A 65,662-nucleotide genomic window follows, 5' to 3' on the forward strand; every position below is an offset into this window, starting at 1 on the left:
ACCGGTTTGTACCCGATTTCGAAATCGGTTACTAACCGGTCCAATCCTAACCGGTTACTAGCTAATCCTAACCGCCGGTTAGAAACCGGTTTATATTATTGATTTCAAAACCGGTTATTAACCGATTATTATTATTATTATTATTATTATTATTATTTTATTAAAAATCGGGTTTTTTCCGGTTATTAACCGGTTCGGTCTAACTGGTCAAAATCGTTTCTCTAACCGGTTACTACCCGACCCGAAAAACCGGTCTAACCGGTTAATTCCCCAAAAATGAAAAAAAAAACCGGTTAACATACTAACCGGTTAATTGATAACTGACTAACCGATTTGTGCACCTACAGCCATAGGGCAAATTCTGAATGGAATGTCAGATTTACTGTTCGGTGTCTACAGGAGGCAGCATTTGCCAAGGAACTTTGGGACTCAATTGAATCAAAATAGATGTGAGAGGATGTGAAAAGCAAAAAATTTGTTGCAAGTAATTTCAATTTTTACAACATGATAGACAATAGGCCTCTTATGAAACAATTTAATGAGTTATTGCATATATTGGTTCAATTTGAACAACATAATCTGCATATGGGTGAATCTCTTTCTGTGTCTAGCATAATTGATAAGCTTCCACCACCATGGGAGGATTTTAAACATACACTTAAACATCAAAAAGATGAGTTGACGTAGGGATGAGCTCGGGACGGTACCGATCCCGGAATTTGAAAATATTTGGTATCGATATCGAAATATTCGGTCCGGTACCAGTATGATATTGCTACCTGTTGGTTTCGGTAATCTATTGAAAATTCGGGAAATACCGTTACCGAATAATTCGAACTTAGATTAATAAAAAGTAAATTTCTCGTTTACTTTTTCTTGTGACAGCCTTGACCATCCTATACATCAAGAGTCAACATTGTAAAGGTCAACTCAACTGTCCACACACTCCACGAATCATGCGGCAGAGGATCAAAACCTCATCCAAAAAAAACCGTTAAAACACAACCCAACTAACCAAAAAATATATAATTTAAATTTAAATAAAAAAAATAAATCTTATTTTCCTGATGCCATCCAAATGGAACCAGATGACCTTGGTCTAACCTCTTACTATCACCACCACCACCCACAACCACAACGCCATCCACACCAACAACCATCACCAACTGTCACCAATGGAATGCTACAAACCACCACTAACGACCCAAGACCCTCTCAACTGCTCTACCCGCGTAATTCAGCTCCCTCGGCCGTCTCTTCTCCGTTAGAGACCGGTGTCCGGAGAAAAAGAGGAAGGCCTAGGAAGTATGGTACACCCGAGCAAGCTGCGGCTGCGAAAAGACTCTCTTCGTCTTCTACATCCGCCTCGGTTCCAGCCTTAGGAAACAAAAAAGAGTTGTCCTTGGGAGTTAGTGGCTCATCTTCTCCTTCATTCAAAAAATCTTCTCTTGGTGTGTGTTTCTCTTCCATTTGAATAATATATTTGAAACATTTTTATATAGGAATACAAATAAGAATAATTACGGCGAAAAGCTAATCAAGTTATATCTTTTTAACTTTTTTAGTATGGCTAGTGACGACGAATACAGAAACTTTTGGTAGGGTGGACAATATATGGGTCGATCAAAATGGATCGGGTGAAAACCAAAAATCGATAATAAAATAATATTTAAATTGTTAAATATAACCCAACATAGTTATAATTTATTTTTCTGTAGCATCTAATATAAAACATAAACAATCTGAAAGAAAAAGACACTTCAACAATAAAGAAATTAAAAAAGAATTTCAATAGAATTAAAAAAAAATTTTAACTTGAAAGCTAAAAATAACCTTACGAATTTTCAAATGCCAGGATTTGTGGATTGAAAGCAGTTTTTTAACTATTTCAAAAGCTAAAACAATAATGACTTTTGTGGCTGCCAAACAGCTTTTTAGCTTACTGGCTTTTTGAAAAAGCCAATAAATTAATAAGTTGTTTTCGAACTCAATCCCAAACGTACTCTAAAGATATATATAGGCTTAAATATGAGAATATACTTATTTTAATAATAATTTACCCTTGTAAGTGGGCTAGTATGGTGGACCTAAATCCGCCACTGACTATGGTAATGATATAACAATAAACGCTAACTAATATATTTTTAATGCACTTAGGGAACACGGGGCAAGGGTTCACGCCTCATGTTATTTCAGTGGCCGCCGGAGAGGTATGATTGTATGAAATATGAACATGTGTTATTTAGTGGCTAATCAATGTAACTAATGGCCACATGTTGCCATTTATGGCTCTTGATCTTACTATTTTTAGCAACTTTTTATAACTTTTGTTGTGGATGCATAATTTGAACAGTGTTGAAAATATGATAGGATATTAGCCAGAAAATTGCGTCATTTATGCAACAAAGGAAGCAAGAGATGTGTGTGCTCTCAGCGTCTGGTTTGATCTCTAACGCGTGTCTAAGCCAGCCGGTTTCATCTGGTGGCAATATTACTTATGAGGTAGATGAATCTAATGTTGTAAAAAGCGGGATAAATAAATATATAACACTAATGGATTCATGGTTTTTATGATATCAGGGTCGGTTTAACATCCTATCACTTTGTGGATCTTATGTGTGCACCGAATTTGGTGGTAGCACAGGTGGATTAAGTGTTTGTTTGTCTAGTAATGATGGCCAGATCATAGGTGGCACCATCTACGGGCCTTTGATAGCTGCGGGCCCGGTTCAGGTAAGGGGCGTGTCAGATTGGCCTGTTAGAGATAAAACATTAACCTATTAATATTTTGTTTTTTTTTCAGGTGATAGTTGGCACATTTAATATTGAGGGTAAGAAAGAAAAAGTGGATACTTCTAGCAATAAGTTGCCATCACCAAGTGTGGGCCCATTGGTTCCGAACTTGAGTTTCCTATCGGGAACGGATTCTTCTGGAAGAAATGTAGTCGGTGGCAACGATGAGCAACAAAATATCGATGGATACCAATTCATGATCCAGAATCGGAATTTGCCTGTTAGTGAATGGAGGAATAATAATAATGACTTCTCGGGTATGCTTTCGAGGGCATTTGGACACAAGTTATGAAACTGTTTTTTTCGTGACTAATGGATTATTTGTTGGTTTTGCAGGGCGAGTGAACCATGGCGCCCAGCAGTCACCAAAGAGCGGGGATTATGATCGTTTTCAAGACTGAACCTTTGGGCCGCGGTTAATAGCGTGGGAAGTTGTAACACAGTGCATTTTAATTGTACAGTTAACCCAAAAACAAACATACTTGTCTTCAAAGGTGTTAATGTGTACTTTTAACAGTTACCAAATGCTTCTCTTGAACTTGTTTTTGGATTAACTAATGCATGTAGAATCTTGTTTAAAGTATGCAAATTTCATTTTTCTTCTTTGATACTATGTCTTTACATTAACTTTTTTCTTTGTTTTTATATACTTTTTACATCATGAAATTTGTTACTTGTTACAAAACAATATAACATACTATGAAGTGTTGTTTTAACCTTTTCATTCTAGAATATGTATTGATATGTTTGTATTATACTAATGAACCCTTTTAAAATATGATTCGAGTTACTGGTATTAGGCAAAATAAATTACCCGTCCGGACTGATAACCAATTTAGTACATGGGATGAGATACATCTAGATATCGATTAAAGGGCGTAAACAAGTCAACTCCTTGCAAGCTACACACCAACTCGTTAAGAACTTAAAAGCGAGTTGCGCTTAGACGAGCTTGAGCCTAAGCTCAAGTCTAAGTGTTGAAGCTCGTTTCTCAAACAAGTCCTAACTAAATGTATCGAGTTTGATTAGGTTAGTGAGTCTAATCAAGTATGTTCTTCATATAAATATAAAAACTTTATTTAATATAACAGGTATATATTACTTACCAAATATTATTATATAGATAGTTACAATAAAAATAACTAAATAGTATACATTATAGTAGATATAAGATTATAAATACGTAAGAGTATATAAAAAGTAAGATGGATCTAATACAAACAAGATTTCTGGTACGAAGCATGCGAAGTGTAATCTTATTACTCTAGATGTTATTTTTTAAGATATATTGTAATTACGTTATACAAGTATTTACTAAAATGTCACCATTTTTATTTTCCACTCGCTTCATGCACTTTGTATATATATTTTTTTGACTTTATACGTTAACCGCACTCCCTATTTACAAAATAAAATAACAAAATAACTAAAGAAACATTTTGTGGTATATATATATATATATATATTTTTAAACAATTAACAAATAAAGCACGGCTACCTAAGGAAACCCAATGGCAAAAACGACTCCATACGTCAGTAATCGCAGATAACACTAGGTAACCCAAGCTCACCATCTTATATTATGGGAAAAATCCGTTGTCTGAAAGCCCACTATGGTAAATTACCGGTTGAGATCGACATTCAAACCTGAAACCTATAACCCGGCTCAAATATTTACATCATCTCCAATGCCAGTTTAGCTAAACTCATTGGCTGAATTAAACCCGAGTTTGAAAATATCTCTACAAACTCGAGTTTTTAATATAAAAGACGAGTCTAGTCGAGTCAAACCGAGCCGTGAACTCAAGTTATGTTAGAAGGAGGCCTCGAACTCGTCAGATATGGTTCCCAAATTCATCCCCGATAAAACCTAAATAAACTGACCGTCTGCTTCCCGCCGCAATTGCTTCAAACACCGAGTCCGATGAGCAGCCAACAAGAAACAGAGTACCACTCCAATGATTTCGACTGGGAAGAACTCAGGAACCGCATTGAGGACGATTCTACCCTTGACTACCATTTACCCCTCAATCTTCTTCTTCATATTCACCGTCTCTAGACTCACAATCTTGGAACCACTTTCACGCACGTCACTCCTCCGGTAAATTCTTCAAGGTGCGTTTCATTTCTTATTATATTGTATACGGTGGGTCCCATGATTGATAATATAAGTAATTAATTAGTGATTGGTTTGTGCAGGAGAGACGGTATTTGTTTAAGGAGTTTCCTGAGTTAGCTTCTTGTGGAGAGTATTCTAAAGTGTTGGAGGTGGGGTGTGGTAATGGAAGCACTGCTTTACCAATCTTACGGTAATTCGATGTCGAAAACGTGTGTTTTGTTGTGAATAAGGACTGAGATTAGTCTGAATTTGTGAATAACATTATATGTAATGAGCTTAGGCCGGGTGAAACGGGCGGGTCGGGTTGAGTGGCATGCCAGGTCAGACCACAGTTCAGCTTAAGGAAAGGTTATTTTGGTAATTTGGCTCGGGTCAGAATGGGTGCAGGCTAGAACGGGTTCAAGTCCAGAGTGCAGAACCATAAACTAGACCAAAATAACATATTCTGACCCGAGCCAAAATAACCCCTTTTTGAATCAACCCATTTCGACCCAGCCTGTTCTTAGCGTAATTAGTAAAAACATATTTAAACAATAATTAATAAATAAATTCCTTGTTGTTCAAGTCATTGGCTCGACTTGTTCACTAGGTAATTTATTCCATGTAAACCAAGTTACGTGCTAAACTTGATAAACAAGACACCAACTCATCATAGGCTCGATGAGTCGATCCAACGGAAATTATGTCCAACAGTTCTTACCCAAACCTGAACCCGCCCGACCCGACCTGTTTTCCCGGCCAAGGATCTCAGATCTCAGATGAGGATTAGTCGATCTGTCGAGGGCAAGAGAAGGAGACGTTGATAGGAAAGAACCGCCCATTCGCCCAATCTGACCCGCATTCTCTTTTCATCGGCCTATTTTGACCTGTGATTGGATCAGGACTTCCGCTCATTATGCCTATATCAATCCACCTAGATATTATATGAGGCCCAAAATGACCCATTACGTAATAATAATAATTATTCATATTGAGTTATCGACCAAATTTAAATACTTGGGTTTGTTTTGCCGGTCTAACTGAGTTTGTTATTCTACTGCTGTGTAGTTGCAAAGAAAATATCCTTGTATTTGCCTGCGATTGTAGCACAGAGGCGCTTGATAGGGCAACAGAAGTCATACATGCTTCCAATGTGGCATCAGTTAAAGATCGTTTTCGTCCATTCTGTTGGGATTTTTCTACATGTCGGGTTCCTAAGTGGTTAATGTGTGATTCTTGCCACGAAACGTCTATACAAAAGCAGAATATTGATAATAGCGAGAGAGGTTCTACTGATATAACTTCGTCAAAGAATAGTGAATGCTGCATTGGCCCGATGGACTTTGTTACATTGGTATGTATAAAGTACATGTTGACCAAGCCATTGACTGCTGTAATTTTTCTCTCTAAATATTAATTTGGTTATCTAAAATTGGCAGATTTTTACTCTTTCGGCTGTACCGCTTGATAGGATGTCTGCAGCTATTACTGAGTGCTTCTCTGTTCTAAAACCTGGTGGATTGCTCTTATTCAGAGATTACGGTACTACTTAATTAACATAAAAATCCCCTTAATTATGTATTAATTTTGTTCATAAGAATATGTTGTTGATAAATTCAGGTCTTTATGACATGGCCATGCTTCGGTTTGAGGCCGATCAAAGAGTACGATTTAGGGAATACAAACGTTCCGATGGCACCCGTTCATATTTTTTTCTTTGGATATCGCACGAGACCTCTTTATAAGTGCTGGCTTCATTGAGGTAATTATCTTTTTCTCGATGTTTTTGTTTATCATACATAAGTCAAGCAGTTTACTTATTGGTGTTAAAACTTAAAACATGTTGTGCAGGTTGAGCTTGAATACTGTTGCGTGAAGTCAGTAAACCGTCGTAAACAGAAGACTATGCACCGCGTTTGGGTTCATGGGAAGTTTCAAAAACCCATGTAAGTTTGTTTTGTACTAAATATAATTCTAGCTGATAGAAAAACATCATTAAAAAACTCAAAAGAGAATATATCTCTATTTATTACTGAGCATCATGATTTCTTGGCTTTGCCTCCCAAATCTTATTCTTATGACAAGAGGTATGATTATCCATAATATAATCTGCCTTTAACTGTCACTCGTGTCAACCTCTTTGCCGTGGAATAAGAACGTACATTTTACAAGCATGAGATTCTACAGTTGCCGTGATCCATCCCTTAGCTAATCTTCCATAGTTACGCTGCAAATGAAAATAGAAAGTGTGACATGTAAGTTTTTGGGAATATAGGGTAAGGATCCTAAGAGAACCCTTTGGAAATTGAGAACTTTGAGAACCATTTTGAGCCACACAAAAAACCTCTAAAAAGTTTTAAAAAAATATTAAACAAAAGAAAACAAAAATTTTTAAAAAGTAAAAAAAAAAAATTCGTATATTTCATTCCGGTTTTATAAAAATAATAAAAAAAACTTCGTATTATACACATATGTATTATTTCATTTAATCTTTAGTTACATAATGTACACATATGTACATTATCATTTACCTTAAATTGTACATATGTGTATAAAAAACATGTATGTACACATATGTACATATTATACATGTGTATACTTTAGCAAAACCGAGACGTTTTTTTTATTTTTTTTATTTTTATGAAACCGGAATGATAAATAAGAATTTTGATTTTTTTTTACTTTTTTCATTTTTGCGTTTTTTTATGTTTTATGATTTTTTTTTTAATTTTTGGGTTTTTTGTGGTCTAAAATGGTTCTTAAAGTTCTCAATTTTAAAATAGTTCTCACATGATCCTGATCATATATATATATATATATATATATATTGTAAGTCTTACTTTGGCCCATAAGTCACGAACTGTAACAAATGTGGTCTGGTTGAGTCCTATATCGGACCAATAAGCCGTAATTTTGGTTGTTGAGCTTCCTCTGTTCCATAAAACTACTGCAACTTTGTTATGTGAAAGAGGGCCAGCCCACACCTGCATTTTATTTTATCAATTTTATATTGATTTGGAACTACTTTTATTATTATTAATTATTGTTATATAATACAATGACACAACATTTTACCTCCAAATCACCATTTTTCTTAACCTTCTTTCCCTGTACTCCAAGGCTATCTGTAACAACTTGAGACTGGTGAGTAATAGACTAATATCTAAAGTTTATAACAGGAAAAGAATTATAAAATTTGTTAATCGACCTTGATTCACTGCGATGACTTCTCTGTTACTGAGTATCTCGTATGTTTCATTGCTCATTGATCGTACGTCGCAGCCGACCAATAAAGGTGCCTAAAATGTCATCAGTGTCAATGATTTTATATATATTATATTAAAATAATTGTTATACCTTCGCTAGCGCCCAAATGCTAAAATGCGAACGGTATTCCTCCGTTGTCATGCCTCCATTTCCAACTTCCAACATGTCAGGGTCTAAGAGCCCAGAGCACAAGATAATAATTAGGGGTAGTGTTTGCATATTGGTGACCCGAACACAAGTTTTTGCGCGACTAAGAGCATGTCTGAGATTAAGTTTGAAAAAAATGCTTATTGGTGTTTTCAAAATGCTAATAAGGTAAAATGTGTTTGGCAATCACAAAAATATTTTTTATTTGAGCTTTTTGAAATAGTTAAAAAGTAGTTTTCCAAAAGCTCAAAATCCTAGCTTTTAAAAATGGTTTTTTGAAAAAATCAATAAGCCAATAAGTTTTTGCGGGTTGACATGAATATGACTCATTTAACTGAAATTATTTTTTCATATTTAATAAAATACTTACGCTTTTCTCTTTTACCTTTCAATTTTTAGCATAAAGTTGAGAGATAAAACATATTTTTTAAGTTTTATATTATATATGTTTAGCTAAACATGTTTGTAGGTTTGATCAGTGAGCATCTATTTAGGCTAAATACAAACATATGAATTTTGTGTTAAGAGGTCGTGTTTTCGTATCATGTCAGAAAAAAAGCTAGAATTACCATTCCATCCACTGGGTTTAGCGTAAGCAGCCCATTTATCATTTTCATCAGCCCGTGAAGTCATGCTAGCAGGAAGTAAAATACAAATCATTTTACGCAATGTCGAAGAATGTTTTTATTAAATACGTGTAGTGATTTGATTGTAAAGTATACCTATCCCAATTATCCGAAATATCTCCTGTCGTTCTCCAACTATTGCCAACTTCACTTGCCCAAGTTGCAGGATCATCTTGGCCCCTAAACACCACATAACATGGTCACATTTTAGCCCATCAACTTTTAACTTTTATATTAATTATAAAGGAGATGGAGACTAACCATTCACATAAAGAAAAGAAAATGGGCCTTCCTGACTTCTGCAAAGCTTTTGTCATTATTGGGTACCTTTCCTCCCAAAAAGCAAAGCAAAATCCATTATAATTTACAACTCAATATATATACATATTATCTTCATTATATAACAACTAGTTTTTATCCCCCGTATTTCGGGGTTGTTTTATATTATTTGTTTCTGATATTTATTTATTTCTTGAATTTTTATTTTTTTATTGTATAAAAGTTAATAATATACTTATGGTTTGATGATAAATTGTCTCACAAATAAATGAGTTTGATGAAACCCAAGACCCGTTTATTTTTTATTATAAAATTAGTTTTTTAATTATAAATAATATATATCTTTTTTTTAAATAAATCATATATTAAATTTTAGTATATCCCCACTTTTTAGGATTTTTATATCAAATATTTGGTGAGATTAGTTTTTTAATTTAATGAGATGTTATAACTCGTTTAAGAAATATCTGGGTCTGATGAGACCCATACCCGTAAATTCGGGTCAAATGCATGAGAAATCTCCATTTAAAAATTAAGCAAATCTGGTGACTCCAAAAAAAGGGGAGCGACCACATCGCGACACATATGATTTTTGTGGCTTCGTTTATATATATTATAGATAATAATATTAGTATCCTAAAAAGTTTATGGTACCTTTCCTTGGGGCTTATACCCTGATTGTTACAGTTATCATATTTCAAGTAATCGATTCCCTGTACGAAAAAGAACCCGATTTAGTTTTATCGTATACTCGAAGGAAAGAACATGGTAATAAACGAAGGTGAAAGTGTACCCATGAAGCGAATGTTTTTGCGTCCTGTTCTTCGTGGCCTAACGATCCGGGCATTTTAAGACTACATGTTTGAGTTCTGCCGGGGAAAAAGAAGACGGGAAAGTGAGATTAGATTATTGTAACTTTATAGTTAAGAACTTAAGATTATATTATGTCTTATATACCCTGCATCAGAGTAGATTCCAAGCTTCAGTCCTTTGTTATGAACGTAATCTGCTAATGCTTTGATTCCGGATGGAAATGTATCTGCTTTCGGGACGAAATTCCCCTATAAAATCAAAATAGTTTCAGTGGCATGCAGACATGTAGGCATCTTTGTGTTTAACAAAGTAGATTTTGAACCAGTATGTTGTCCTTTTACAGCAGATCAGTACATGTGTTCACATGTTTGTGTTTGCACACTATACAAAACAATAATTAAAATTCTTTGTTCGTCTCATGAAATAACTAACTTCGATAAATAGAGTTGTGACAAAGTGTGCAACGAACTTGTGATTATTTTATTAGACTTGTTTAAAAGACGTAACCGTAACTATGAGCCATTTTTTTAATGAATAATGATTAAGTGATTCTAGTTTGAAAAAAAAGGAAATTAGTGTAACATAATTCAAGAAATTGGAATTCATATAATTGCATACAAAGGGGGAAAATAATGAGAAGAGATTAAGAATTACCTGTGAATCTCTATTGAGTTCTGCCCAACAATCATCTAAAATATAAAAAAAGCAAATAAAAGCATGTATTAAGATTTATATTGTACACAATATATGATAATGTGGAATTATTTTATTGATAGAACAATCAAATAGACAATTACTTGGATGGTACTGAAAGTTTGAAACTAAGATTATTGGTAATAAAATATTAATGTATTAACCTTTTCTTTTTCAATTTCAGTAATATCAACTATATTCTCCATTTTGAGTAATTAATAACTTAACTTTTACTTACTTGGATGAAGATTTTTTTAAAGACGTACGTATCTTAAAATTACTCTCATGAAAACTCTCTTCTCATTCGCAATCAAAGCTTAAAACATGTTAATTATATTTTAAGATCAGGCATTTTTTTATGAACCCAACCTCTTTTATACGCATGTTAGATGAGAGGTTCAAGGTGTTACATCTTTTTATAATAAAGTGAAAAAAAAATCATTTTAATTGTTTCACTATCTTTTTTTTAGTGTCATTGTTTCACTATCTATATCCTAAATTATTTAGTAAGATCTGATAAGATATTATACGGCCCACCACATGGAGACAGGAAATTGTCTATTCAAAACATACATTATTTAATACAATGCTTTACCTATATTAACATATTTGTATCCTGCAGCAGCAAGTCCAGTTGATACCATTGCATCCGCTATTTATAATTAAAAAAAATATTAAAATAAAATCCAAAATCATTTAATTATTTAATAAAATGACGTGTGAAAAGGTTAAAGCTTGTTTGCCTGTTTCCCTGATTAATTTTTCTTCGATATTACAACCAAAGTGGTTCCAACTATTCCACCTGGATCACACATGTGCAAATAAATAACTTATTTAGTATTTTGAAATTAAATTTTGAAATTAAAAAAAAAAACACTGTAAACCAATTAGAGAAATTACGAGAATATTATATAGTTTAGTGTTTAAAATTAATTATTTGCTTATTTTTAAAATTTAATATTTTGTTAGATAGAAGAGAAGCCAGTCACAACAAGACATGTGACAACATTTGCGTCAAGTAACATAAAAAACAGGTGTGATAGTACTTTTACGAGTTTTCTATCATAATAGTGTACTCAGAAAAAATATTTACTAATTTAGTGTAGTTTTAAAACTATTTACTAAATTGGGTATTTCCTTCGAAACTTTTTTTTTCTCTCCCATATTTTAATTGGATAAACTAAATTCTTAGATTAACATCTTTTTAACATATAATTTTATCCACTAAAATATTATTTTAACACCAATTTCCTCTTTCATAATTAAGTATTATTCTATTAATAGTTTTCTTTTTATTGTTCACTGTAAATATTTGCCATACATAGTATTGTAATAATATAATATTAAATTATCAATTTATTTCAGACACTCCGTCACAATATTCAATAGTGTTGGTTCTAAGAAAAAAATCCCATTTAAAATAAGTTTTCTAACCTTTAAAAAACTGAATACGACGCAAGTGTGTAAAAAATTTCTTGATGATGCTTTATAAATTTCATTGAAAAGGAAGTTCTACTCACAATATAAGTTTTTTGGTACGTATAGGCTATAGCAAATGCATGCACTCACAATATAAGCTTCTTGGGGTTAAGATGTTGTTTGGACGATATCGCTTTGATTCGTCACAGTGCTGGTACAAGTGCGACATTCATTATAACTTGTGATATGAAAAACATAATATTTTCAATGACAATTAATATTGGAACATCAAGAAAAATACACACAACTATATATTCTGATTTTTTTTTTATTAATATAAACGATGCAAGTTATATAACTTGCTTTTAAATATGTTTTTTTTTCTAAATTCAATACTATTGAAAAGCTATGGCTGTGTAGGAAAATAAATAGATAATTAATTTACTATTATTAATTTCATTACAAAGGTTGTGTGCAAGAACATTTTTTTTTGAAAGAATTTTTATTTATTTGTTTGTTTATTTTACGTATTTAAACTGTAACCTCAATCAATAAATAAAAAATGGCTAATAGAATTTTTCAAGAAAAAAAAATATTGTGAATTACAAAAGGGGGAATCTGTGTAAAAATAATATTTAGTGGATAAAATTATTTGTTTAAAGAGATATTAATTTAAGAAATTGATTTATTCAATTAAAATATGAAAGAAAAAACAAGTTTCAAGAAAGTACCAAATTTGGTAAATAGTTTTCAAACTACTCCAAATTAGTAAATACTTTTTCTAAGTACATCATTTTGGTAAAAACTTCGTACTTTTACACCAATGAATAATTAAACAAAATTTGTAATACTTATATACAAAAATTGCTGCATTTTGCTTAAAAATTGGTTCACTATTTGGTATTGATTGATTTTCTTTCATTAAAGAAAATTCTATCACATTTAAGTTGTTAAATTTCAAAAGAAAAATATAAATGACTATTTTTTATAAGGGGAAAGTGAATATGAGGCTGTTTTAAAACCATCAAAACTACGTAGTTTTGATAAAAAGTTTCCATAAAAAAACTGCTTTTATTTTAATCTTGTGTTAGCTAAATCCCTAATTCCAAATTCATGATTGCAGATTGCATCAATTTCTTAAATGCAAACATATCATCGTCCTCAATCTTCAATCACAATTGCTTATTTTGAATCTTAACCCCAATTCATTTAGAATTTAGAATTACTTGCTCTCTAAAAAAGAAGTTTCGAAAAAGAAAACATTATCTTTCGAGCACAAATTTCTGGACCTGTCATGAACCCAAACATAACTTCTAGAGCAATAGATTTAATTTTCCAACAAAAATGTTTCATGTCTGTAAACCTCCGATTATAGAATATTTAAAGTAACTGTATTTTTTCTTTTGAAGTACTAAAATAGTTGAATAAGTAAATTAAGAGTTTTACTAATAAGTATCAAGAGATACAAAACAAGTTGAATTGGTGGAGACAATCTTGTTCTAATGAAACTTTTAATAAAATCAGTTTTTTTATGAAAACTTTTAATCAAAACTACGTAGTTTTGATGGTTTCGCATGTAAGGTTAGGTGTTTAACAGCCCCATATTCACTTTCCCCTTTTTATAATATATGTTGCCAACAACATGAGTTATTTCCCAACTAATCATGTTTTATGACAATGAACATGCATATGATATATAAATAGTAATTGCCAGATATATATTTTATATTTCAATAACTATGAGGTGTCAAAAATTAAATCAACTTGGTTGACAGGCAACCGGCAAAAACCATATCATTTTCCATATTTTCTTGCCGGTGGCAACCATGTTCATGGTTATGGTCTAGCTCTAAGTACATGGCATTGTTAATAAAGCGAAGAGTACAAGCGCATGGTTAACAAGTAACGACCATAAATGCAAACATACTTACCCTATATTATTGGTGTAAAATAGAGTAGCGGTAACATTTACCTTCTTTTTTAAAAAAAGAAAAACTTACCCCATCTGTGGAGTCCGGCCAAGTCCATTCTCCAAAAGCCCCCTCCGGTCATTCGTGCTGCTAAAGGTTGTACGTGCTGCATCGGTGGTTGTAAACCCAAAGCTTAGAAGCAATGAGGAGAAGCAAAGTACAAGCTTAAGATGCATGTTTGCTCTCTCAGACAAAGGAATGAGTGTACAATAAGTGAACTAGCAAATGGGAAGAGTATCTCTTACTTATACATGCATAATATTATTATTTTTGTGTTTTTGTATATTATATATTTTATTTCAAATGAATATAAAGTTATGTGTCTTTCTCTTTTGCCGTTTTGGAAGTCGTCATCAACACTTATCCCAAAGACACGTTTTTAACTATTTTGGAATGAGCCAAGAAGTGTTGATAAACATGCAAACAACGTAATGGATGGTTGCATTTGGTAAGTAGTCCACGTTAAGAACTAGACTTATGTTTACACTAAATGTCGGTCCACATACAAGTAAACGTCTAATGTCAAGATTATGATATTTGGACCATATTTTTATCTTTAACCATCATGTTCAACAAGTTCGTACAAACAAGTTATATTCATTAGAGGTGTATTCATTGTTGGATTTATGAGTGTAACAATTAATGTTTTGTTAGGATTTTCTCTACGCAAATTAAACTGAAAAAGTCAAAACCGAACAAACAAACTAAATAGTTGGTTTGAGTCTTTTAAACATGTAATTTTTGATATAGAACAGTTGTAAAATGTTAAGTGATTTGTATTCATGGCCGAAAATTTTTGATAGGGAATAGCTTATGGCACTTTTTCTGATTGGGGCCCAAAATCTAATTTTAAATTAATATTTTAAACAATTTATTTTAAGACCCAACAAATAATTAGCCCACGGACAATTGTCTAATTTTAGATCCCAAAGGATATATGTATGGCGTGCTGGTAATATGTCTAAGAGCATCTACAATGATAGACAAGTAAATAAACTAAACACGTCATATCAACTGTTACATCAGATTTTCACTCATCCATTTAAAACATTAAAAATTCTCATTTTTCCTCAACACCACATCCACTTTTGAATACATATGTATCTACATAATCACCTACTTCAATATTTGATTTTTGTAAACTCAAATACTTTTATAAACTAAATTACTTTTATATGTATTTTATTTTTTATTTCATATTATTTAAAAATAAAATAAGTTATAGTAGTTAGATTTAAAATAAGTAATAAAAATCATATAAATAAAAAAAAATTTAAAATTACATAAACAATAAATAAACCAATCACACGCAAACACATACAAAAAAATTTATTAAATTTATTTAAAATTACATAAACAATATTTTTTTTTAAAATTACATTCATCCAAATCCAAATTATGAACAATATCACATCAAAACTAAACATCATATTGGAGGTGCTCTAAGTGTCTTTCCTCAATCACTTAAGTTGTGGCAAAATTAAGTGGTGAGTATTTAGAAGTATGACAATTTGTCTTTTAAAAAAAAGCCTAATACATATTTAACCCATTACACAAACATAGTCCATATTAGTCTTTACACATCAAGTCCTTATTCTATTAACTAATTCTTGATTTTGATTCTTGTTTATTGTTTGACTTTGATTTGTTTTTGTTTAATGTTACAATAACTATGTTTTGACTTTATTGTTATGACAATTATCATTGATTAACGAAGAAAAAAGTTATATATAAGAACTCATATTTGGCACTTGCTTGGGGCACATAAAATTTTGAAGACGTCCTGCCTGTATTGACTTTAACAAAGAGGCGACAATTTTTAAATAAAAAGAAAAATAACTAGATGAGAAGAAAACTTCTATGAGTATAAGATCCAAAATGAAACAAGTAGCATATAATTCGTGATCCACTTTGGAACAGTTTAATTATAATATATACAAGTAACATAAATTTATAAAAGAAATCCATTCAAACATATGTGTTTAAAGGTTTTATGTTTACCAATGAACTACCACCCTACTCACGTCTGTTCATAAGAGATACTTCCACTTATTATGAATATATGTTTTATAATAAAGAAAAGAGTTAATTTATAATAACTAGATTTGAAGAAAACTACGTGTCTATAGATCATTTACCTTCGATAATCGATATCTTGTTATTTATTTCAACAACAAAAAGCTAAACTATATGAGTTATACATTGGCATATCATCCTGGAAATAAACCATAGACAGTTGGCACACATTGAAAATAACCCATAGACAGTTGGCGCAACTTGAAGATAAGTGTTGTGATGGGATCAATTGAATAGTCAAATACTTATAATGTGCTCCCTATATTTAGGCGTATGATGTAACGAATACATTGAACATGCCATTGTTGAATTAGGAAAACTTTAAATGAAGTTGTTTAGAAAGGCTCATGTGATGTTACTCGCTCTTTTATTTTTATTTTTAACTAGTGTTATGCCTGCGCGTTGCGCCGGACAGAATACCAAGGCGATGATAAACCCAAACATTGTCGGTCCCCGCGTTGAGACGGTAAGTCGACGCAAATTCGGTCGGTTTTGGTTAGGTGCAGTATGATACCGGAACTAAAAACCAAAAATAAAAACAAAACATATAAAATTTAAGTTGGATCAATTGAGCGGCGTCAGTCGGAAACACTTAGGCGTTGGGAAGATCCGATCATTGCCGATCCTAGAAGTTGAGGTGGTGAGTCCACGTAAATTCGGCCGGTTTCCATTACATTGGTTATGGTACCGAAATTAAAACAAAATGTAGTGAGTCTACGCAAATTTGTTCGGTTTTTATTATATTTGTCACAGTACCGAAACTAAATCAAGAAACAAAAAAAACAAAATTTAGCGACCAATACGGTGCCGCCAAGTGACCTAATCGGCACTTAGCGGCACCAAAGTTTGTAATTGTATTATATAATAATAAGAAAATTCGTATAATGTTACAAAAAAACATTACATCTAATAAAATTTAACCTAGGTAGACAAAAGGGCTTTGGTAAGTCGACTAAAAGAAGACATCAAAAGGTTTAGTTTCCATCGGATAAAACATTGGGCAAAACTAGAGGGTTGATAAGGAAACATGGTGCCTATTTCCTTTTGGGGAAAGTATTGTAAACGGATATGATTGTAACTTGATATGTATGTTGTATCTAGTCTAGCAATTATTTGTTTTCAATAAAATCGACTGTTAAAAAAAATCTAATAAATTCAAACCTAGCTAGACGCTAATATATAGAAACTAGCTTCCTTTTGTGACTTGTATAAACAAGTTCAACCCTGTGATTCATACAACACCATCAAAATATTTTATTTTATTTTTCGATACCATTTGTTTTCTTAATGTTTTCTTTATTTTATCACGTTGTACCATTGTATCATAGTTGCCAAATTTAATGAACTAGTGAAAACATCATTTGGATTCCTGTTAAAATGAAGTTATTGAATAATAACATTCACATTCTTCATCAAGTCTTGTGAACTCGTTAAATTTTGTGGTCTGTTGACTGTTGTAACTTATTTAGAATTGAAGGATGATTAGTTCTTATTTTAGATTTAATTTATTACCTAAAGTTAACCCCTGAAACTAAACCGAAACCAAATCGTTAGTGACGGTTCATTTTTAATGTCCAATGGTTTGGTTTCGTTTTTCAAAAACAAAAAACCGTTATTAACGATTTGGCTCACCGTTTGACCTAAAATTGTCAAACCCGATCCGTGAATACCCCTAATTCACAATTTAGGGGTGTCAATCGTGTCCGGTTGGTGGGTTGAAATGTGCCAACTCGAACCTAGCCCCTATTATTATTCGTGTCAAAGATTTCAATCCAAACCCACACACACATAAATTCGGGCCGCCCCTAGCACGACGTGATTAAAACAAAATTGATATAATTTAGAGTGGGTAGAGTAAATGAGTAATGTGATTTTTTTTTAAATCTTAAAAACGAATTGGAAATTCTAAAAAATTGACAACAGAAATATATTATAATTACTGAAGTTTTTTTTAAATACTTAAATGGGTTAACGAGTCAACCTGTTTTTATACGAGTCAACCCAAACCCCACCCATTCTTAAACGGGTCGTGTCAGTCGACAAATAAGTTATTTTTTTTTCATGTTGAGTCCCCGCATGTTTCAAGTCGTGTCAACAATTGCCACCTCAATCCAAATTATAATATTAAACAATCCTTTAAAAAACCCTATACAATAATAGGCTATCACAACATTGATGGCACAAATTTGCAAGGCCCAATCCTCAAAAAATAAAAAAAATGTTAATCCTTATAACATGCAACTCGTTGACAATTTTGACCTTCCCGATAATCACCGTATAAACCCTAAACCCATCGATTTTGTCCGGAGGTACTATAGTTCTTTAGATTATCGAAGTTGGAGAGATGGATCGGATTTCACAACTTCCTGATGTCATTGTTGATCGCATACTCTTGTTTCTTAATGCTTCGGATGTCCCTCAAAAGAGCTTGTTCGAATGAGTGTATTGTCGAAGACTTGGTTTCACCTAACGCTTCTTTCCCGGATTTATACTTCAATATCGATAACTTTATATCTCGAGAAAGTTTTTCAAGTATGTCGAGTATACCACGTCTAGATTTTGCCATCATAATTTAATTGCACGCGAATTCAATCTCGTTACAACTATCGAAGAGTCTGGGGAATTAGATATTGTTAACAGATGCATTGGTTTAGTTCTTAACAATGGCGTAGAGGAGTTGGTGATTGATATATCTTACCTTTCAGATGTCCCAAAGTACCGTTTGCCTAACACACTCTTATCTGTTTCTACGTTAAAATCTTTGACCTTACGTCGTTGTGAGTTGCCTTCTTCCTTAATGCTTGATGCGGTCAAGTTTAAGTCTTTGACATATTTGAGACTCCAAAAAGTTCATATAAATAATGAAGTGATCAGCCATCTCACCACTAGTTGCCCTCTTCTACGAACTTTTCATATTGTCAAGTGTAACGGATTCAACCATTTTTGTGTACTAGACGGGCGCCCGCGCGATGCAGCGGGTGTTTGAACTTGTTAATCACGTATAAATATAAGTGTTTATGGTTCGGTTAAAACCTTGAAATCGTTTAAATCGTTCATTGGTTTGACTTCTTTTTTCTTTTTCCTTTTTACTTTCGGTTTGTTGGTCGGTTTCAAAATTTTCAAAACGTAGTGAACGGTTGGTTCGCGGTTTATATAGGCAACCGGCCATATGAAACCAGAAAAGACTATAAATTAACCTAATTGAAATATGATTCATTTTGTAATCTTTGTTGTTATTATTTCACGTCCTAGATCTTTCATTAATATTTACCATTTATGTGGCTAAAATTATTATTATTTATTTATGATCATCTCAAGTATCATATTATGTTGGTTTTTAGTTATAATTGATGGTACATTTAAATTATTAATTGTTTTAAACTAAATTTATTATTAAAGTTTAAACTGTGAAACCAAACTGGAACCAGGCCGTTAGCAACGATTCGGTTTCAACTTTCAATGGTTGAGTGTGGTTTTGGACGATAAAAAATCAGTATTAACGGTTGGACTCACAAGTTTAACTTAAAAACCATCAAAACCGACACTGAACACCCCTACGTAACATATTAATTTATTTAAAATGAAAAAAATTACAACAATATCATATCCAAATTAAAGAGAATAAAATGCTCGTTTTTATGGTGCAATTTGTTTATAAAAATATTAACGTATGAAAAGGTTATAGTTGTTTAAAAATCATGGGTGGGAAGTTAGTTTACAAGTTTAATTAAAAACATAATATGGTTAAAGATTAGGGACCAAACTTGTAAGTTGAATGGATTGTGTTTAAAAGACATGTTTGCCCTTACTAACACATGTACCTCATGTTTTAAATGTTGTAAATTATTTAAAAATGAGTGTCTTAATTTGCCCTTGTTTGGTGTATTATATATAGTATAGATATGGACATCAAAATCTTAATATTGTTCTGATCCGGTATAAAACTCTAGTTGAGAGAATAGGTATTGAAGCTCCAAATCTATCTAGACTTTTGGTAGTAGATTGGGAGGAAAGAGAGTGGACTCCGCTAATGAACGTGGCTTCATGCAAAAAACTAACAACGGTGCATTACTGGGGGCGTATCTTACCAAACTCGAATGGTTTTACTAACTTCTTATCCAACTTCCCATTCATTGAAAATTTTTGTTTGATTACTTCAAGTGAAGGAAACAACCTAAAGCTATCAAGTCATTCTTTGAGGAGTTGGTGTTACACTCAGACTGTGATTTGGAAGATATTGAGCTCAGTACCCCCAATTTGGATTTAATTGTTTACTCGGGTAGTTTATCGGATCTGTCTATGGCTAAGCACTTAACCCATTTAAAAGCATCTATGCGATGTTATATCCATGACTATGTAGATTCTCTTTGGTTCCACAACTTGAGGCTGTTTTTGGGCAAGAAAAGTGGGTTTAAAGCTCTGAACTTGTATATACGCACAACTCAGGTTCTTTTTTTTTATTATTAAATCTTTCACGTTTTAGATGGTTGTGAACGATTATATAAATAATCAGGTTTCGGGACGGGTTTTACCAAACAATATCTTATCGACCAAACAATTAGTTTTATCAAGGAAGTGTTTTTCTCAACCACATATATGGATTTTCAATGTTTGTAGAAATGTTTAAAAGAACAAAAATTAAATATATGGAGGTAACTAATATTGTGGTTCAGTACAAAAAAAGGGAAAATTAGCAAATGGGTCATCAAGATCTTGATTGTTTCACATAACTTACATAAGTGATTAAGAAAGGTTTCCAAACAAAATCGTAATTTGTTTTAGAAGTCCACCGTAAAATAGGTTTTGTGTTTTTGTTGTTGTTCATCAATCTCGATTTACACACTGCTTTAACACCAAGTTACAATAAAAAAAAGTTGTACTCCAATTGTCTTGCAGAAATTCACCGAGTTAAAGGAACTAAAGTCGATTGAGTTGCCACCTTATGAACTCGAGCATGTTGAGATACAACTAGACTACCATGATGACTCATTGGCTCATATAGATTTTGTGGATGCTGTACTTTGGTGTTGCCGTCCTCGATCTCTAACTTTAATATCATCCTCTTCTTTAACTAATTTTGAAGAACAAAGTGATGTTGTCATGGTAAACGTTATATTTAACAAAGATTATATATCAGTCATTTCAATATCTTTACCCTTCAACATTGTTTTAGAATATGTCGTACACTGCTATTAAGTATTAAGTAAAGATATTATTCATTATTTCTGTTTGTTATTTCCTTTTTCTTCAGTTTACATACAAGAAGCTACTTCAACAAGGAGATCAAGGTCACGCCAATATTAAGATTGTGTCTCCTGCATTACCTCATATAGGAAAAGCGATTAGCTTCCTAAAGGAAAAAGGTAAACCATTTTATCAGGTTAACTTTATAGACATATTCTTTATATATGTCACTTATTAATATCCAAACAGCTCTCCAAGAAGCATAGCATACAATCAAAGGTTTGCGGGTTTGAAGATTTTCTGATGCGTTGGATTTAGGAATCTACCTGTTAGAATGAGGTATAAAAGTTATTGTATAAAATTAGAGTTGTAACAAATTGCAGTTTTTGTTTTTAAAATACTATAATGTAGGGATGGTAATTTTGCTTTATAAATATTATGATGTAGGGATGGTTTTGGATTATGACATTTGTGTATTGACAATATGTATATATTGGTGGCTTTTGCTTCGTTACTCATTGTTCAATTTACTTAGCTTTGGGCCTTATTTTTATGTGTTAATATATTTATTATTTGGTTTAGATGATTGCTGACATTTACCTTTGAAAAAAAGTTCAGTTTAATTTGTCGTGCCTTCGCTATATTTCTCTGCTTTGAGTTCCAAGTTATCGTATTTCTCTGCTTTGAGTTATCAAACGTCATCCTTTGTGTAATCTGCTCCATGGGATCGCGTGGAAGTCGCTAATCCTTTATCGAAACCCAACTAATTCACTAGTATCATTTATACATTTTAACAGCGCGCTTAGTTAAGGAACGACTGATATGGTTGCCAGAATGAAATTAACTAAATCCCCACCACCAGCTTCGCTCCAAAATCATTCGGCTTTCACTGCATGGTTTGTATGGTTTCGACCGTGAGGTTGGAGGAATTGAGAGGGTTACTTTGTTTTGTTATAATAATATATTTCTATTATATTGTTGGCACTCAGCTTCAAGCCAATGCATATTCGTTATTCGACAATATTATCTTCTGAAGAGGATATTATTTTCCATAAACATTATAACTAATGAGCAAAGAATTTGTTTTTCTCGTACCACATATGAGAACTTATATGTGTGAGCCATCGGGAGATGCAAAAGTAAAATTGCACTGATTTTGACGTTATTTTACTAATTTTTTGAAATTAACTTTAAAAGTGCATAAGGTTAATCATTCATCACATTTATCCCTAAAATGTGTTCTATTAATAGAACGGAGATTCAAAATTATATTCATGTTTATAAAGTTATATATCAACTTGTATATGTTTCAACCGGAGGTTTTGAGGAATCGAGGGTATTAGTTTATTTTATTAAATTAAAGTTTCATTTATATATCGTTCTTACGTGAAATTTTAAAATCAACGGGTTTCCGTAAACCCGATGGGCTCTATGTGGGCCCCAACGCTCCTGTTGGCAACACCAGTTATATCACCACGTATAATAGCCCAAAACCCTTAACGCCTACCGCACTCTATTTGCTTCTTCTATTGATTTGTTTATGCTCTTCTCGTCTCTTGAGGTAAATTGTTACTTTGATATTTGTTGTATCATCAAATACTGAGATTTGTACAATTCTTTTTAATTTTGATTGATTTCCGTTTTGGAGATGGATCGGATTTCGCAGCTTCCTGTTTCTATCGTTCATCACATCCTCTCGTTTGTTGTTAGCGCGTTTGACCCTCCGAAAGAGCCTGTTCGAATGAGTGTATTATCTAAGGCCTGGTTTCACGTAACAGCTTCTTTCCCGGATTTATATTTTATTGACGATGAATTTATACCTCGAGAAAGTTATTTCAAGTATGTCGAGTATACCACGTCCAGATTTTGCCATCAAAATCTCACTGCACGCAAGTTATTTATCACTACAACTATCGAAAATCCTGTAGCATTTGAAGTTGTTAACAGATGCCTTAGATTACTTCTTAATAACGGCGTAGAGGAGCTTGTGATTTATAATATTAACTCATCTGAATCCCCAACGACCCCGAAGTACCAATTGCCAAATGTACTCTTATCGGTTTCTGCGTTAAAATCGTTAACCATATCTGGTTGTGAGTTGCCTTCTTCATTCATGCTTGATGTTGTCAAGTTTAAGTCTTTGAGTTTTTTGAAACTCAGTGACGTTCATATAAACGATGAAGTGATCAAGTATTTCACCACTAGTTGTCCTCTTCTACAAGTAGTGCATATTAACCATTGTAATGGTCTTGACAATTTTTGTGTTTATGGACATCAAAATCTTAGAGATGTTCGGATTGACTATAAAACTCCAGTTAAGAGAATAGATATTGAAGCTCCAAATCTATCTGAACTGTTCATAGCAAATTGCGATGAAAGAGGGAGGGCACCACGAATGAACGTGGCTTCATGCAAAAAACTAACAACAGTGACTTATATGGGGTGCCCCCCACCGAACACGAATTATTTTACCAACTTTTTATCCAACTTCTCGTTCATTGAAAAATTGTCATTGATTACTACTAAATGCGACCTAAAGTTGTCAAGTCGTACCTTGAAGACTTTGATGTTAAACTCAACCTATGATCTCGAAAACGTTGAGTTCAGTATTCCCAATTTGGATATAATTCTTTACTCATGTATGCCTTGTTATCTGGATATCGTAAGGGTTCTTACCCATTTGAAAGCATCTGTGCAATGTTATCTCCATGATTTTGTAGACGCGTTTTGGTTCCAGAAGTTGAGGCTGTTTTTGGGAAAGAAAAATGGATTCAAAGCTTTGAACTTGTATATTCGCACGAATCGGGTTCGTTTCTTTGATCAAATTGTTTATGTATCAGTTAGTTGTGATCAATTATATAAATTATTTTGGTTTCGGGTCGGAATCAGGCATCATTTGGTGGCGTTGATAGCCGAAAGACAAGGGTACATGCACCAATCGGTCGGTGTCCCGATGGTTGAGTGTTATGTGTCTTATGTCCAAGGCTTGATGCAAAACTACTATCGAGCCGAGGGTCTCACCGGAAGCAGCCTCTCTATCCCTATGGGGTAGAGGTAAGGCTGTCTACATCTTACCCTCCTCAGACCCTACTATAGCTTTGCTATTGGTGGGATATACTGAGTATGAGTATGATGATGATGATGATGATGATGATGATGGTTTCGGGTCGGGCTAATACTTGTTTGACTATACGCAAAATCTTATGCTACCAAACAAGTTTAATCAGTAAAGTGTGTTTTTCAAGCTCAAACATGGATTTTCAATCTTCAAAGAAAAGTTTAAATCTCCATAAAATAAATACTTTCTAGCTCTGTTGGTAACCAATTTTGTGATTCGGGTTACCAAAAAGTGAAAATTAAAACGGGTCATCATTTGATTAAAGAAGGGCTTTTAAACGATCTTCTAAAATTTCAAATACTAAAAGAAAACGTTTGTTCTTAGTTAGAAAGCCCTGTTTTGTGTTTGTGTGGTTCATCAATATCTTTTTACATAATCAAATAAAAATTATATATTCATTCCAATTGCCTTGCAGGAATTCACAGGGTTGGAGAAACTAAGGACGATCGAGTTGCCACCTTATGAACTCGAGCATGTTGAGCTACAACTCGACAATCATGAGAAACCATTGGATTTTCTATCTTTTGTGGATATCGTACTTTGGTGTTGTCGTCCTCGATCTCTGACTTTAATATCAGGAATTCTGATTTTGAAGAACAAAGTGGTGTTGTCACGGTAAAAGTTTTGTCTTGCAAAGATTATTGATAGTTATTTTACTTTAATTGAACTTCATCATTGTTTTAGAACCGGTCGTATCGTGCCAGTGCAATTAAGTAAATATATTATCCTTTTTTCCTGTTAATTTTTTTCTCCAGTTTACATATGGTAAGCTACTTCAACAAGAAGAACAAGGCCATACCAATATTAAGATGTTGATTCATGACAATTGCAGTCTTTCTTTTTATAGATTTTCTGAAGTGGGAATGGTTTTGATTCATGACAATTCTTGGCCGCTTTTGTTTTGTTACTCATTATGCAATGTATTTACTTTTGGGCCTTATTTGATGCTTTTAGCTAATCCCAACAAAAACTAGCAGTTACGGGTCAATTTAAAACGTATATATCATACTATCATGAAACCATCCCAGACTAACATGATATTTATGCGAAGCCTAAATTGTTTTACTTCAATATATATGGTTATGAAGGTAATTATATTGTTTTATTAGTCATAATCAACTCATATTATTATGTTTTTTTTTATACTTTTAAATGAAGAATAAAGTCTTAGCAGGCCAACTCACCTGACTCCCGTATAGACCCATTCAAAGTCACCGGACCCAGCCACAACTAGGGCTGTGCAACGGTTCAGAACCGCGAGAATTGAACCTGAACCGAAAATGAGTGAAAAATAGAACCAAAACCGGAACCTAGTTCGGTTCTAGATCCGCTAAATCCGGTTCTCGCTAATCGGTTATGGCTAGAACCGGTTCGTGTTGGGTTTCTATGGAATTTATAATCTTAGTTAACCATTTAACTAGTCACAATAAAGGCGGAAGCGTGATATAAACAAACTAAACATATGTATCCATGTGTTTATATATGTATATATTACAAGTTTATAGGAAATGTGTACATGAACAACCTAGTTTAATCATGTCATAAGATTACCAATAATCTATTTATTAGAAACCCGAAGCAAGGATCAAATGATACGGAAAAACTAAACTATCAAAACTATAAACACTTACATTCTTAACCTTTTAAGAGTGTAGTTGATGTTGAAGAAGATGATGATGTTGATGCTAGACTTTCAAAGGGAAAATCCTCAAACGGAATATACCCCGAGCCTCCAACACACACCGAGCTATGTTAGGAAACTTGAACACGAGAAACCGAGACCCGAACCTCTTCTTTCTTGACTTGGCCGAACCAAAAAAAAACAAGAGAGAAAGAGAGTGGTATATCTTACTTGAAAGTATATGCATATCTTTTTAATGATATCATATCTCAAACAAGTCCATGGTTAGGTTTTTAGTTAAGTAAAGCACACTCAACCTCCATCCATTCTTTACCAACTTTGACCAAAACTTTTGGGGTGTGGGGCCCACCCAAAACCGGCCCCAAATAAAATTATTTTTTTTTTTTATTTTATTTATTTTATACTTTATAAAATATATAAACACCCCATCTTTTATAAACCATTTTACAAAAGAACATATAGTTAAATAATCATTCCAATAATAATTATTTGAATAAATAAATTAACCAATTAATTTATTTAACACTTTCAAGTAAGTATTCAGAAACCCGATTTTCTGAATGTGTCGTGTTCTGTATTTGTCTTATAGATCTTATCTTAACAAATACATAATTGGTGTGTGTCTAACTCATTATTGGGTATGACCCGACTTGGATCAAACACGGCTAGCCACATTAACCTAATTATGTGTCTCGGGCATACGGTATTCCAACAATCTCCCACTTGCACGAGACTCATAGGAAGTTAATGCTAATGGTGAATACCGCCTAATAACAGGTCACCACCCCTAGTGTGTTTGACTAAGTGCCATTCAATAACATCATCCCCTTCAAGTCCATACTTGATATGATATAGGTAAGTCTTATCATTACATCCCTTTGTTACTAGATGTCCTGTCAAATCGAAGAGACACAGAGTGATCATTCTCTCAATGATTTAACTTAACAGGCCTTAGACATCTAAACTCTCAACACATAAGAGGAACAAATCCCATCTTGACTGCATACATCCTCGTTGACATCTCATATGATATCTGAGCTCTTTCTTACACGTCATCGTGTTACCGAAATAACAAAGAAGAGAGTCAAGTTATCAGACTTGATGAAAAACCAGATCCAATATGCATCTCAGGTCAAAGGACACAATGATACTCGCCTTTACTCAAGGATTACTTATGATCAGTTGCACTAACTCCATGCAGTGATCCTTGAGAGCGGATCATGTCCAATATTTGTATCCCACAAATATCTATGAACCTTGGTGGCAAACCTATGCCCTATATTCATCACATGAATATCAACCAATCCGGGTTCATAATAGTCTTACCTTCATACTTGTTCCCACAAGCATGATCGACTACGGACTTTTAGAACAACATAAGTCATTCATGGATTAAACATGCAAATATAGAACATAACTCATTGAAAAATTAAAACATAATTAATTATCATGAGATACCCATTACATTTGTTCTTATACAAACACTAAACACAGATTAAATCCACTCACTAGAATACCGAAGTCCTAATGCACAAACATGACCCTCATGCTTTGGCCTATCGAGGAGCTTCGTGAGTGGGTCCGCAATATTTTGATCGGTATGAACTTTATGAATACATATCTTTCCTTTTTCAACTTCATCCCTTATGTAGTTGAATCTGCGCTCAATGTGCCTCGTTTTCTGATGAGCACGAGGCTCCTTGATCTGTGCAATAGCGCCCTCATTGTCACAGAATATCTCTAGGGGCTCCTGAATGGTAGAGATAATCCCTAGATCCATGATGAACTTTTTCATCCATGCAGCCTCTTGGGCTGCCATTGAAGCGGCGATGTACTCAGATTCTGTAGTGGATAACGCGACAACCCTGCTTCGAACTCTTCCAAGAGACAGCGCCTCCATTCAAAATGAAGACATATCCCGACTGTGACCGAGAATCATCTCGGTCAGTTTGGAAACTCGCATCCACGTAACCCTTTACGACGAGTTCCTCCTCACCAGACCCATATATTAAAAACATATCCTTAGTCCTTCTAAGGTATTTTAATATATTCTTGACAGCCATCCAATGACTGTCACCTGGGTTGTGCTGGTATCTACTCGTTATGCTCAAAGCATACGAGACGTCCGGTCTAGTGCACATCATTGCATACATAATAGATCCTATTGCCGAAGCATAAGGAACATGCTTCATCCTATCCTGCTCTTCCTTAGAGCTAGGACTTTGGGATGAACTTAACACGGTTCCTCTAGGAATAGGTACCAAACCTTTCTTAGAGTTTTCCATCCTGAACCTTTTCAGGATTTTATCAATGTATGCACTTTGATTGAGTCCGATCAATTTCCTTTGTCTATCCCTATAGACCTTTATTACCAAGATATATGTCGCTTCTCCAAGATCCTTAATTGAGAAACGACTACTTAACCACGCTTTAACGCTTTCCATATTTGGTATATCATTTCCAAATAAAAGTATATCATCGACATACAAAATAAGGAACATGACTATACTCCCACTAGCCCATTTATACACACACGCCTCATCACCGTTTTGGACGAAACCAAACGCTTTGATTTCTTCATTGAAACGATGATTCCACATCCGTGATGCTTGTTTCAACCCGTAGATTGATTTCCTTAACTTACATACTTTGTCAGGATTAGATGGATCGACAAAACCTTCAGGCTGAACCATATGGACATCTTCCTCAAGATATCCATTAAGAAAAGCGGTCTTGACATCCATCTGCCATATCTCATAATCAAAATGAGCTGCAATGGCAAATAATATCCTGATCGACTTAAGCATCGCAACCGGCGAGAAGGTTTCATCATAATCAATCCCTTGAGTTTGCGTGAAACCTTTTGCTACAAGTCGTGCTTTGTAAGTATCTAAATTTCCATGCATATCGGTCTTCTTCTTGAAGACCCACTTACATCCAATCAGTTTGGAGTTAAGTGGACGATTAACCAATTCCCAAACTTGGTTATCCTGCATGGATTGCATCTCAGCGCTCATGGCTTCAAGCCACTTGTCACAATCAGGTTGTGACATAGCATCTTTGTAGGAGATCGGTTCATCCGAATCGACCAAGTAGCAATCATCCACGAGAAATCCATATTTCTTGGGAGGTCGACTAATCCTACTAGATCTGCGATCAACGTGTGTATGATCAACCATTTGATCACCTTCAACATCCTCGTGTTGAAAACTAGTATCGACCAACTGTGTATCATCCAGTGATTTCTTGAACCTCTTCAAGTTCCACTCTCTTTTCACTAGGTCCTTCCATAAGGAACTTAGTTTCTAAGAAGTATCCTTTGCGTGAAACAAACACCTTTTGTTCACTAGGATCATAGAATATATATCCTATATCATCCTTAGGGTATCCTATGAAGATACACCTGATGGATCGAGCCTCAAGCTTATTTGGGGTGTCACGTTTAACATAAACTATGCATCCCCATACCCTTAAATATGAAAAGGATGGAACCTTTCCATGCCACACTTCATAGGGTATTCGATCCACCTTTTTGGTCGGGGCCATATTCAAAATACGAGCCGCTGTAAGTAGCGCATATCCCCAAAATGATGGCGGTAGTGAGCTTCGTGCCATCATTGATCGAACCATGTCCAACAGTGTTCTATTCCTCCTCTCGGATACTCCGTTATGTTGAGGAGTTCCAGGAGGAGTGAACTGTGAAATAATTCCACAATCTCTAAGATGACATTGAAAAGCATCACTTAGGTATTCGCCTCCTCTATCGGAGCGGAGTACCTTGATTGTTCGGTCGAGCTGATTTTGTACTTCATTTTGAAATTCCTTGAACATTTCAAAGGCTTCATGTTTGTGTTTCATTAGATACACATACCCATATCGACTAAAATCGTCGGTAAAGGTAATGAAGTACCTTTCACTATTCCTACTAGTGGGCTTGAGAGGTCCGCATACATCCGTATGTATGATACCTAACAAGTCATTAGCCCTTTCATTTGTACCTTTAAAAGGTTCTTTGGTCATCTTGCCTTGAATACAAGATTCACACTCATCAAACGAACCTAACTCATTTGTTTTCAAAAGACCATTCTTTTGGAGAGTTTTTACACGATTCTTGTTTATGTGTCCAAGACGACAATGCCAAATGTAGGAATCACTCAAATCCTTTTTGAGTCTTTTAGTGGAAGTTTGATATAATGAGCTATTTGAGGTATTGTCATGAACCAATTCATAAATACCGTTGTTTGGTACAGCTTTAAAATAAAAGATACCATTAGATGATACATGCATTTCTGATTTTACAAATTTAAAGTCAAAGTTACATTGTCTAAGAAGGTGCACAGAAATAATGTTCCTAGTCAAACTAGGAGCATACAAAACATTTCTCAAAACAACTTCCAAACCACTTGGAAGCGATAAAGTGAAGTCTCCTCTAGCGACCACGTGCACCCTTGCACCGTTGCCCATGAAAAGACTCACTTCGCCCTTCTTTAAGTCTTCATTCCTTTTGAACCCCTGCAACCAATTGCAAATATGAGTTCCACATCCGGTATCCAATACCCATGTGTTAGAAGAAATAATATTTAGCTCAATATTAATCATAAAGACATTACCCGAGGCATGCCCCGCATTCCTCTTGTCTCTTAGCTCTTTTAGGTAGACCGGGCAATTGCGTTTCCAATGTCCGGTCTCCCCACAACCAAAACAAGGATCATCCTTATGACCCCTCGGTTCCACAACCTTTTGTTTCTTTGCCATAACCGGTGATTTGCCCTTACCCTTAAGATGCACAGGAGGACCCTTTCTTTTTTGCTACCTTAGCCTTAGGATCTACCTTCATTGATCGCAAACACGGGTAAAACCCTTTTACCCATGCTCGCCTCGGCTGTTTTAAGCATTGAGTGAAGTTCTCCAATGTTTTTGTCCCACCCGTTCATGTTATAATTTAACACGAAAGTGTCGAACCTTTTCGACAAAGAGTTAAGGATCAAATCCGTTGCTAACTCTTTTGAGATGGGACAATTGAGCTTAGCGAGGCGATCAATGTAACTTTTCATCTTAAGCACATAAGTTGAAACTGGTTGATTATCATCCATTCTACATGCATGCAAGGCTCGAACCGTTTCGAACCTTTCAACTCATGATTGCTTAAGGAACATTTCCTTAAGTTGAGTAATCATGTCGTACGCATTATGGTTTTCGAAATCCTTTTGGATTTCGGGAACCATAGTCGCCAACATGAGGCATGACACTTGAATGGAATCTTCCGTGTGTTGGACCCAATTCATATATTCGACCTCACTTCCCTCTTCCGGTTCATTGGGGATAGGTGTTTCCAAAACATGATATAATTTTTCTTGTTTTAGAACAATCCTTAAATTTCGGAACCAATCCGAAAAGTTATTGTGGTTAAGACGGTCTTTAGCGAGAATAGATCGGAGAGATACATTTTGGACGTTAGGGATTATGTTGTCGTCGACGTGTGCGGCCATCTGCAGAATTTTAATTAAGTTCATTTTAGTGTTTTACCTTTTTTAATTATTAATACCCTTTTATATATACCAAATATAATTAATAATTAAAATCTAGAATCCAACGATAAACCCGACTCCGGTTAGGTGACCTTTTTCCCATTGTCGGTTTATCAAGGTAGTTATTCATAACAATTGCAAACCCTTTTGCAACTTCTAGAGTTTGTGGGACCGGTTCGAAATCATATTTCGTGTCGGCATGTTTATCCCATCAACACCTATTAGACCCCATGCTTGGGTGACCCTCTTCACATGGTTCTAATTTAAGTCGTCCTACTTGTATCAACTTGTAATATCAACATACAAACGGTTAGGTGACCTTTTTTCCATTTATATGCCAATATTACCTCAACATATTAATTTACTCTACGTGGTTAGGTGACCTTTTTCCCACTAAGAGCTTACTAATATGTTAAGCGTTATACAAAAGGATGGTGTTTAACTTGTTATCCTTAATTTTAAAAGGGATTTTTAGTTTCAATAATTCTAGTTGTAAAACTTTAAATCATGTTCTAACATGCATTTAGTAACATGATTATTTTGAAACCATTTTCAAAATTCTAATTTATAATAAAACCATTTTATTATGGGCGTGAGACGGCTAGTTAATAAATCCATTTTATTAAACTATGTGTCACGTAATTACCGATAATTATTAGAACCCGTTCTATGCTTTGTTAATTAATTCTATGTGACGAAGTTGATATCCTAATATCTAGCAACCACATAATCAAACAATCAATTAACAAGCATACACAATTATACTAGACACGAGCCACTAAGTTAGACCACACTTGTTAGCCGAAACAAGTGTGTGTCTTAGGTCCGATCCTAAGGGACACATGACACATGGATGTTGTAGCTCCCACTCGATCCCGCATCCAAATGCTTCGAGCATCTTCTTCAACCCCGTTGTGATCCATTGGGCTTGAACTTGGGCCTTAGCTTCCATAAGCTTCCATTTGGGCTCAATAGGTGGGCTTAGGTCCTTTTGGGCTTGAATCCCCTTAATGGGCTTGTGAGACCCATTATCACCATACCCGGCCCAATAAGGCCCAAACTTCCAATTTTGCAATCTTCTTTAAATTTACAAAACAAATGTCCTAATACATTTTTTTCTATAAAATAAAGATATTACAAATAATCTATTTATTACATACCCATATGAATAAATAATTACAAAATTGCCCCTAATTAATTATTACAAACCGAAACTTTGAATAATTAATAACAATCACAACAAACATCCATTTGGTCTACGGCTCGGTTTAGTTTTAACAAACATAACCCGTTATGTCTTAGGAACCCGTTCCAAAACCCCTTGACCTTATCGGGCCTAGCCCAACCCATTTGGGCTTGACCCAATAACTTGATTATGGGCTTCGGCCCACATGTCCAAAACACATGGGCTTCGGCCCAATGAAAGGTCTTATGGGCTTCGGCCCATTCATCCAAAATGGGCTTCGGCCCATTTCACTCGGTTTTATTTTATTTTTATTTTTTTTAACAAAGCCAAAAAATATAACAAGATTAAATACAAAAAATCATGCATGTTTATTTTTGTATAAAATCTTTCAAGGGGGAAATATAAAACCGAAAACCCGAAGCTTAGTTTTCCGTATCCCGGCTCTGATACCATTTGTTGGGTTTCTATGGAATTTATAATCTTAGTTAACCATTTAACTAGTCACAATAAAGGCGGAAGCGTGATATAAACAAACTAAACATATGTATCAATGTGTTTATATATGTATATATTACAAGTTTATAGGAAATGTGTACATGAACAACCTAGTTTAATCATGTCATAAGATTACCAATAATCTATTTATTAGAAACCCGAAGCAAGGATCAAATGATACGGAAAAACTAAACTATCAAAACTATAAACACTTACATTCTTAACCTTTTAAGAGTGTAGTTGATGTTGAAGAAGATGATGATGTTGATGCTAGACTTTCAAAGGGAAAATCCTCAAACGGAATATACCCCGAGCCTCCAACACACACCGAGCTATGTTAGGAAACTTGAACACGAGAAACCGAGACCCGAACCTCTTCTTTCTTGACTTGGCCGAACCAAAAAAAAAACAAGAGAGAAAGAGAGTGGTATATCTTACTTGAAAGTATATGCATATCTTTTTAATGAGATCATATCTCAAACAAGTCCATGGTTAGGTTTTTAGTTAAGTAAAGCACACTCAACATCCATCCATTCTTTACCAACTTTGACCAAAACTTTTGGGGTGTGGGGCCCACCCAAAACCGGCCCCAAATAAAATTATTATTTTTTTTTATTTTATTTATTTTATACTTTATAAAATATATAAACACCCCATCTTTTATAAACCATTTTACAAAAGAACATATAGTTAAATAATCATTCCAATAATAATTATTTGAATAAATAAATTAACCAATTAATTTATTTAACACTTTCAAGTAAGTATTCAGAAACCCGATTTTCTGAATGTGTCATGTTCTGTATTTGTCTTATAGATCTTATCTTAACAAATACATAATTGGTGTGTGTCTAACTCATTATTGGGTATGACCCGACTTGGATCAAACACGGCTAGCCACATTAACCTAATTATGTGTCTCGGGCATACGGTATTCCAACAGTTCGATCATTTCTTTATCAAATAAGTTATGCAAACTTTACAAATTGCAAAACAAGTTTATACAATTTTATGTCTTATTTCACGGTAAAATTAATTTAGACTACAACATGGACATCTGTTATAATTTTTATTAAAACCTAAGTGTTGAAGTTAAATAAATCATTAGCAACGATAGATTAATGGAAGATCGTATCATTTTATATTAAATTACCTTGATAGCTTAAATCAAAATTGACCATGGTTGCTAGTTCTTGAACGTAAAGAAAGAAAAATTGAATTAAAAATGATTGAATGGATACCGGTTAATAAGTTACTCTATAAAAAATGGGGATTGGTAAATTTATTTAAAACGTTTTGAATATTTCGGTTCTTCGGTTCCAAGTCTGGAACCGCCGGTTTTACCCGGAACCGAACCGGGAACCTTTTAATGCAAATTATGAGAACCGAACCGGCACACACATTAGCGGTTCTGAGGCACCGGTTCGGTTCCGGTTCCTCGGTTCTGATGGTTCCGAACCGTTTTTTCTCACCCCTAGCCACAACCATCTTGCAATTTCTGTTTATATCATTTTCCTATGTTTTTATGTAATTTTAGTGATTGCTGACTTTTACCTGTGAATAAAAAGTTCAGTTATATTAGCATAACACAGTAACACTTAAGAAATGTTTAAACGATCAAGCTCAAAGCTAATAAACAAGTTAATATTATTATATCAAACAAAATTTATATTGGTTGTGCTAAAGAGTTCGGGATCCCTTGGATGGTGATTGTAGGCGAGCGCAAAGTTAAAGATGGAACTGTCAACTGTCAAATGTAATATAGTGGGATCATGATTTGGGAATCGTTAAAAAACATATGGGGTGTTGGTTTGAGGGGTTTAAGGTTGTGTTGTGTTGTGTTGGTTCTCTTTCAAATCTTTAATTTCCATAAACACGTACGCAAAGTGACTAGGTGAGATAACCGAATCAAGAACATGCACAATTATACTACTATCGAATAACGCACCTCAAACTGCCTTATTATCGGGTTCAATTGGAATTCCTTTAATCACATCCATAGCCTCATCAACTTGTCCGACCCGGCTCACAATATCCGCAACTATGGCATAATGTTCATCCCTAGGTTCAATACCATAATCATTAACCATAGATTTAAAATGCATACGCCCTTCATCAGCTAACACTGTATTTTCACACACATTTCAAACAGATATAAATGTTTTTTGTTTTTAAAACAAAAGAGAAATTTATTTTACATTATAAAAAGGCAAATCATCATCACCAATTATTGGTATTTCTTTTGCAACCCGATTAAAAAATAATAATAAAATAATTCTAATTACATGAATCATGATTCAGAGTAAAAATAATAAAATAATAATATACTTTAAAACATATAGAATATCCACATTTCTTTATAGAATTAAATAATAGTTGTTCATCAAATCGAATTCGATTTATTCAAGTTTAAAAATCTTAAAACTAAACTCAAATTCGACTCGGATTCACATAAAAATTCAAATAAACCGATTCAAATAAGCATACTCTAATTCAAATAAACCATGTTATAAATTAAAATAATAGTAAACAAAACGATTCAAAACTATGCAAAATATTTTTTTTTTTTTGCTTTTAGCGGCTATGTTTAAAATAATGAATCATATGTGTTAAGGAATGTTTATAGTGATTGTACAGACTTATTATCTATATTACATTATAATAATGTTTCACATTCTTTCTTTTCTCTCTCTGAGACGCCGTTGAATTTATTACCATCTACTTCTCCGGCCACCGGTGACGATTAAGAATGTAAACTGACAGTCTATTGAATGACAATAAATTACGATTCAATGTTTTAGCTACCCTTCCATTCAATCGTCAAACTCATCTCTACTAAACCCTAAACTAGATCCAGCCCATCCCATCCCATTCCGTGCTCTCAATCCCAACCGTATACGAAAATCCGTTTCTTTTCTTCTGTTTTCTGCAGCCAGAATCCCTTTTATTTTCGTAGGTATGGGTTTTATTCTAATTTTATTGATTCTTGTTTCTCAATCTGTTGCAGATATCTAGGGTTCATATTTTGTAGGTATTGTATTTCAATATATCTGGATATTGGTCACTGTAATTTCGGGTTGATTAGGCACAAAATGATGAAAGGTTTCTATGGAATTATGTTTTGGTCTTGGATTTTCTACAAAGTATAAAAATTGAATTTATGTTCATTAAGGTGAACTGCTTTGAATTTAAGCTACTGCAAAGATAACCGGTAGGGAAGATTTTTTATTCTTGTAGATTGATCAAGTGTTTAGGTGATAATTTGGTCTTTGTTGGTTCTTTAATATTGATTATTACGGTTGTTATTTATAGGTGAATTGGTCATCTCTATTTTATCATTAAATTGAACAAGAAGGAAGAAGAGAAATTCAGAAAGAAGGACATCATGATGATGGCTAATGGAAAAGATACCAATGGTAAGTACCATTGGTTCTTAGCCAAATTTGACAATTTTACTGAGAATCCGTTTTGATAGAAAACAGTTAATATATACCTTTGGTCTTAGTTGCGTTTCTTGATGATCGGGGTATACACCATTCAAATGTGACATTGAGCAGTAGAGCAAGTTGACTTTTTTCATGAGGGTTGTGAAACTTCTTATGTCAAAGCTTGTGCCTTTCATTCAAAGAATTTTGCAGGTATTGAATTTTTTTTTCTTATTTTAATATGAACTATATGATAGTTTTCCTTTTTGGTGCAGAGTCTGCACGATATTGTTTCTTAATAAACAAACATGGATTATGTTTCTAAAGACCTTCAAGGATCTGAAGATGGTAGTCACAAACATGGATTATGCTTCACAAACATATTTGATTGCATGTATGTATAGCTTTTGTACGCCTATTGTCGTTTTCTTTGTCAAATTTCACTTTGATTAATGCTTAGTTTGTCAATCAGGTTTCATTTTTTGTCTTTTTTCAGTTCGTTTCAGTTTATTTGGTTGTTCAAATTCGGTTTGGTTAGACAAAAGATCGTATTAAAACCATGGTCGGGTTTGGGTCACTACACATTTCTGTCATAACAGGTTGACTCAAAAAACTGTTATTTTGGTTTGACTCGGTACGGGTTCGGGTAAACGAGCTCTGTTATTATAAACACATATAGGAAAATGTTTGTTTTGTTTAAATTTTTATGGTTTTGTTACAATAAAGATTATTTTCGTTGCAGTTTTTTTGGTTTTGCGTTTTTTAGTTTTGTTTCAGTTTGGCTTTTATTTGGTTTTTGCTTCTGGTTCGGGTTTCATTTTTTAGTCTCATTTTAGTTCGTTTCAGTTTATTTGTTTTTTTCAAATTCAGTTTTTGGTCTCATTTAGGTTTGGTTAGACAAAAGATCGTATTAAACCATGGTCGGGTTCGGGTCACTACACATTTTTGTCATGACCAGTCGACTCAAAAAACTGTTATTTTGGTTTGACTCGGTACGGGTTCGGGTAAACGGGCTCTGTTATTATAAACACATATAGGAAAATTTTTGTTTTGGTTTAACTTTTTATGGTTTTGTTACAATAAAGATTATTTTCGTTGCAATTTTTTTGGTTTTGCGTTTTTTAGTTTTGTTTCAGTTTGGCTTTTAGTTGGTTTTTTTTTTCTGGTTCGGGTTTCATTTTTTAGTCTCATTTCAGTTCGTTTCAGTTTATTTGTTTGTTCAAATTCAGTTTTTGGTCTCATTTAGGTTTGGTTAGACAAAAGATCGTATTAAACCATGGTCGGGTTTGGGTCACTTCACATTTCTGTCATAACCTGTCGACTCAAAAAACTGTTATTTTGGTTTGACTCGGTACGGGTTCGGGTAAACGAGCTCTGTTTTTATATAATTTTTTTTCAGTTCGGTTTCGTATCCGTTAGGTTTAGTTTTGGTTTAGTTTTAGTTTTCTTGATTTATGGTATCATTTTGAATTTGTTTTTTATAAAAGTAACTTATCCTCAGTACAGGTCTGTTTAAACTTTAAATAAAATACCGACTGCCTTCAGTTCATTTTAGAAATGTATTTAGAACAATGCGAGTCATTTTAGAAATGTATCAACTTGCTTCGGGCTAAAACGACATGCAGTTAATACATCTATAAAGCTAAATGCATTAGGATCGAAACGAGTCATTTTAGAAATGTATCTTTTTCAGACGGTTCAAAATGGTTTTTGAAAAAATTGAAAAACTAATGCGATGACACCATCTATGCTAAAAAATCAAAAGCTTCGAGTCCAAACGTGTTCAACCTCAAGAACTCAGAAGCATCAAGTTCAACCAGGCTCAGAAATTCTTTTTGTACGAGTGATTTGAGGAAAGATCTTTCAGGTATCATTACAAAAGAAGATCAAGTTGAATCTGATGACGATTTTGTAGAATCAGCGGAAACGAATATGCACTCAAAACGAAATGATCCAAACAAAGCCCAAGGTGACAAGACAACAATTGAAGAACAATGCCATCAAGAAAGGATAGTTGATAAAGTTAGTGACTTTATCTCTGTTGTGTCGAAATGGGTGGGTTGGGTTCACCTTCTTTCTGAAAAGATTTTCCACGTTTCTGTTTTAATTTGTCGTCAAATAATTGTCCATTGTTAAAAACGGGTAACTGTTATTTACTAATTTGACCATTTTTTCCCTTTGCAGTGCATGTTTTCCAAGTCAAATGACATCTCAAATGCATTAAGTAAAAAATTGTGATTTTTTTTCCAAATAAGACTGTTGCATATTTAGCAAAGTTTTTAATATTTACCCATTTGACCACTGGAATTCTATATAATTGAAATTGTAACCTATAACCGTATATTTTGACATATAAAGTTTGTACCTTTTTCTTGATCTTTGTGTTTGTGAAAATGTATTTCAGGGTGAAGAAACCGAAATCTCAAAAAGCGCAGACACGGAGGCTTCTAATGGATCGTTCGGACATGTCTAATATCTTTTATTTAGTATTTGTAAAATATTCAAAAAAAGTAACGTGTTTTGTTCCTAACTTAAATCTTGAATTTTTGTTCAGGCAATGAAAATCTCACTTGTGGTAGGATTTGGAGTGGTTGTTCTCTTCTTTCGACAAACAGAAACCGAGTAAGTTTCATATTGCCATTTTATGTCCTAAGATGATTTGAAGATTTATGCTTTCATACAACTTCCCGTTAATATTCATATGTCATGAGTTCTATCTAAATCAAGTTACATTAAGTTTTCAGCCCTTCCATCTTTCTTACGTTATAAGACATTTTCGTGCAGCTGGTTGTTACTATGCTTGGATTCAGTAAAGACTTTGAGATGATAAACAAATTAAGTTGGAGTCAACTCAACTTAGATACTTGAGACAACGGTGATGTGCCCACAAGCTCCAAAACTATGCAAAAGCCCTTTTGGTGACATCCAATTTTTTTTTTAGTTTACTTAGTGTGCATTTCAAATTCTATAAACAAATATAATTGATATATAGATTGGAATCAATCCTAATTTCTTATGTTGTTGGCTTGTTGCTACTGATATTAATATATGCAAGAAAAGGGTGTTATTCGTAATTGTGTTGAATTTATTATTTTTTTTGCTAATGTTATGTAACTTTCTTATTTTTTTCGTACAAAATCGGCAAATCGCTACCAACCGAATCCTCTTTGTGTACCTGCTGCAACGCGCGGGCACTTCTACTAGTACAACTTTAAAGGGTTATACGTGCCTTATAGGTCACACATGACTGACAATTGTAAAGAGAGACACACAAAACAGCTTTTTTAGATCTTATACGACCCGTATACGTCTTCAGCAACTCAGGTTTTATATAATTCAGATAGCCTATACTAGCTGTATGGCGAAAGATGACGTGTAAAAATCCATGGTGGTGTATGAAAATCTTAGCCATTTACACGACAGTTGGTGTGTGAAAATCTATGATGATGTATGAAAATCTTATGTGTTTGTTAAACGTTAAAATAAGTAACGTAAATAATTGACTCTTTTGAAGGCAATTTGAATTTTAAAGGGGTGTTTGGAGGATCTTCTAATTTTTATTTTTATTTGGCTTATTTGTTTTTTGAAAAACAAAATTCACTTTTGAAATACTTCAAATTTTGATTTTCAACAAGCACGTAGCCAATAAGTTGGTTGGGGCTCAATGGTAGAGCACTCACTTTATAAGTGAGAGTTAGGGGGTTCAAATCTCACTATCACCAATTTATATAGGAGATATGAGGGATGACCCTGGCTTGCCAGGGTTCGAGTCCTGATCTCACCCGGTTTTACCGGCTCCTCGCTGTCGTGCCGTTTGGCGGGCGTGGGGGTCGGGTTTTATTCGGTGAATCCCTCAATAGGTGGACCGCTAGGGGCTCCGTTCGTCCGGACTAGTGGCCGGATCGGGCTACCTTTAGCCAATGAGAACCGCGTACGAAGTACCCGACGATACTTAGTTGACCGTTAAAAAAAACAAGCACATAGCCACATAGGTAACCTAAAAGTAACCCACTTTATATTATAAAAATTTGAATATAAAGAACAAGCACAAGCAAATCGAGTCCGGCATTTCCTAATAATCGGGCAAAACCCTAATCCATCTCTTTCCATTTATAATTTTGTTTTGCTTATGGTGGTTCCGCCGCCATCATACTCTCTCTGATTTGTTTCTAACTCAACTCTAGTCTTGAGGTAATTAATTAGTTTATTAATATGTATCCCCAAATGTAAATGTAAATGCAAATGTAGATCTCATATTCACCAAATACTCTCTGTTTTTTGTTTATTTCCGTTTTGTTTTTTTGCAGGCGAGGAGACATGGATCACAACTTCCTGATTTAGTTGTTAATCACATACTCTCATTTTTTACCCCTTTTTATGGCCCTCCGAAAGAGCTTGTTCGGATGAGCGTATTGTCTAAGACCTGGTTTCACCTCACCGCTTCATTCCCGATTTTAGATTTCAATATCAATGACTATAAATCTCGAGAAAGTTTTTTCAAGTATGTCGAGTATACCACGTCTAGGTTTTGCCATCAAAATCTCCCTGCACGCACGTTTCAGCTCACTACAGATATCGAAGATTCTGCAGAATTAGGTATTGTTAACAGATGCCTTGAAGGTGATTGATATTACCGACTCACCAGAATCCCTAAAGTACCGTTTGCCGAACACGCTGTTATCTGTTTCCGTGTTAAAATTGCTGAACATTAGTGGATGCGAGTTGCCTTCTTCCTTGTTGGTTGATGTTGTCAAGTTTAAGTCGTTGATTTTATTGAAACTCCGTGGCGTAAATATAGACGATGAAGTGAGAAAGTATCTCCGCATTAGTTGCCCTCTTTTACAAACATTAGTTGTTATCAAATGTAACGGTCTCAATAGCTTTTGTGTTTCTAGGCATCAGAGTCTTAGATGTGTTCGAATTGACTATAACACTCCAGTTAAGAGAATAGATATTGAAGCGCCAAATCTATCTTATCTTGACATATTAAATACGAATAAAGGAAGGGCACCACAAATGAACTTGGCTTCATGTAAAAGACTAGCAAACGTGTCTTACGGCAACTGCGCCCCTCCCTTACGAAACTTGAATCGTTTTACTTTGGTGTTGCCGTCCTCGATCCCTAACTTTAATATCATTATATTCTTCAACTGATTTTGATGAACAAAATGATGTTGTCCTGGTAAACATTATATCTACAAAGATTAACTGTCATTTCACTTTTATTACACTTTAACATTGTTTTAAAATCTGTTGTACACTGCAATTAAGTGGAGAAATTATCCTTTATTTCTGTTTGTTATTTTTTTCTTCAGTTTACATATGAGAAGCTACGTCAACAAGAAGATCAACGCCATAACAATATTAAGATCGTGTCGCCTTCTTCATTGTTGGTGACATTACCTAGAAACAGCAAAGCAATTAGCTTCATAAAGGAAGAAGGTACACTTTTTTTTTATCAGATTAACTTTATAGACATATATTATAGACACATATATTTCACATTATTTATCTTACTTGTTAATATCCAAATAGTTATCCAAGAAGAAGCAGGCAATCAAAGGTTTGCGGGTTTGAAGATTTTCTGATGCGTTGGATTTTGGAATCTATCTGTTAGGATGAGGTATGAAAGCTATGAGTAATGATTAAGGTTTTAATAAAAAGCAGCTTTCGTTTTATAAATATTATGTTGTACGTATGGAAGTATTTATTCTATAAATATTATGATGCAGAGATGATTGGCAATCATGTATTGAACTTGGAGGCTTTTGGTAAAATTAACAGTCTTGTGTTAGGTTTTATTTTGATTTCATCCCTATCCCTAATTGTTCGGTCGGGCTTGCCTTTTTTGTTGTTGGTGAAGGTTGTGTTGTCTATTTCGTTTGCCTAGTTGTTTGGCATGGTATATGTGGACATGTGGTGTTTACTCTAGTTTAGGGTGTTCAATTTTAGTTACATAAAAAAAGTGATTAGATTCTATGGGGTGGGTGCACCATGAAGGTACCAAGAGTATGTTTATGTTAACAACCCAAATATGTAAAGAGGTCTTGTCTTGTGTTACCAAAAAGTTTTGTAACATGGTTGCGTTCTAAAATTCCTTGTGATAAGGAAAAAATTTTAAGCCTAAAACTAGTTAAAGGCCGACTTTTATTTTTATTTTTTTTGGAACATACTAGTTAAAGCTACAGTATTTTGTTTGCATTTCGTTATAGGGATGAGCATGGTACCGGACCGGTACCGACCGGTCTCGATCCCGAAAATCCCTAATTCTCGGTACCGATACCGAAATATTCGGTTCGGTACCGGTACCGGGATTATACCGGTACTGGAGGTAAAAAGTCGGGAAATACCGGTACCGTACCGATCCCGAAACTTAAAACTTTGGTACCGATTTCGGTACCGGTACCAATCGGTACCGATCCCGATTTTGCTCATCCCTACTTCGTGATGTGTTTACATTACTCGAGCAAGTATGAAAGCTAGAGGTAGTGTGGTGCAACCCATGTGTAGTGACTGGATTTTGGTCGGCATTAATTCGGTTTGTTATGGCGTGTAAAATCAAAAACAAAAAATTTTATAATGTGGTTGGTGTAAAGTTTGTCAATTTGATGTACTCACTATAGCAAATGAAAGAGAAGACCCGAATATAGTCTAACAGTGTAAGCAAAATGGTATACATTTTTCTTAATTATGTAATGTCCAATCTCACGCCATCAAACCCGAGTTTCATTAAAGAAAAGAAAGGAAATGGAATAGTAAAATGGGTGGGTTTGTTTTCTTTTTTCAAATTGAAAAGATTTAGATGAAAGGAAAGAAAATAAGGAATGAAATGAAAATGAAAAAGAAAGGAAATGATTCATATCATTTCTCTTCTTAACTCAACTTGGGAACTAAGCCTTAATCCACCCAGTCAGTCAAAGTTAATAATCATTATCTACTAGATTTTCAACTAACCAGGTCATGTCACATGACAAAAATGCTGCTGAGACGCCCAGATATATTGAAAGTTAGACGGACGCCTAGAAAATATAGTTTTTAATTTCTACGCGAGACTCAAATTATTCTATTTTCGAAAAAAATTGACTGTCGCTTAAAAAAAAGTTTTTGTGGTGACCATATGTTTTTTTTAACGGCTAACAAACAGAGAATTGTCTAGATACTATGTACGGGGTGATCAAATGGCAAAATGCCACCATCAGCTAATCCAACCCAGTCGTTATCTCCAGTTCTAGGGAAAACCGAGACGTCATCCGGATCAAACAGAATATCACAAAAATCTCAATCTTTTTTTTATTACTCACCCATGTTCCCAAAGTATTATATGTGAGGATTTAACCCAGGTTTCTATGTACTTTAAGCTGTTCTCTAATTATTTAACATAAAAAAGTGTTATTTCCTTATTTAATAAAGAATTAAAAAACAAGATAATCCAACGTGTAACTTTTAACTTTTAACTTTGATGGTTCACAAGAAGCATCACCGACATCCTCTAACTCTGCTCATTAGTCATCCATCATTCGCCCACCGTTATACTCTTAACCGTTGACCACCAATTTTCCACACACACTACTTTTATCCGCCATATATTCTGACATAATTAATATATCATTTGCATATGAACAACATCAAAAACAATAATGGACCAATCTATTGTTGATAACATCATTCACAGGCTGCTTGAGGTTAGAGACAAACCCACCAGCAAACACTTTCAGCTCAATGAATCTGAGATCAAACAGCTTTGTGTTGTTTCCAAAGAGATATTCTTGCAGCAACCTAATCTCTTGGAGCTTCAAGCACCCATCAAGATTTGTGGTATTAATTTCATTGTTTTTATGTTTGAGATCATGAATATACTTGTTGAGTTGTTTCATGTTTGTTGAATATTCTGCCCCCCTTTGACTATTAATATAGTATCTTGAACAACCCTTTAAAAAGTTGCAAAAAAATTGAATTTAGTTTAACTAAAATGATGTGAAAATTTACAAGATTGTAACTTTTTAGGCTGTGTGGTGTAATATGCTTTGAATGCCTAAGGTAAATAATGAAAACCCTTTAAAAAGATTAGTGGGCGGCGACAAAGGGCTACAACCCCCCCTGGTGATTTTAGGGGAGATAAGGGTAGGGGGGTGGGTTATTGTCGCATGCTTGTTTTGTGTATATATATTAATATTATATATGTTTGTGAGTGTGATATATATTGGGCTACAACACCACTACACCCCTATACCATAAACCCATCATTTTGCTGACTGGCACCACATGGCGCAAAACGCCCCAATTTGTTGCCCCTCCACTACACATAGCCATAGTGATCAACTACTTATATAAAGTTACAAAATTTGCACTATTGTATATTGATAGAATATCTTGAGTCTTGAGGAACTCTTTAAAAAAGTTACAAAAATGTGTGCTTGGGTTCACTTGAAATGATGATTAAAACTTTAAAGATCGTATTTTTTTCGGTTGTATGATGTAATATGCTATGAAAATACGGTATTATGATCTAACTACTAATGAAAAGTTACGAAATTTGTGCTATTGATACAATATCTTGAAGAACTCTTTAAAAAGTTGCAAAATTTTATGCTTTGATAGTTTGGTTCACCTGAAACGATGATGAAAACTTAAAAGATTGTATTGTATGTTGTAACATGCCTTGAATATTAAGGTATATTATTTTTTGAAAGCTTCAACTATGGAATAACGAAAACCCGTTTAAAAGATTGTATTATTGATTAACTATTTGTAAAAGTTACAAAATTTGTGCTATTGATAGAATAACTTGAAGAACGATAACTTTGTTTTCAGTAGGATCGGTTTTGCCATTCAAAAGGGGACGGCGGTGCAGCTTGTTGCCCGCTTACCTGCCTCTCTATTATAACTGGATCCTTTTTTAGGTAATTGAAATATAATAAAAAATATTGAAAAAAATAACTTGAAGAACCCTTTGAAAGGTACAAAATATGTGCTTTAGCTCATCTGAAAGATGATTAAAACTTAAAGTTTGTATAGTTTTCGGTTGTATGTTGTAATATGCTTTTTTGAAAGCTTCAACCTTATAAATAGTGAAAACACTGTCAAGTATTGTGTATTAAGAAACCTAATCAAATTATATCTTTTAACTATGATAATGATATTAGGTGACATCCATGGTCAATACCTTGATCTTCTTCGCCTTTTCGACCACGATGGATTGCCTCCAAAAGCCAACTACTTGTTTCTTGGCGATTATGTCGACCGAGGCAAACAAAGCCTTGAAACAATATGCCTTCTTTTAGCCTACAAGATTAAGTACCCTGATAACATCTTCCTATTGCGTGGAAACCACGAGTGTGCTTCTATAAACCGCGTATACGGCTTCTATGACGAATGTAAAAAAAGATTTAATGTTAAGTTATGGAAGGTCTTTGGGGACTGCTTCAATTGCTTGCCTGTCGCAGCTTTAATTAGTGACAAGATTTTGTGTATGCACGGTGGTCTTTCGCCCGATCTTAATGATTTGGATCAAATTAGAGAGTTGACCCGTCCTACTGATGTCCCCGATAATGGTCTGCTTTGTGATCTGTTGTGGTCTGACCCGCATCAAGAAGTCAAAGGGTGGGCGATGAATGATCGTGGTGTTTCGTATACATTTGGTGCTGATGTTGTTACAGAGTTTTTAATCAAACATGATCTCGATCTTATTTGTCGCGCTCACCAGGTTTGTTATTCACTTATTTGTGTATGTTTTCTTACAGTTGACTTTTAAGGTCAAATGGACTAAATTTTTTTAAAATAGTTTGATGAATTTGCTTGTCTTTGTAAAAAAATGTTACTAATGAAGAAATGTTGGTGTTCAATTAATAACTTGTTCTTTGTCGATTTCGAATTATGAAAGAAAGTGTGTTGACCTATTAAAGTCAAAATGGACTAAAGTTCTAATTAAGTTTTAAAGTTGTTACTTTGTTAATTTCAGGTTGTAGAGGACGGGTACGAATTTTTTGCGTACAAGCAGCTTGTAACTGTATTTTCGGCTCCTAATTATTGTGGTGAATTTGACAATGCGGGTGCTTTTATAAGCGTTGATGACAATCTATTGTGTTCCTTTCGAATATTAAAGCCCGCAGAAAAGAAGCCAAGGTCAAAATCTATGATTAATCTGTTTGGAATCTCCGGCAGCAGCAGCAGCAGCAGTTAAACATTGTTGCATTCCAGCTGAAGTTGAGGACAATCTGTACTACCGATCGACAAAATAGTTTCGAGAAATTAAGAAAATGTTAATAGTTCAGTTTCGGATATAAATTGATGCCATGAAGTTGGTTTGTAAAGGCATTTTATTTGGGTTTCTTAAATAAATTGAAGTGTATATGTTAATTGTTAAAGGTCTATTGGATTTTAATAATCCCTATTGGCTGATAATAATCCATATTCATTTTATTGTCACTGGCGCCCCAAAGCTCAAAAAGTTGGCCCCCAGTGGTCCTCGTTAAATACGACTTAACGGCGTTATTTTTTTTCTGAATTTCAAACTATTTTTTTAGGAGTTTTGATATGAATGAGAATTCAAATCGATTAATATAAAACTTAACTCGAAACATGGATCCAAACGACTTGATTTTTGCTTCAATTAGTGTGTTAGAACTTTCAATTAACAAAAATCAAGTCGTTTGGATCGTCGTTTCGAGTTAAGTTTTACATCAACTGATTCGTATTATCCTTCCTATCAAAAGCCCTAAAAATTAGTTTGAAATTCGAAAAAAAAAGTATAACGTCGTTAAGTGATTTTTAACGGAGAACCAGTGAGGGCCAATTTTTTGAAATTTGGGACTGTCAATGGTGATAAGATGAATAGAGATTATTATCGGCCAATAACAGGCAATAGTGATTATTAAAATCCAATAAACCTATGTTAAACAGTGTGTTAAACAGCTTTCACTTTTCGGAATTTAAACAACATACATAACCTACACGGCTACACATTTATATATACCGAGTGCTTATTTTGTGTTGTATTAAAAACGTAACTGTACTAAAAAAATACTCATCATAAACATAAATAATAAAAGAGAAAAAAAAATCTTTTTTCCAAGAAGGATGATGGTGGGCCGGTGCATGCTATGTCACGTTATTTCCATGTCATTGCTAATAGTGGTGTACAAAACCGGTTTTTTAAAGAATCGAACCAGTTTGAGTTAAACCGGTTTAAGCATAGAACTACCTAGCCTGATCCAGTATGGTTTGGGTCGGTTTAAAACCAGTTTTATTGAAAAAAAAACAAACAAACTGCTATACGAACCGACGGTTTGGGAACCAGTTTGAGAAACGAACCCGGTCAGTTCGGTTTCCGGATCGTTTTTTCTGTACTTGCTGACAGCCTGACACTCGGAATGGTGATAGTGTGATAGATATGGCCCGAAGCCCGTAATATCACGTCACTCATCATGGGCCTCTAGATCCAAAAGCATGAACCAAAACCCTTTAATGGGCCTGAGCTTTTAGAGGAATAGAGAATCAAAACATGAAAATTTGTCGGTGGGCTTACACCGTATTAGTTTAAAGAAACCAAGAAAGGAAAAAAGAGCAAATCATTCTTTTATTTGAAGTATAGATTTCAAAATGAACCTGTTCGGGTTCTGTTTAAGTATCAGGTTATGTTTACTAGAGGATAGTCAACGTACAAAAAAAAAAAAAACACTTAACGTACACAGTGTTAAATATAGATTGCGTAATTATTTTACTTCGAGAGTAACTACTTTGTGCCTAATGAGTTAACTTTTATGTGTAACTTATTTACTTCATGCTTAATAATTGTGCAAAAGAATGTTGTACGCTTTGCACGTTATGTCATTTGTATTGGATACTTTATCATGCTTACTAAATGTGTGAAATTCGTTTAATACTTTCATTTTTCGCACTTTTTGTTCTCTCACCTATCCTTTTATGTTTATCCTGTTATATGTCCAAATCTTCTTATTATCCATCGCATCTATGCATGTTTAATTTATCGTATCATAAACATTCGAATGAGCTGACAATAAATTCAGTAAATATTTCCTTTTTGCTACTAACTTGCTATCGATTGTCACTGCTAGAAAACAAATCATTTTCCCGCTAAAATTTCCTACAAATTTTCTACGACAAGTAGTTCAAACAGGTTTTCAACAAAAAAAATAAGCTCCAACTTTGCTACAATATTATCTAATAAATATTATGTTAAGTCAAAATAGTTTTTGTAGGAAAGTTATAAGAAGGTTACAACCACATGTTTTTGTGACAATTTTGTAAGAAAAGTTGTTGGAAAAATTGAAAACGATTTTCAAACAACGTTTTTGTTGGAAAAATGTTAGAAACTGGATTTTCCAACAAATTTCCTACAATTCGGTTGTAAAAAAAACATCTCTTTTTCTAGTAGTGTATATATTATATATTGTTTTGTTGCTTTTTTGGGCTTTCTTCAATTACCTTTATATATTTATTAATTTTCAAAGCAACCAAGTAATATTTACTTTTTTAACCGCCACCAGTATGTAAACAAAACTAGCAAACGTTAAAAAGAAACAAAAGTTAATTACATGATAAGAAAAGAGGTTTTAATCCACTCTGACTAAATACTCGAAAATATACCATCTTATCAGAACATGTAATTGAGGGTAGTATGATGTTTTTTCTCCTTTCTTTACACAGAAAAACTATTACAAGAAGGAAAATGAAAAGTTTCAGTCTTTACAAATATGTATCATATTATTTGATTTTTTTATAAATTATATACAAAATATAATTATTAATATAATCTATAATAATAGTTAAAAGTACAATCTAAGGAACATTTACAAGATGGAAAGGTCCAAAAAAACATCACGTGCGGACCGGACCTGACACGAGTTGCCGTGTCAAGCTCTTTAGGTGCCACCAATACTGGGAGACCAAGTCATGTGCTGAGAACACAAGCATGTGATCAAACTTAAAAGCTCAGTATCTGCTACTTGACCGATTAGATAAGTAGGCGTGCTTCTTTATCACAGGAACATATTGTTTTCATTAATTGCCAAAATAGTGCCTAGACTATTGCTCCAAGACATTTTGGATACAATATAATTAGTCTATATAAGGTAAGAATTTGATTGTAACTTGTAAGTCTTACGTTCTCTCATTTATAAGGCAAGAGATTTGTTGATAAATAGTAAATTTTAAATTTATAAAAAAAACCCTAATGCTAACAAAAAAAAAATGTAGTGTGGTATTCAACGGTTATGTCTGACACAAGACGTTAAATACAATTATTCAACTCAAACAAGACTATAATAACTTAAATACGAATATAAATGTTTATCAAGTGAGTTGCATGAATCATGATACATATAACATGATTGAATATAACTAATTCAATAACACAAATGGCATGACATATGTGGTCGAATAAATCAGAATGACACAACATATTTAACATCATTATTGACACAACTTACTTGTTATGAGTTAAGACATAACAAAATAAAATTAAAACATAAAACAAATAGTTGTTACTTGTTAGGGTCCGTGAAGCCTTTTGGCATGTTTTATTTAGGGCTCATTATATGTTCTATTAGGAGCTTAAGATTATCCACAATAAGTGTTTTTAAGCGAGTTTTTTTTGTAGAAAAAGTGTGATGTGCATAAAATAAGGCATGATGTGGAAGAGAGAGATGAAGATTAGTTTATTAACAAAAACTCCCAAAAACAACTATGTGAGTTTGATTAGGAGAGATGAAAGAGGTTAGAGAAATGATGTTTTTAATTGATTGTAAGTAGAACATGAAAAATAACTATGCTAACTGGTTTAGCAAGTGCCACTTAGCACACCAAAAACACACATAAAAATACGGATGCTCTAAGTTAGATCCCTTAGTCCTAGTCTATATATACCCTATGATGTGATTGTAATATCTGCGTGCTAATAAGAAAATTTCTAGCTGCAACATGTGGATGTAGGTTCTCCGCTGGCATCGGACCACATCGTGTTTTTTGATTTTATTTTATGGTCTCAACGTGATATTCATTTGTGTGTTTGTGTGTGTTGATTTTGTTGTGTGCCACTTTGTTCCTAACTATAGTTACTATATATTACAATCCATAGTATATTTCACGAATTACGTCAGTTGGCTATGAGACGGAATTTATTATGATATATTTAACTATTTATGAAATTATAAATCTATGTTATTTTGAAAAACAACTCATAAACATATTGTGTGTCTGTTTGTTTAACATGGTTGATTATACGTGTGATTCATGCCCTCAAATCATTAGACCGGTTAAACCCATTTAGTTTCTTATCGATGGATTGTTTTATGAATTTTCACTTGTTAAAAGCCATGTAAGAGCTAACCATAAGTGAAATCATGGAGGTGAGAATCTATTATGGGAAAAACCATTAAAAATAAGTAGGGCTTTAGATTTACACTTGAATAAGGTCTCATTTTTTTAAAAATATGTAAATATGTAGTTAATGCATATCACATTCACTTTGAGAGTTGCAAACCAAAACACAACGCTAATATAGTGGTAAGACTCTACTCTAGCTCTTGGATGCACAAATTTGAATCTCATGGTTCCAAATTTTATTTTTCCGTTTTTTTACATTTCATGAAAATAGATGTTGAAAGTACGAAGCACTTGTTAAAAAAGTGATCAGATTTTTTTTCTTCTATTTTAGGCTTCTAAAGTACTTGAGGCGACCATGTGTGGAAGGTCTGGATCAAATCCCGGTATCATCCGATTTACTCTAAGACACATAATTTGTCTCCATATGATGACGCACACTAATGTTTTTTTAAGTGAAATTATAGTTTTCGTTGCCCATATTTAAATTCCTTTCCACGTTTTGTGGAACTTAATTGTTGATCATGGATTCATAGACTTTATTTATGTTTCGTGGTGCCGACAGGAGACATAATATAGAAGGCCAAAATTTGGTCCGACCTAAACCATGTCTAAAGTCAATAATTCACTACGGCATGGCACGTCACGCCTTCTAGATCCTTGTAGAGGAAATAACGTTATTCTAAATTTTAATAATAAATTTCAACGAACTTGAAAAAAACAATTATTTTATATATCGTTTATGTTTATTTGAAAGGAATCTTTGCATTGATTGTATAAAATATATATTAAATCATTATAATTCGAGAACACATGAAACAAGCCCATGTGTCATGGGAGTAGACTTAAGAAAAATATATGTTACTTGACTGATCCTTCTCAATTCACGCCTTATCTAACGACCATGCGTTATTATTTTATTTATGAATACCTAACCTCTTCTTGTTTTGTTTTATTATTATTTTATTTTATTTTTAATACCTAAACTCTTCTTGTTTTCTTTTATTAAATTGTTGTATTCAAAAATGGATAAAAATGTTGGCAAGATGTTTGGCTAAATTATGGTAGGAAGGGAATCTACTAGTCAACAATTTGGACAACTATTAGTTAGATTAATTAATTCATTAATTAGTATATCGAATTATCGATGATAAGTTAACAATTTGTGTATTTATTTAATCGGGAATTGACAAAGAATATTATTTTTCTATCTTGCACACCAATAATATAAATTAACAAAACTTATATGTAATTTTTTTTTCTCATAATCAATTTATTTATAAGGAATTTTGTTTTAAATACTAGGCATCCACGAACTAAAAATATTATTAAAATTATATATATATATATATAATATGTATATATATATAGTTTGGATCAAATACAAATGAAATTATCGTGCTAAACGTGATAATCAAGTAGAGTAATTTTATATACAAGTAGAGTAATTATCATAGAGTAATTATGTAATTACTCTATGATGTAGTTACATAATTACTCTACTTGTATATATAATTACTCTATTTGATTCTCATGTTTAGCATATTAATTTCATTTGTACGTTAACCTTCCCATATATATATATATATGTGTGTGTGTGTGTGTGAGATGTGAGTGAGGGTCCTCCTTCTTTGTTTGCCTCCAAGTTTGCAAGCACAAACTTCCATCACAAACTTTACCAATAAACTTATCTCACGACGCTACTTCATCCTTTTTGTTTGTCCTTGGTTTACCATCTAGATCCAAACCTTGATTTTTACTCCGAGTGATCACGTTCTGAATGCTCTATTACTAAGTTGAGAACCGGATGATGTATTATTATATATATTGTTTTGAATGTACTTGTAATATATAAAAGGTGGTTATGTTTATCACTCCCAATATTTCTAATTATTATGAACGTTTATTTTTGTTATTAGAAAGTTTAGCTTTTCAATTTTTATTGTTTTTTTACTTTAATGCCAAATGTGGATGATGGTGCTTATCTATTATTCTTGCTCATAAAAGTATCACTTCACCGTACCATAAAAGTTGATATTCCCTCCCGATAGTGAGGACCAGCTAACATGATAAAATAACTATGAATTCCACGTTTTGTTCTAAAAAAAATTAAAGTGAATCTTTAATGTTTATTAACTTTATATCATAAATTATACCAAATTTGGGGTGATAAAATGGCAGATTCGGTTCGGTTAACACCCTTAAGCGTAACCATAAGCACCGATACCCTTGGTTAAGGAATAAACTTAACTAATCGGTTATGGTTTGATTTTAGTTAACGTTACAGGACAAATTGATTCATAATGAATCGAGTAGGCTATCAAAATTCAACTGTTTTCTAATACATGGTTAGAAATACGTACACAAGTCAATTGTGAATGGTATTCTCAAAACAAAAGTCAACTGTTTTACGAAAAATAGTCTTTCGACTATTAGAAGTCAACTGTAAAAAAATGGTATTCTTAATTCACAAAAGAAACACAAGTTTGTAACACGTTAATGGGCTGTTTGCCAACCTCAGCACAAGTAAGTGTTGAATCTGTAAGAGATATTAATAGTTAAGAGACTATTAGTCTGCAAGTGCTGAGTGAATACTGAGTATGCTGATGTGTTGGTGGGTCAAGGATGTGAGGCGTGAGTGGCAAACTTAGAGTTCTGAATTCATATGAATGGATAAATGGGTAAAATTTTCATTAAGCATCATTCTAAAGCTTAATGGATAAAATGTTCGTTGATTGATTCGGATGTGTCATATAAGTGAACAAAACATAGTTAATACTACCTGATACAAACAATGTTTTAAAAATCGGTTTGAACCGGCCGGTTCAACCGGATTTCGGGGACAAAGCCGGTATATTATACCCGGTTTATTTGAACGGTTTTGTGAGACATTGAACCGGCCGGTTTTCATAGAAAACCGGTTCATACCGGTAAACCGGTTTAAAGCCCACCGAATTTTTTTAGGCTCATTTTTACATTACAATTAAGTTAAACATTAACCTAGCTAGCGTCCATCACCCTTTCACAATTAAGTTAATAAATAACCTACCAGGCCCCTTTCACTCATCCATTACCATTTGAAGGTTTGAACTGCTAATCTACTATAGTGCTACGAAGGTCAGTTCTTATTTTTTAAAGCATATTGTGTTATTGAGTGATCGTGAACTCGATGAATACAACACTCCAATGGCATGAATCTATTGCGCGCCTTTATTTTAAAAAAAACTTTTTTTAAAAGTCGATGCTTTTGTATTGTATTTTGAGTATGGATTAATTTTTGGATGGTATTTTATATGGAATCATATATATTTATTTTTATTTTTTAGTTAAAGTTGCATTTATATAAATTATAGGGTAAACTGGACAACCCGGTTGAACCTCCCGGTACAATCCGGTTCAACCGGTTGTACCATTTTTTAGTATAATCCGGTACGAATAAAATACCCGTTTTTAAAACATTGGATACAAATATAGCATCTTAATGGAATCATTAAAATGCTACCAAACAACCCCAGTATCAGTGTTGCAAAAGTCCCGACTAGTCAACGATTAATCCCCGATTAATCGCTAGTCTCCACTTCACTGATTAATTTTGGGCTAGTCGGCCAATTAATCGGTCAATGGTCAAATCCGGCCAAAATCGGCGGTTTCCGGCAAGATTCCGATCAAAATCAGCGGTTTTCAGCGATATTACTACCAAAATTAGTGGTTCCGCGTGAGACTTTAACAAAAACTAGCGGATTCAAGCGAGATTCCAGCCAAAATATGTTTTGTGTATGTATAAAACTGGAAATTACATATCAAAATGTGTGCGTGTATGCATAAAACTGAAAATTATGCATTAAAGTCCGATCCGATTAATCCCGATTAATCTCGACTAATCCCGATTAATCGCTAGTCCCCACCCCACCGCGCGACTAGCGACTAGCGATTTTTGCAACACTGCCCAGTATTAAGGGTGAGTATCCTTGATATATATTCAGTTTTTTGATTGATTAATTAAAGCTTGAAACTCTATATTTATTACGAGAGGTTCTCGCTCGTCTATCAATTGATAGAGCTTCTTTCGATTAATTTTATTAATATTAAAGCTAAGCTATGTACTCCTGTTAGAGTGGTATTGCTCTCCGACTCCAATTTTTACAGTTTAGATCCTATTTGTACTGTTTTGCTAGTCTTTTTTTTATGTTATTTTCTTCATTAAAAAAATAAAAATAAAAATAAAAATTAAGAAACCAATATATGTATCATGAATCAGATTATTAACTTGAGGGGTAAGCTTTCATGATTCTTAAAAAGCATAAACCAAGGTACAATAAAAAATATTCTCCACTAGTTATCTAAAAGCAAATCCTCAAAGTCAAAAAGAAAGAAAAGAAGAAGAGTATAGAACGTGATAATAATATGCTCTGGATATCCAATATTCCCCAAATAGAGTTCTAAAAAAACCAATAGAATATTTTATAAAATTATACAGTAACATATTACAATGTGAAAGAAGAAAATAGCGACACAGCTTTTTATCTACTTGTCTTCTATTTCAATGTGAAAGAAATATGCTAAGTATATTTGATGAGAATGATCTTTAATCATTTTATACTTTTAAAATATATTATCACTATTTTATTAAGTATTTGTATATAAATACAAATTTGAAAAGTAAAATACTTAATCAAGTGGACTATAAATACTACCTAAATAATAAATCTTGAATATTCTTACAGTTGGTAGAGGCAAGAGGAATCATCTAAAAAATGCAAGGATAAAATATATAAGAATATAAAGTAATATCCAAACATATAATAATCTCCAACAATTATGGGTTTATAACCTTACCATCTAATCAACTTTGAATAAATAATCATGAGAATTGAAATAAGCATTCTAAATAAGCAAATAGTACCGTTATAGATATAGCGTGAAAGACAAAAATAAGTATTTAGATTACTATGGCATAAAAATAATGTGTTTATACGAGTTTTTTCTAAGTATTTTACTTAATATCACTTTAATACTGAAATTAGTTCTATAGTATCAAACGTCTCTCATCTCCAATACATAAAGAATATTTTGGGTTAACAATCTTTTATTTGTATTCGTGGTTTTTTACCTAATGAGAGGGGAAGGGGCACATGCAAGGGTAAGCTTCATGGGTTCCAACCCACAAAGCAAACCCACCCCGACCCATGTGGGTAGATTGCCAAATTGTAATTCATGGCAAACCTTTGCCATGAAGATATATGAATGTTGGAAAACATAAATGTGTGTTAATTATTATTATTACATATAAATGTTTTAGGGTATTTGTGGGTAGGTGTCGCCAGTGATATTGTGATTTATGGGTACAAGAGGGTAGAAATGAGATGGCAGTGCGTGATTAACCGGTGCATGGGTAATACCCGTGAGTGCGCCTTCCACTCTGATAACAATTTCAATCTTTACAAATATTTAATAATAATTATAATAGAGACTCATCCATTTAAAGTTTAAACATGGGGGAGAGGGGGAGAGATTGGATGGGAAGCGGTGATGAGATTAGTACCGTACCAATACCGAAAATCCCGATTTCAAAAATCACAAATTTTTTGTACTGGTATCGAAATCTTCGGTTCGGTACCGGTTTTGAAGATAAAAAATTCGAGAAATACTAGTACTGATGCCGAAACTTAAAATTTTGGTATCGATTTCAGTATCGGTACCAATACCAAACTTGCTCATATTTGCTGAGAAGGGTGTAAAGGCTGTACTGGGTGGGTCTATGTTGCAAAAGGTGGGATTGTAAAATGGTTGTACTAGCCACACTTGCTAGTTGAACGTTCTATAAGTTAAATTTTTTTTATTGGTCATTAAAATTAAAAGGCCAATCTGTATTTGTAACTATAAAAGAATTTTTTTATTAGTCCGAGGCACAATCACAGGTGAAGGGGTACAAACAAGTCTGAAATGAATTGTTTGTCGCTAAATATTAGGGGTATTGGGAAGATTGGGAAAGTGTCTTGGATTAAGGGGATGGTAAAAAAGTTTAGTGTTGATTTTCTGGCTTTACAAGAAACAATGTTAACTTAAGTTTTTTGACTTCTCAGCTATTTGGGGTCACAAAGGTTTTGGGGCTTGAAGAAACACTAGTCGACCCCGGGCAGATTACGGATAATCTGGGGGTTAAATAGATGTTTCCCACGAGGGTTAGGTCCGGCAAAGATGGTTGTTCTTCTGATGACCTGCAAAACAGACACCGTGAGCTCGTCACTGAGAAGGGGGGGGACCTCCTTGTGACCACCCTCCGGCGTGAGAATCAGACTAGATTGCTCTTGAATATAAGTGTATATAAGAGAAATGACTAGAGCAGATATCAGATAATATATGGAGATATAAGATGATGATACCGTTCCAAGGTGTTGGAGTATTTATAGCCGAATGTAGGTTTCCAAGCAGGTACAGCCGGCTGAATAGTATTCCTGTTCTACCAACTGTGGGCTACGCACGTGCCATGCTGATGGTTGGTGGGTAGGCAGCGGCTGATAGTGACCAGGCCGGCTGTGTACTATTCCTTTTCCACCAACTGCAGGCTATGGACGTGCCCCGACAGGGGTTGGTGAGTAGGCAGCAGCTGATAGTGACTTTAAGTACTAGAGCGTGCTGCCCGTCGTACTGTTGTCAGTGAGCTGTCGTAGCTTTGGTCAGATCTTTTGTCCATACCTTGGCAGGTACAGTACAAAAGATCCTCCAGTATCGTACGGACTGGCTCATTTGGGCGGGAGTATTCCCGGCTTTGGGCGGGAGTGTTCCCGGCTTGCTCATTCCTTCTTCAGGTGACATTACTGAATTATTTGAGTTAGTGCCTTGTGCGTGTAGCCTTGCTGTGCGGGTAGCCTTCCCTGATGGCTAGTATCCGTAGCTGCGGGAACAGGCGGAGTACGTCGACCATTGGGAGGCGTTTCCTGCGGGAGCAGCTTGCGTACTGCGCGTAAGGACGTCGCGTCTCTGAGCATGGTGGGTCCTGCGGATCCAGTTGGTCTTTGCGCAGACGTCCCTCTTTAAGGTGAGTCTTGCGGGTCCAACAGCGCAGACGTCCTTTGAGGTGAGTCTTGCGGGTCCGAATGCGCAGACGTCTATGTTTGAGGTGAGTCTTGCGGGTCCAACTGGGCTCTGCTGGGACCTACCTCTTCAAGTCCCCCCAGTCCAATGTTCTTCTCATGAATTGTTAATAAGTGAGGTGAACTTTTGGACTTAAGCAAAGGGGTTTTGAAAAGGGTTTAGTTTTAAGGTCTCCTCGGGGATTCTTCCCGCGGGTTTCCTAATGTCACGTGCAGAATTTTCCACTGTTCTGCTTGATCTTTGGGTATGATGCGGGTAGGTGTGTAACCTCCTCGCACGTCGGGAGCGTTGAGTTTCATTTGTGTAGATTCTCCATGGGGTTTTGGTAGTTTTAAACATAGTGGTCAATTATGTTAAACAACCAATTCCATCTTGGAGCTTCCAACAATCTAGTTCTCAACGTTCCCGCTATGCGGGGATGTTATATCCCTTTCCGCAAGCATGGCCCAAAAGATCCTTCTTGGTTTCAATTCCCTGCGGAGTGCTAAGTATGTGAAGGGTTTCGCCTTGACACTGTACCCGCACTCGTCTTATAGTTACTTTACTTCCAAGGTATTCCTGGCTTCAATTCCCTGCGGGTGCTAAGTATGTGAAGGGTTTTGCCTTGACACTGTATGTAACACCCCGTAACCGCAGCGGAAACGTACACGGGATGCAACAGACACATCTGATATCAACAGCATTGCTTATAAAGAAAATACCACTACATTAATTTATAACATATTACATTGTTGCGAGTTTCATTACTGTCTAGGTGTTACACACATATTTTACCGATAAGACATTAATAAATTCATTACAAAACAAAGAGCAGCAAGCTTCCAACAGGTAGCACAGATAGTTAAGCAAACATCAATCAATCCAACTTGGGCATACCTAGAAAACATGTAAAGAAAACGGGTCAACTACGAATAGTTGGTGAGTTTCACTAATTTAAATAAACACTGACAAATCATTTTTAATAATCATTTATTAACCATATAATCATGCTGGGAACTATGTTACCCCAGAACATTTCCAATAACTTTCTGGGAACTATGTTACCCCAGAACAATAATAACCCCTGGGAACTATGTTACCCCAGAACAATAACAACCCCTGGGAACTATGTTACCCCAGAATAATAATAACCCCTGGGAACTATGTTACCCCAGAACAATAATAACCCCTGGGAACTATGTTACCCCAGAACAATATAACCCCTGGGAACTATGTTACCCCAGAACAATATAACCCCTGGGAACTATGTTACCCCAGAACAATATAACCCCTGGGAACTATGTTACCCCAGAACAATATAACCCCTGGGAATTATGTTACCCCAGAACAATATAACCCCTGGGAACTATGTTACCCCAGAACAATATAACCCCTGGGAACTATGTTACCCCAGAACAATAACACATTATAAACATTTTATATATTCTATGCATCAGTCCATATATATATAAATGTACAAGTATTTCCATACGATCGGTATGTACTTAAATACTTTAAATAAGACATGTTTTCCGCCCCGGGAAAATATATTTAAAACAATTCATTAAAAGGGGCTCGTGAAAACTCACCTTGTTGTGAGCTGGTGAGTAATATAAGGAACAGCTACGTGCCTGGATCTGTAATATAATATCTAGTCGTTACTATATAATTCCCATAACTTAAATACATATCAATCGGTACATCTGGGAACATTGTTAACCCAGTACTGTACTCGATTCGGGGACAATGTTAACCCCGTGACACTTCTAAGGACTCAGATTGACATTGCTTAGAGTTTGACAGTCAATTTAGTTAAGGTGATGAAATTATAGCTCGGTTTGACACCCCGTTTGGCCGCGGGGCCCGTTTCCGGTATTTCGGTGCTGGAAACGGTAAAATCGGGTAAAATTACCCAAATCATCCGAATTATTTTCGGATGATTTATTTTTACTTAATTTACTTAGATTTATGAAATAGTCTATTTTTAGAGTTTTCATGTACCAGTCAGCTCGCTTATGCGAACTTTGCCGGTTTACACGTTTTAAGCTTTAAAAACTTGTTTTTATGTTCTTTTTAGCACCAATAATTACCCGATTAGTCTCGGGTCTTGAAATTTTGCACAAAACTTAATTTGACAGAAAGAAATTTTGTAAAAATTTTCCAGATTTATTTTCTTAAATTTATATTTATTTATCTATTTTTAAATCTTTTTAAAATACTAAATATACCAAAAATACCAAAACTCTTTAGAAAAATCCCAAGTTTTTTTCTGGGATGATCTTTATCATCCTCATAACTCCCTGGAATTTTTCCAGAATTTAAAACTTATTTTTCAAGCCATTTTCACCCAAAACCGAGCTAGAAAGCCCTAGAACTCGTTTCACCGAAAAGCCTACTTAGACTTTTCCAACTGAGCTCAAATTTTGTGGGTGACTTTTATATGTTATAAAAAGCTTATCTTAAATTTTCCGGAATTTTTCATCATGTTTTGCTATTTTTCACTATTTTTGGCCAAAACCGAGCATTAAATTCACCAAATATTCATCTTTTATCCAAAAATTACCAAAAATTCACAGATCTCATATTTTCATGTGTAGATCATCTCTGTGAAATTTCGTGACCCGACTCTAAGCACACGTAAATCTGTCCATTTTTCATAAACACACGAAAACCGAACTATTTTGTGTTTTCTAGCTTTAGATCGCAAGGATCTCGGTTTCTAGCCTTTGCTAGCCGCTAGATACAACACTTACAAGCACAATATCACTACACCAAGCAAGTTACACCAATAATCAAACCATTTCTTTCAAAGTGTCGGTTTTTAAGTAAAAACAAAGGTTTTAACCGTAGAAATCCATTCCCGACTCTTTTTACTCATTTCTTGGACCAAGATCCCTTGTATAACATGTATACATCTCTTGATCATGCAAGAGTCGGTTCCATCTCGGTTTTTCACCCATCTTTCACTTGGAAACTCATTTTAACAAGATTTTAACCGTAAAATTTTATTCTAAACACTTTTAACTCATTACTTGGATCAAGATCCTTTGTATAACTTGTATACATCCCTTGATCATACGAGAATCGGTTTTATCTCGGGTTTTCACCCGTCTTTCACATGGAAACCTCCTTTTCTCAATATTGTAGAATTAGAAACAAGATTTAAGCATAAAAACCATGTTTATACCTTCAAAGTCTTGTTAGAAATCAAGGATTTTGAATGAATGTTGAAAGGATTTGAGAGATTGAGAGAGTTTTTTTGATCTAAAAAAAATAAAAAATGAAGTGTGTGTGTGTGCATATAGGGCCGGTTGGCCAAGTGGAGGTGGGGGTGGGTCCCACAAATCCATTCTAAGCCACATATTCAGATTACACAATCCGGATAATGTTGTGGATAGTCTGGTTCAGTTCGTTTCTCGTTTAAACTCGTAATTCGGCTTGAAACGAAATTAAAATGGTCGTTTTTCGGGTTAAAGTAAAATTTATATAAAACTGATTTAAAAACTTTAAAAACTTAACCCATGACATTAAAACATCATATTATTAATAATTACGCATCTTTTTCGGCTTGATTGATCGTCTCTTGCTTGGTTTGGTGATAAAGGTTTCGTTTAGCGTACCGACGTACCATTAAATCGAAATCCTTTTTCTGTGCTATAATTTACTTATCCCGAAGCATTAATACCTCGTAAATATCACTAAACATTATATACTTCGTCTATAATGTAATTCCCGATTCGTTCGGGTTTCAATAACCGATCAATGATTAATTGTAATTCCAATACGATTAACTATATAATTGAGTATGATTCATACTGTGAACCATATATATTCGTATCAATGTGCTATAACTCATATAATCAATATTAAATAACACGTAAATAGTATATTCCGGCTAGGGTATACCTGGAGTTGCCGGAATCGTTACATTCTCCCCCCGTTATAAAAATTTCGTCCTCGAAATTTTATGCGTCAACTACTTCCTTTTGAGGAAATAGGTGGGGGTATTTCTTCCGAAATTCATCCTTTCGTTCCCAAGTAAATTCTGGGCCTCGTTGCGAATTCCATCTAACTTTGACCAACGAGATCTTATTGTGTCTAAGTTGCTTGATCTTACCGTCTACTATTTCGATGGGCTCCTCTACGAAGTTGAGCCTATCACTTAATTGAACACCCTCTAAGGGTAACACCGATGTCTCATCCGCCAGACATCTTTTCAAATTCGACACATGAAACACGTTATGAACTGCACTTAGTTCCTCAGGCAGTTCTAGTCGGTAAGCTACCGGACCGATCTTTGCAGTAATGTTGAATGGTCCAATGTATCTAGGGGCCAACTTCCCCGCCTTTCCAAACCTGACCACTCCTTTCCAGGGTGATACTTTCAAATATACTTTTTCACCCTTCTCAAATGACAACGGTTTTCGACGGGTATCGGCATAACTCTTCTGCCGATCCCGCGCGGCTTTCAGGTTGTTCTTAATTTCAAGAATCTTGCTGGTCGTCTCCTGGACCAGATCCGATCTAATGACCTGCGGGTCATCCACTTCAGACCAGCAAAGTGGTGATCGGCACTTCCGCCCATACAATGCTTCATAAGGTGCTGCCTTTATACTGCTGTGATAACTGTTATTATAGGAAAATTCAACGAGTGGGAGATGTTGATCCCAATTTCCCTTAAAGTCCAGTACGCAAGCACGAAGCAAATCCTCCAAAGTTTGAATGGTCCTCTCAGACTGACCATCGGTCTGAGGGTGGTAGGCTGTGCTTAGGTCAATACGTGTTCCCATTGCTTCTTGGACAGCTTGCCAAAGTTTGGAGGTGAAATGGCTATCCCTATCGGAGATGATCGAGATGGGGATGCCATGACGAGACACTATTTCATTTATATAAATTTGCGCAAGTCTCTCAGTGTTAAAAGTATTCCTAATTGGAATAAAATGTGCCGATTTGGTTAATCGATCCACGATTACCCAAATCGCATCATGACCTCGGGGTGTCTTGGGGAGATGTGTCACAAAATCCATTGTGATCTGCTCCCACTTCCATTCGGGAATTTCCGGCTGTTGTAGCATTCCCGAGGGTTTCTGGTGTTCCGCCTTAACTCTCGCACACGTCGTACACTTGCCGACGTATGTGGCTATATCCTTTTTCATACCTGGCCACCAGTAAAATTCTTTCACATCCTTGTACATTTTATCTGATCCCGGATGTATGGAATATTTCAATTTATGTGCTTCATCCATGATCAAATCACGAAGGTCATGGAGGGTCGGGATCCACATCCGATTTTTGAAATAAAGAATTTCGTCCACACGCTGTTCGAAATTCTTCTCATTCCCGTAAAGTCCTTCTTTAACCAATTGGCCCTCTTTCAACGCCTCGCGTTGAGCGACTCGAATTAAATCTGAAAGGTTCGACTGGACTATCATCCCCAACGCTCGCACACGTAGTGGCTTGACTCGATCCTTTCTACTCAAGGCATCGGCTACAACGTTAGCCTTGCCGGGGTGATATCGTATGTCACAGTCATAGTCACTCAGCAACTCGACCCATCTTCGTTGCCTCATATTCAGTTCTTTCTGATCGAATATGTGTTGCAAACTTTTATGATCAGTGAATATGGTGCACTTTGTACCGTAGAGATAGTGTCTCCAGATTTTAAGTGCAAAGATGACTGCTCCCAGTTCCAAGTCATGAGTAGTGTAGTTTTTCTCATGAACTTTTAACTGTCGAGACGCATAGGCTATGACCTTTTTATTTTGCATTAACACGCATCCTAACCCTTTACGGGATGCGTCACAATATACAACAAATCCATCGTCTCCGTCGGGGAGACTTAAGATTGGCGCTTGGCACAATCTTTGCTTTAGCGTTTGAAACGCCGCTTCCTGCTCTTCACCCCAATCATACCTTCGATCCTTTTGGGTCAGCAGGGTTAAAGGTTGGGCAATGCTGGAAAAATTCTCAATAAATCGACGATAGTACCCAGCTAAGCCTAAGAATTGGCGGATTTCCTTTGGAGATTTAGGCGCTTGCCAATTCTTAATAGCTTCAACCTTACTCGGATCAACGTGTATTCCTTGGTGGTTTATAACATGACCGAGGAATTGCACCTCTTGTAACCAGAAGTTACACTTGGAGAATTTTGCAAATAACTTCTCCTGATCCAGGAGCTCTAAAACTAACTTTAAGTGTTGCTCGTGCTCCTCTTTACTCTTCGAGTATATCAAAATATCGTCAATAAATACAATGACGAACTTGTCGAGATAGGGTTTACAGACTCGGTTCATGAGATCCATGAACACCGCTGGCGCATTTGTTAGCCCAAAAGGCATAACTAAAAATTCGTAGTGGCCGTAGCGAGTCCGAAACGCGGTTTTTGGGATATCCTCCTCTTGAATTCTAACTTGGTGGTATCCCGATCTAAGATCAATTTTTGAGAAATAGCTCGCACCTTGTAGTTGGTCGAACAAATCATCGATTCGGGGAAGAGGATATCTATTTTTGATGGTTAATTTGTTCAATTCCCTGTAGTCAATGCACATTCGAAGGCTTCCGTCCTTCTTTTTCACAAATAGTACCGGTGCACCCCACGGGGAATAACTGGGACGTATAAATCCCTTATCCAACAATTCCTGCAACTGGTTGGATAGTTCTTGCATCTCGGACGGTGCAAGTCTGTAGGGGGCCTTAGCAACAGGGCCGGCTTGAGGTAATAAGTCGATTCTGAATTCGACTTGTCGGGTTGGCGGTAATCCAGGAAGTTCCTCTGGAAAAACTTGTGGAAATTCGCGCACCACGGGAATATCGTCCACCCGTTTTTCCTCAGAATCAGCGGCCGTCAGGCTCGCTAGATACGCCACACATCCCTGACGTATATATTTCAACACCTTGAGGTGGGATATAAATGGTATCATGGTGCCGGATTTTTCTCCCTGCACTAATACCTCCTCGTCATCCGACACCCGGATCTTGACGGTTTTCTTTTCACAGTTTATTTCTACCCTATTACGTGCCAACCAATCCATTCCCACTATCACGTCAAAACTACCCAATTCTACCGGTAATAAGTCAATCAGGAAGGATTGTTCGCTTAGAATAAAAGGGCAATTCCGAACAATCCGATTAACTATCATGGTTTTACCGTTAGCGACCTCTACGGTGTAGGGTTCTATGGTTTCACCAATAGGAAGGTTTGCTATCGAAAGGAAACTAACGGAGACAAAACTTCTATCGGCGCCTGTATCAAATAATACAGAAGCGTAATGATCAGAGACGAGGAAGGTACCTGTCACTACGCTGGGGTCCTGGCGCGCCTCGTTCGCTCCCATCACAAATGCCCGGCCTCGCGCCGGATTGGACGCCGATGGCTGACCCGCGAGTTGTCTCCCGTTTCCTCCCTGATTCAGTTTCGGGCAGTTCCTTTTGAAGTGATCCGTGCTGCCGCATTCGTAGCAAGCACGGCTAGTGGTCACCATCTGGTTTC

The 65,662-nt window shown here is 34.7% G+C and overlaps 4 protein-coding genes, 1 long non-coding RNA gene and 1 pseudogene across 9 annotated transcripts; 5 read left to right on the forward strand and 1 right to left on the reverse strand.

The window, feature by feature from the left end:
- Positions 1–620: 620 nt before the first annotated feature.
- LOC143535558 (AT-hook motif nuclear-localized protein 14-like) lies at positions 621–3,403 on the forward strand. The gene is made up of 6 exons (XM_077029781.1): positions 621–1,451; positions 2,158–2,210; positions 2,371–2,502; positions 2,581–2,733; positions 2,804–3,050; positions 3,130–3,403. The coding sequence occupies exons 1-6, from the start codon at positions 1,079–1,081 to the stop codon at positions 3,192–3,194; spliced, it is 1,023 nt and encodes a 340-aa protein (XP_076885896.1). The 5' UTR covers positions 621–1,078; the 3' UTR covers positions 3,195–3,403.
- Positions 3,404–4,685: 1,282 nt separating this feature from the next.
- On the forward strand, positions 4,686–6,842 carry LOC143535613 (uncharacterized; annotated as a pseudogene). Its single transcript, XR_013135739.1, has 6 exons — positions 4,686–4,908; positions 4,993–5,102; positions 5,960–6,245; positions 6,331–6,433; positions 6,512–6,653; positions 6,743–6,842. The product of XR_013135739.1 is annotated as an uncharacterized LOC143535613 (transcript).
- Positions 6,843–6,888: 46 nt separating this feature from the next.
- Positions 6,889–14,385, reverse strand: LOC143535612 (alpha-galactosidase-like). Its single transcript, XM_077029821.1, has 15 exons — positions 14,136–14,385; positions 11,460–11,518; positions 11,312–11,368; positions 10,678–10,712; positions 10,168–10,271; positions 10,004–10,079; positions 9,865–9,923; positions 9,193–9,258; positions 9,028–9,111; positions 8,875–8,939; positions 8,249–8,331; positions 8,100–8,190; positions 7,967–8,016; positions 7,732–7,875; positions 6,889–7,118 (listed from the first exon to the last, which is right to left on the reverse strand). Exons 1-15 carry the CDS (start codon positions 14,279–14,281, stop codon positions 7,023–7,025), a joined length of 1,215 nt encoding a protein of 404 aa, XP_076885936.1. The 5' UTR covers positions 14,282–14,385; the 3' UTR covers positions 6,889–7,022.
- Positions 14,386–22,948: 8,563 nt separating this feature from the next.
- LOC143535561 (uncharacterized) lies at positions 22,949–42,469 on the forward strand. Its single transcript, XM_077029782.1, has 5 exons — positions 22,949–24,171; positions 24,899–25,055; positions 41,901–41,941; positions 42,075–42,201; positions 42,295–42,469. Exons 1-5 carry the CDS (start codon positions 23,014–23,016, stop codon positions 42,345–42,347), a joined length of 1,536 nt encoding a protein of 511 aa, XP_076885897.1. The 5' UTR covers positions 22,949–23,013; the 3' UTR covers positions 42,348–42,469.
- Positions 36,155–39,680, forward strand: LOC143535559 (uncharacterized). 4 transcript variants are annotated; one of them, XR_013135729.1, is made up of 8 exons: positions 36,155–36,290; positions 36,647–36,750; positions 36,840–36,945; positions 37,017–37,153; positions 38,675–38,781; positions 39,164–39,226; positions 39,314–39,381; positions 39,544–39,680. It is a non-coding gene; the product is annotated as an uncharacterized LOC143535559 (long non-coding RNA). The 4 variants fall into 4 exon arrangements; XR_013135730.1 differs by lacking the exon at positions 38,675–38,781 and having other exon boundaries at positions 39,164–39,674; XR_013135731.1 differs by lacking the exons at positions 38,675–38,781; positions 39,164–39,226; positions 39,314–39,381; positions 39,544–39,680 and adding an exon at positions 37,647–38,391.
- A 1,785-nt stretch (positions 42,470–44,254) lies between the features above and the next one.
- LOC143535614 (serine/threonine-protein phosphatase PP1 isozyme 2-like) lies at positions 44,255–47,080 on the forward strand. Its single transcript, XM_077029823.1, has 3 exons — positions 44,255–44,574; positions 45,903–46,462; positions 46,718–47,080. The coding sequence occupies exons 1-3, from the start codon at positions 44,397–44,399 to the stop codon at positions 46,937–46,939; spliced, it is 960 nt and encodes a 319-aa protein (XP_076885938.1). The 5' UTR covers positions 44,255–44,396; the 3' UTR covers positions 46,940–47,080.
- Positions 47,081–65,662: the final 18,582 nt, after the last annotated feature.

Source organism: Bidens hawaiensis, unplaced genomic scaffold (assembly GCF_021521415.1).
Source record: "Bidens hawaiensis isolate Kalapana, Puna unplaced genomic scaffold, B.hawaiensis_p1.1 tig00010569_1, whole genome shotgun sequence".
Taxonomy (NCBI): Eukaryota; Viridiplantae; Streptophyta; class Magnoliopsida; order Asterales; family Asteraceae; genus Bidens; species Bidens hawaiensis.

Coding starts and splice junctions, on each gene's coding strand:
- LOC143535558 (XM_077029781.1), top strand. CDS start 1,079: ATGGAACCAGATGACCTTGGTCTAACCTCTTACTATCACCACCACCAC. Junction 2,211..2,370: donor TTTCAGTGGCCGCCGGAGAG/GTATGATTGTAT, acceptor AAAATATGATAG/GATATTAGCCAGAAAATTGC. Junction 2,503..2,580: donor GTGGCAATATTACTTATGAG/GTAGATGAATCT, acceptor TTATGATATCAG/GGTCGGTTTAACATCCTATC.
- LOC143535612 (XM_077029821.1), bottom strand. CDS start 14,281: ATGCATCTTAAGCTTGTACTTTGCTTCTCCTCATTGCTTCTAAGCTTT. Junction 9,259..9,864: donor GGTATAAGCCCCAAGGAAAG/GTACCATAAACT, acceptor TTGGGAGGAAAG/GTACCCAATAATGACAAAAG. Junction 8,017..8,099: donor AGTCATCGCAGTGAATCAAG/GTCGATTAACAA, acceptor AAGTTGTTACAG/ATAGCCTTGGAGTACAGGGA.
- LOC143535561 (XM_077029782.1), top strand. CDS start 23,014: ATGGATCGGATTTCGCAGCTTCCTGTTTCTATCGTTCATCACATCCTC. Junction 24,172..24,898: donor TGTATATTCGCACGAATCGG/GTTCGTTTCTTT, acceptor ATTGCCTTGCAG/GAATTCACAGGGTTGGAGAA. Junction 25,056..41,900: donor TCCTCGATCTCTGACTTTAA/TATCAGGAATTC, acceptor TAATATCATTAT/ATTCTTCAACTGATTTTGAT.
- LOC143535614 (XM_077029823.1), top strand. CDS start 44,397: ATGGACCAATCTATTGTTGATAACATCATTCACAGGCTGCTTGAGGTT. Junction 44,575..45,902: donor AGCACCCATCAAGATTTGTG/GTATTAATTTCA, acceptor TAATGATATTAG/GTGACATCCATGGTCAATAC. Junction 46,463..46,717: donor TTATTTGTCGCGCTCACCAG/GTTTGTTATTCA, acceptor TGTTAATTTCAG/GTTGTAGAGGACGGGTACGA.